At 40.3% G+C, this 54,360-nt stretch overlaps 5 protein-coding genes across 8 annotated transcripts; all 5 read right to left on the bottom strand.

The window, feature by feature from the left end:
- Positions 1 to 1,666: 1,666 nt before the first annotated feature.
- Positions 1,667 to 10,492, bottom strand: LOC149070137 (thiol S-methyltransferase TMT1B-like; the record flags this gene model as incomplete). The annotated part of the gene is made up of 2 exons (XM_089249281.1): positions 1,667 to 2,335; positions 10,121 to 10,492. Coding segments are annotated over 2 exons (609 nt in total), but the record flags the coding sequence as incomplete, so codon positions are not given.
- A 1,888-nt stretch (positions 10,493 to 12,380) lies between these two features.
- On the bottom strand, positions 12,381 to 33,722 carry LOC149070135 (thiol S-methyltransferase TMT1A-like). Of its 4 annotated transcripts, none has more exons than XM_089250091.1 (4): positions 22,325 to 22,417; positions 19,664 to 19,711; positions 17,013 to 17,570; positions 12,381 to 13,942 (listed from the first exon to the last, which is right to left on the bottom strand). In XM_089250091.1, the coding sequence occupies exons 3-4, from the start codon at positions 17,562 to 17,564 to the stop codon at positions 13,706 to 13,708; spliced, it is 789 nt and encodes a 262-aa protein (XP_089106217.1). In that variant the 5' UTR covers positions 17,565 to 17,570; positions 19,664 to 19,711; positions 22,325 to 22,417; the 3' UTR covers positions 12,381 to 13,705. The 4 variants fall into 4 exon arrangements, with proteins under 4 accessions (XP_089106217.1, XP_089106218.1, XP_089106219.1 ...); XM_089250092.1 differs by lacking the exon at positions 19,664 to 19,711 and adding an exon at positions 19,951 to 20,125 and having other exon boundaries at positions 22,325 to 22,410; XM_089250093.1 differs by lacking the exons at positions 19,664 to 19,711; positions 22,325 to 22,417 and adding an exon at positions 33,640 to 33,722.
- LOC149070136 (uncharacterized) lies at positions 25,715 to 26,383 on the bottom strand. The gene has a single exon (XM_089249280.1). The coding sequence runs from the start codon at positions 26,381 to 26,383 to the stop codon at positions 25,715 to 25,717; it is 669 nt and encodes a 222-aa protein (XP_089105406.1).
- On the bottom strand, positions 27,391 to 36,382 carry LOC149070134 (thiol S-methyltransferase TMT1A-like). The gene is made up of 3 exons (XM_089250094.1): positions 36,293 to 36,382; positions 32,416 to 32,973; positions 27,391 to 27,809 (listed from the first exon to the last, which is right to left on the bottom strand). Exons 2-3 carry the CDS (start codon positions 32,965 to 32,967, stop codon positions 27,573 to 27,575), a joined length of 789 nt encoding a protein of 262 aa, XP_089106220.1. The 5' UTR covers positions 32,968 to 32,973; positions 36,293 to 36,382; the 3' UTR covers positions 27,391 to 27,572.
- A 1,670-nt stretch (positions 36,383 to 38,052) lies between these two features.
- LOC149070133 (thiol S-methyltransferase TMT1A-like) lies at positions 38,053 to 41,787 on the bottom strand. The gene is made up of 2 exons (XM_089249279.1): positions 41,584 to 41,787; positions 38,053 to 38,328 (listed from the first exon to the last, which is right to left on the bottom strand). Exons 1-2 carry the CDS (start codon positions 41,785 to 41,787, stop codon positions 38,092 to 38,094), a joined length of 441 nt encoding a protein of 146 aa, XP_089105405.1. The 3' UTR covers positions 38,053 to 38,091.
- Between the last annotated feature and the right edge of the window lie 12,573 nt (positions 41,788 to 54,360).

The following is a 54,360-nucleotide window of genomic DNA, read 5'->3' as shown; positions in this document are numbered from 1 at the left end:
GTTTACGATGTTTGCTCGGTGAGTACGGGCGTTGTCATCCATAAACACAAATTCTGCGCCCATGGCACCCCTAAACAAATTTACATGTTGTTCCAGAATGATGTCCCGATAAATTTGGGCTTTCATGGAACCCAGTATAATTCCACCCCAAACGAGCAATGCTGCACCACCGTAACGGTGTCGTTCAAAATGATGTTGTCTTGGTGGTAACGGGTACCTGGCGTTCTCCATATGAAAGTCCAATATGAATCAGACTGCAAGCTAAACCTGGACTCGTCGGAAAACATCACACAAGCCCTCTGTGACGATGTTCACATTGCATGTTCTCTACTCCAGGCTAATCGCTGCCGACAGTGAGTTGCCGGGAGCGGAACACATCTGACAGGCCTGCGAGCATATAGACCAATATCTCCCGAACGTCTGTACACGGTTTGCCTTGAAACTGTGGTACCCGTGGCTGCAAATAGCTGACGACACAGGTCAGATGCTGTGCTCCGTCTGCTTCTTTTGGCAGTTACTGCCAAATACCGGTCTTCATTCGGCATTGTAACTCGGGGGCGACCTGTACTGTAACGTCTACTGACATTTCCGTTATCTTGGAATCGTTGCCAAATCCTAGAGATGACACTTTGGGCAATTCCAAGTTCCTCGGATACTTCCATCTGAGTACGCCCACATTCCAGGCGGCCGATAATTCTACCACGTAAAAAATCATCCACATGCATCCTCTGTGTCATAACTATTCGCTTATGGCACTGAGCGCCTTACAGAACTCTTGTGAACAATTTCACTTCTTTGCCACCATTCCTTATATAACCCCCCCCCCCCCTTAAACTCTCGTCATTGTGACGTACTACCGGCATCATCTGGTGGCTTCCTGAAATTTACATATCATTCTTGCAGATGTGTGTGATAATTCTACAGGTGAAATTTTTACTTTAGATTTCGATTTCCGTGTGATTCTGAATTATCCTCAATTTATGGATATGAGTGTACTTTGACTCATCCCCAAATGAATAAAATAACTCCATTACTGATGGAAATTCAGAATTAATGGGGGGGGGGAGGGGGAAAGTGATTCCAGAATCGGTGAGAGAGAAAATTACGAATTACGGGTCATTCAAGTATTTCGTCAGCATCGATCGGGGGGGGGGGTGAAAATGGATTCCAATTTCCTGACTTTTGATGCCAAGGGAGGGGGGGGGGCCCGGTGAAAAAAAAAAAGTAGTTTGGCTGATTTCAGTGTCCGCTAACGGGGGGAGAAATGAACTAAAGCCCTATTCCACGGGACCGGGGATTAGAAAAGTGTCCGCTAACGGGAGGTGTCCGTTAGTCTCAATTAGAGACAAAATGCATTCAATCACCAACATCTACTTTGTTGTTCCTCTATGATTTTGATTGTAAAAAGAGACAAATTTGGCGATTTTTTAAATCACTTGCAGGAAAAATGAAGGAGTCATCACCCCCATATTATAATCGCTCTTCCTTACATGGCTAAAATGTTGATAAGGTCTAAAAAAAATCATAATTTTCTCATTAACTTGAATTTTTTTTTTCAACATTCTACATTATACACTTCGCGAAGTGGCCAGCCCAGTTGACCCGGCCAATGACCGAAATTCGGGATTTCGCCGGAGTTCAGCCGGCCCCTAAATATATATACTAATCTCTATACATTCCTATGCCGATCCCTATAATTCGAGGTCATCGCCACGTTGGCGTTTTTCTTCTTTTTTTTTGTGATAATTATGGCCATTTATAAGTAGCCATAGATAAATATACTTATTATGGTTAACTACGGCAACCCTAACGATCAAAGGAATCAGAATATCCATCATATATATTGCTGTCCCGCCCCTAGAGGCATACAGCGGGAGGAATCAGAATAGTAATATCTTAGCGATATATTTATAGGCATGTATAGAGATAAACATAAAAGGACCGGCCAAAGCCCGGAGGAAGCCCGAGTTTCGGACGTTGGCCGGGTCGACTGGGCTGGACACTTAGTGAAGTTGCCAACTTCGGGCTCTAGCAGTAACACATACAAAAAATTTATTAGTTTCAAAATACATATGAAAATGTTTCGCTCTAATGAAATTTATTTCTCCGCTATACCAAATATGTGAGGCCTAAAATACAAAGGCATCGACGGATATTCGACTGTTTGGAGATCGACTTCGGAAAATCCGCACTTTTTGATTTCGGTCCCAGCGTCTCTGTTCAGGCAACAACCAGCTCCGTACAATGCGCACAGTGGCCTGACGAAGCTCTGCAGGGCCATTCCATATTTGTTGTCACGGAAGGCGACGTGTTCCAAGAAAAGATAAAAGCCTCCCTGGAATATTGAAAAGTAAATTAGTTTAGCACTTCAACGTGCAAGCGTTTGACAAGAAATTTGGATTATCTTTATTTAACGAATCGGCGATTAATATGGTAACCTTGTTCTAACCTAACCGCACGTTAGAAAAACGAAGAAGGGGGAAAAGAAATAATAGGGTTGCCATAAAGCTTCGCGATTATTAGGAGAGAGAAAAGAAAACACGAATATATTCCACTAGGGGATTTGGACGTAATATTACGCGCGTGATCGTAAAGAAGTTAAATATGAGGAGGAACCGTTTTAAAATTCATAAAAATTGATGGAATCGGTATATTTGAATTCAGTTTGCGAAAAAGTTAATCTCACAAAGAGGAACATTTTATTGTTATAAAGAAAAAAAATTAAAATTTCAAATTGAATCAGTAATTTTTCAATTTTAGAATAAATAGTTAAAATTTTTTCTGTAGAGGGCGCTGCACGAAAGCGGATTACAGGAAATAATATAAATCAAAGTCCTATTAAAACACAGGGTGCACGAATAATATCTCGTTTCAAAATATTCCAGTCACTGGCGCTTGGGCAAGGTTTTTCATTGTGGTGTTGACATAGGCGGGTAAAGCACTATTAGTGAAATTGTTTCATCTCAGCTGTGAATCGGCGGCAGAGGATTTACGAACGTTTCGGACGCAGATGAGGTTGAAGAGGGGGTTCAGTTCCAATCACCCGATTTCGCTTCCGTGCAGTGCCGTCTGTCGATGAAAATTTCAACTATTTTTTTTCCTGTGCCAAATCATCCCCCCCATTTCTTATTTCGGAGAATAGCTTTTTCGCTAATCATATTCAAATATATGTGTATACCAGTTCCTTCAATATTTATAACTTTTAAATTACGGTAGTTAGGAATCTAGGGATACTCTGTATGTATATCTTGAGATGACAATGGACTTTTGTGCAATTTATAAACCGCCTAATAACAGCTTGGACTTAAATTTGTTAAAAGAAATATTCAACACCAGCTCACCTGTTCTAGTAGCAGGTGACTGGAACTGCAAGTCATCTCTGTTTTTCTCGAAGTCAACAAATAGAAATGGTAAAATTCTTAGGAAATTCTGTATTGACAATTTTCTTCAAGTAATCTCTTCCCCTCAGCCAACTCATTTCCCTGGCCAAAACAGAGGAACGCCTGATGTCATTGATTTCGGTCTAGCAAAAAATTTTTTGTACGATATACAAATGTATACTAAGGCAATTTTGTATTCTCCTCACAATCCCCTGTTCTTCAACATAGACTTTTTAATACCCAGAAAAAGGCTTTTGGTAAATCACATTGACTGGAATGCTTATAATGACAGACTTTCTTCAACCGCACTAAACACTGTTGATAACCCAAACAGTGATGACATTGACCAAGCTGTTGATAATTTGACCCATCTTATTAATGACTCAATTAAAGCCTCTTCTACTCAAAAAATCAAATCTGAGAATCAATTTGGCTTGCCTAAAGAAATTTTGGATAAAATTAGGCATAAAAACAAAGTTAGGAAAAAGTGGCAGAGGTACAGAGGTGCCTTAGACAGAATAATTTTAAACAGACTCCAAAAGGAGATCAAAAAAGAAGTTGCATCTCACATCAATGACCGTTTTTCTGACTTTGTGGGTAATGCTACAGCAGAAAACGGCAATTTATGGAAAGCTTGGCGGATATGTAAGCCCAAAACTACACGAATTAACAAAATTAAAAAGACAGACAACACAATTGTTTACACAGATCAGGAAATTGCTGAAGCATTCGCAACTACTTATGAAGGGCAATTTTCACCCAATAGGAATCAGCCTAACAATACTAAACTGCGGCTTCGTAGAAAAGTCGCACAATTTATTCACTTTCACACAAATAATTCTACATGTCACATGGATCTAACAACTAATGATGAAATCAGCTCAATCATCAACTCGTTGGATGTCAAAAAAGCACCAGGTGCTGATGAAATTAGCAATAAGGCCTTGAAGTGCCTGCCAGAAAATATCATTACTCACATAACAGAAATTTTCAACAGTGCTTTAACATTAAATTATTTTCCAAAACCTTGGAAACATTCTGTTATAAAAACAATTCACAAAGCTGGGACTGACCCACTTATGGCACAAAACTTCAGACCAATAAGTTTACTGAGCAACTGGAGTAAAATCTTTGAAAAGATTGTCGCAAATAGACTTACACAATTCATCAATGAAAATCATTTAATTAGACCCGAACAACACGGGTTTCGGCCTGATCACTCTTGTGTGACACAGCTGGTTAGAGTCTCAGAGTTCATAAATGAAGCTTTTAACAATTTTGATTTTGTGGCTGCATCATTCTTAGACATAGCAAAAGCATTTGACCGTTGTGATTATGCTACATTGCTTTCCAAACTCATTGACTTAAATATGCCTCCGCATATGATCATATTCTTCTATCACTATCTTTTAGGTCGAACTTTTCAAGTAAAAATTCAAAACACACTTTCTTCAATAAAACAAATTCATGCCTCTGTGCCTCAGGGCAGTGTGTTGGGGCCGCAACTGTTCCTACTATACATTAATGACATACCTTGTCCCCAAAATGGCATAATATCTTTATTTGCAGACGACTGTGCAGTTTTGTGCAGTAGCAGGGATGCAAATCAGGCCTTCAACAATTTACAAGAAACCATGGATGAAATAGAATATTGGTGTGATGAATCTGCCATCCAACTGAATAGCGACAAATGCAAATTTTTATGGTTCACTAGACGTCGTAAAATACCGGACAGACGACTTCAAATTGGTACACAATCTTTAAGCCCTGTTAGACAAATAAAATACTTGGGCTGTATCCTCAACAAAAATCTATCTTTCTCTTCACACATTGATCATGTAATAAACAAATCTAATAGAATTATGGGTATGCTCAATCGCATCACATTTCCACAGGCAAAACTTTCATTAAAGAACAAAATTATTCTTTTTAAATCCATAATAAGGCCTACTCTACTCTATGCTTCGCCAGCTTGGGCGCACGCTTGTAAAACGAATATCAAAAAACTACAGACTATGCAGAACAAAATACTCAGAAGATTTGTTGGAGCCCCTTGGTTTGTTCGTGGAATAAACATCAGACAAGACTTGGACATACCTCACATATTCACATACATCAAGAAATTAAACAATGATCAATTCGAGCGAATGTTTAGTTCCCAATTCGAACATCTGAGGGAAATTGTTGACTATGATGCTGACTGCTTAAGGAAATATAGGAGGCCCAAACAAATTGGGCGCCTTACATGGGAGAATTTGTAAAGATGCTTTCTTCTACAAATCTCATTGTATACATACTATTTTAATACATAAATTCTCTCATTCAATTGTATATACTCACATTACTTGCATACTATGTATCTATCCACTTTTGACATTTATTCGCATCTATTCGATTTGTATCTTCTCATTATTGAATTTTGTATATACATATATATTTCCCAATTGAACTTGCATTCCCATTGAACTTTGACCTATATATGATGTACATATGAAAAAGGTGTAAAAAAAAAAAAGAGCGAGAAGACTCTTTTTGAATTTTGGATTGTTTTGCTACATAAAATTTGTCAATAGTAAATCCCCATTAGTTTCTGATGCACTGAGTTGAAACAGAACTTTATTACCTGTATTGCATTTTTGATGTTACAGCTGGGGTTTTTGCGTCACGACTCCCATGTGATGTTTTTTCCCCCATTCCACTTCGAATATATGTTGCAAGCTGCAGATTGTGTGACCTGCTTCTGTGAACTGTGATGACATTTGCCTGCTTCTGTGAACTGTAATGACATTTGCCTGCTTCTGTGAACTGTGATGACATTTGCCTGCTTCTGTGAACTGTGATGACATTTGCCTGCTTCTGTGAACTGTGATGACATTTGCCTGCTTCTGTGAACTGTGATGACATTTGCCTGCTTCTGTGAACTGTGATGACATTTGCCTGCTTATAGCCAGATCATGACTTTTCACCAATTTGACCAGTTCTTTTTACATACACTACACATTCATGCAAACATATATCTATCTACAAACATGTACACATTTTCTTCTTCACAGGCCTTCTTGGCCAGTTTTTATGCCGGCAGTTGGCCCTCGCGGGCTGGGAATCGGCTTAAAGTTCAATTCTGGTCTGGTCTGGTCTATCTTGAGATGAAAAAAAAATCAAGAGAGCGTTAGCTGTATACACTGAGCTATAAGTAAAGTGGAGTGAGGACTGCGCGAGCCGTCGTCCTACGCGACCGCATCACCCTTTTGGAGCGAACCGGGCAAAACATTTCCTGACCATGTTAATGCAATGGGGCAATTCCAAATACGGGACATGTACATTCCGGTTTTTTTCACTTCTCGGCCAATAATTATGTATTATTTATCTTCAAAAAAATGTATAAAAATGAATACTTACTTTCGTACACGAAATACCCTTTCTTTCCAAAACTTTGGAGGAACTATTTTTTTATAAAATTACATGCTGAAATAGCAATGTTTTGCCCGTCTCGCTCCGTCACGCCCACTTTTGTATTCCTCCGCGTCGGCTCACGAACGTCTTTGTTATTGAATAGGGAGTCTTCACTCCAGTTTACTTATAGCTCAGTGGCTGCATATCAGAAAATTATGGAACGGTAGGTGTACACCTTGTGATGAAGGAATGGGACAATCTTTCTGAAGACATCTGCAAAAACAAAAAATACCCTGCAAAAAAAAATATTTTTGGGCACAACTACTACTAATACTTGACCACACATGCACACGATAAATATTTTTCAGGATAATTTTCTAACTATCTGGTGCGTACCGGAACGCGTTGTGCGTGTGTAGGTGTGGCATCACATATTTATGATGCCAGTCATGCGTGTTTTATGTTCTAATGGTGATGCCATTTGCCTTCTATATTAAGGATTGCCGATAGCTGTCCCGCTAAAGAGTCCGTTACTTAGATAAAATTGCTGTGTATAAAATTGATTTTCTTATCATTATTTATGCTATCATTTTCCACGGCAAACCTGATTAACAGACCATTTACATTCATTATCTCTAGTGGGACGATAGTTATTATCTATGTTCTCTTCACACTGCTTTTTCGTACACGCGTATTGCTCTTGAAGTTTGTTATATGCATTTTTACCCAATTTCTTCTCGCGCCATCTCGTAGGACAAGTTGCCTTTTGTGGCATTTGTATTTGTAACTGAATGCGAATTTGGTGTTCTACTCACAGTGACGAAACTTTTTTGAAGTGGATGCCAAATCACAATGGCACTTCGAAATCACAACTGACTCTCTCTCTCTCGAGAACCCAATAATTCCGAAGAGCAAAAATCAGCTATTTTATGGTTAATAGGGTTCATGTTGTACCTTCGACAGAGGGAGCTCCATACCCAGACAAGATTATTATTTGGGTTGAAAAAAGAAGCATTAATCTCTAAATTCCAACACACATAGCAGGTTGGTGACATTCCACGTTGAAGCGGACTAACACGTTCTCAAACTAAAATACCGATATTATGTTCCAAGAAGGTAAGTCAAATAATATTGATACGTGGACCGCAAGTCTGGTTCCGCGTAATCTCGTGGACATACAGGGGCACCAGTTAATGGTGAGTGTGCTCACATCCTTTCACTTCTACAAGAAGTCTGCCTGATCCAATGCGAAGCTATTCCCATTTTTTCTTGGTACCATCACGAGTTTACCAATGATAGTAAACACTATTCACAGGACTGGCTTTTGGCCCGCTTTCCATCAAAATAATAAAACTCCTCTCGAAGTCTACCGGTACATAAATCAATTCTTTGAGCGTCTATTCGACTTTTGTGGCCCCTCCGGTTGCCAGATCGAATAGTAATTGCAGAAAAATTAAGAAAAAATGTTTTTTCCATAAAAATTCAAATTATGAATTTTAATTGAGTGGATTAATTTCCAAAAGAAACGGTAATTTTTGATGCACTGCATCTATATTAGCTGGGAACCAGAAAAAAATAAATAATTAAAAAATTGATAAGTATCAATTTATAAAGAAGTAGAGCCCAGGGTAAAATTTATTGACAAAATTGCTTCTTGTTTCTCATCTTATTAAATATGGCGGACACAAATCTACGAGTTTTCCGGGTCATTTCCGCCGCGCGGCTTATACGCCGTTGTATTGTCGCTGGTGCGACCCGCAACGCTGCAGCTAATCATGATGTTGGCTCTTGAACAGTGAGAAGTTGGCAACACATTTTCTATATTATAAATAGAAGTGGTAGATGCCCGAATTTTTATTTCATGTAAGAAGAAAGACTATTACTACCACTCAACCGCACATGCGACTCGTACACATTCCTCTGTGGGATTTCTAATGAATCGCTAAATGCAGGAACGTGTTCTAGTGTGTTCTTGTGTGTGCACTGCATATGCATGGCCTTAACGTATATGTTGTCAGAGTTTCACTTTTTTTTTCGTGTTCTTACTGGTGTACTCATATCTTTCTTTCGTATTTTAAAAAGGAGAAATGAATGACCGGAATATTTGAAAATTCGTGTTGAAGGACTGCCTGCTCTTCTCGGAGAGACCTTTTTTCAAACGAAGTCTGGCTCACATTCGTGCCTCGATGAAGGAAACTCGCGAGAAATCAACTTGAGCCACCCACCACTGTGCCGCAGTCGTCAAACTTCGAGGCGTGAATGCGAGCCGATATCCCGTTAAAAGGTCTCGCCACACGGAGCAACAGACTCATAACAATACAAATATTCAATCATCACAACTTCACTCATAGTTTGAAAAATAGATGGTAGCACTAAAATTTCAGTAGCCTATTTTCAAGAAGAATATTTTTTCCCGATTGCGTGAGCTGAGAAATGCCCTGCAACACAAAATAATAATAAAAATAACTTTAGTTTTCGGTTATTTATGCTGTACGCATAAACGTATACTGCCTCGTAGGGAAAGGAAAAACACCCTATCTTTCTCCTTATTTCTCCTTTCCATTATCAGACTTTGAACAAAGGCTGACTCCTCCCACTGGCAGTTGATTGACAGGACCGGGAGAGGGGGAAGGAAGAAGGAAAACATGTTATCAGGCAAAGCTCTCCGTGCAGAGCCAATACCTTCTATACCAGAAAGCCTCCGCTCGAAGCTTTGACGTCACTGAAGTCATCCATTTCACTTGTGTTTCATCTGTCTGGAAGCACATACAGTGTATTATCTGACTTTGTACATCCTCAATACGCATTTAGACACATGTGGTCCACGCATCGATTTTTCGGGGTTACGCATTCTTTACTTTTTTCTTTTTATTTTTGCAGTATATCCAATGACTATAGGTGAAATGGATGAGTTCAGTGACTTCACGAGCTTCGCGCGGAGGCTTTCTGCCGTAGAAGTTGATGGCAGAGCTATCTGGAATCGAAATGAGAGGGTTTTAAGAAGATGAGATATCTCTCTCTCTTTCGAGATTGCCACTGTAAGAGTTACGACGTTTTCAAAGTTTTGTAGCATTCTGATTGGTCGTAGAGCTGCGAGCGGATCTTAGTACACCATCTCCACTAATGCATCTTACTTCAATGTACATAAAATAAATTAAAATGGTTATAATCGGAATAAAGCAGAGGATTAGAATCCGATAGGACGCCCGCTGCGGTGATATATGATCGCATTCACCTCCAGTTCTAGCGTTAAATTACCATGGTGCGATGAAATGATTGAAACGCACCACAAAGAATCGGCACTGTTCATTAATAAATAACAAATAAGGAGGTGTATCTTATCTTACCGGTTTCATAACTCGTCGAACCTCACTCAAGGTTTTTCGCACGTCAGTCACAGAACAAAGCACATGCGTCGATATCACGACATCTATCGAATCGTCATCGACTTGAGACATGTCTTCCGCCACCCCGATCACGACCTTATCGACTTTGATGTTGGGATAACGCTTAAGAACCTCTATCACCGAACGTCCGAAATTCGGATTCATGTCCACAGCAACAAGAGATGAATTCCCTGGATAGAAGTCAAAGTTGGCTCCTCCTCCGATGCCAATCTCGAGAACTTTCAGTGGCGTGGTCTTCCGATCCTTCCTTCTATTGAGTTTCTCTTTCAGAATATCGAAACATCTCTTTTTCAATGGCACGAATTCGATTGTATATATATATATTGTATATGGATTGTATATATATATATTGTATATGGATTGTATATATATATATTGTATATGGATTGTATATATATATATTGTATATGGATTGTATATATATATATTGTATATGGATTGTATATATATATATTGTATATGGATTGTATATATATATATTGTATATGGATTGTATATATATATATATAGGTATGTATATAGGATTGACGAGGCTATATATATATATATATATATATAGCCTCCAATGAGGAGGTCGTTCCTCCAAGGGGGAATCCCCGACATTGTTCCAAACAAGCAAAAATGTTTCTGATGATGGCAAGCCATTGAATGGCTAAAGTTATCATCCGTTCCCCCGACACTTTTGCGATAACAAGCTTTGGAACTCCAAAAAAAATACGTGAGAAAGAAAAGCAAATTTGAGAAAATACAAAAATCAAAAACGAAAATCACTAGAAATGCACGAAAACAAAAAAGCATTGGTAATAAAATAAAAAAAATGAAATAAAATAATGGATACCACCAATGTACAAGTGTGTGTTCCAAAGTAGTTTATGAAAAGAAATTGAAAAAACATACAAAAATCATACCTTAAATTCAACTTCATTGGGGCATCACAAAATTAAAAGCCAAATGGCGTTAACTAACGAGTCAAATGACGTGGGTGAAGTTTGAAAACCCATGAAGGAAGATGGATATCCGTTGCCCAAAGCTGCATCAAGAGTTTAGGCCACCTTTCAAGCGGCTTTGTCCGTTGCCACTCAAGATATTTAAGAAGTCAGGAAAAGCGTAAAGAAAATCATATACATTGTTACATGTTTCTTTAATTCTAGAAAGTTGTCCAAAAAACTCTGAAAAAGATATTTTTATGGACAACTTTCGGAAAAATATAATTTTGGACCAACAAAATAATAACTAAATAGGAGAAATATTTTGCGGACGGGCAACAAATACATAACAAACTATTGCAGGAACGACATCGTGGGATCCGTGGACCAGCGGTTGAAGAACACTGCACTGGTTAGCAATTTCTTAAAGATCTAATAGTATCACGATTATGAGAAGGTATTCCGTCATTAAAATATAACTTGGTGAGGCCGTCTTCTTCAACAAATTAAACCGAGCACAACCAGGCTCTTCACTACCGCATGGCTGCCAACTTTGGAGAATGGGAATTTCGCGCGGATCAATTCCGTACAAAAATAAATATAAAAGGGATATTTTAAAACATTTTAAGTATTTTTCACTAGTAAAACGGGAATTTTAGGGATATTTTTCTGTTGCTAAAAGCGTGACACCGTGCAAAACCATCACAAATCATGGCCAACCAGTAGGTTGAAGTCCCTGGGTTAAATTACCAGTCATCATTTACTCTCAAAAATCTCACAAACCAATAAAAATCTCCGTCGGGCCCGAAACGGGACATATGGATAAATCAGATACACGCGATCGTGCCAATTTTGGATTTCAAAAGGCCGGATTGACGCTTGCTGTTTGGCGAATTTTGTGTTTTCTTCCCAAAAATATTTTTTGTGATTTAACGAAATGATGCAATTGACACAAAGCTTATGAAGCAGCAGTTTTTTTCTTTCTCGGGTAAAATCTTTAGGAACATTTTTTCCTTAAATGTAGGAATTTTTTACAATCACGAGCGAAATTCGGAAGATATAAAAAATTTTTCGGGAGTCCGGGAGACAGAATATAAATTCGGCAGCCTCCAGGAAAATCCGGAAGACTTGGCAGCTATGCATTCTCGCGATATAAGCTCATTATTGCGATATATTTGAAACTGAAGGCTACCTGACCTGACTACCTCCTATAAACACGCAATATAATGGGATGAGAGTTGGCTGAAAAGCGCGAACCACTGACAAATTCACAATTCAAATCATCAAATATTTTATTATATTCACAGTGTACAGACTGAATAATTTAAAAATACACGCTACTACACTGCTCAAAACAATTAGGGGAGCACATGGTTTTAACAAAATTACGCAAAGATGTATCCGATAAGTAACATAAAATGAATCATCCATAATTTAAAGCCTAGCAGGAAACGGAAGAAGAAAACTTCATATGCAAATCAAAGTTCATGACGTCAAAAACCAGAAAAAGGAGATAAAGAGAGAAATCGGGATGTTGCAGAAACATCCGTTTTACTGCCGTAACTGTGAAATTCGATTGCGCAGTATTTTTTTTTTTGAGACAAGGTGACTTGAGGATGTCTCAACAACGTGATTTACCGGAATCCATGGCATGGCGTGTTATAGGCAGACTGGAATCCGGACAAACACAACGTAGTGTCGCGGACGCTGTTGGAGTCGCCAGAAGTGTTGTTGCAAGGCTGTGGAATCGATTCCAAGAAACAGGAAATGTTATACGTCGACCAGGGCAAAGTCGGCTACGCGCCACTACAGCAACTGATGACCGGTATATACGGTTAACAGCCCGTCGAAACAGAACAAAGAATGCTACGCAGCTGCAAAGACGGTTGCTCTTGGCAACAGGACGAAGGGTGTCCAGCCAAACAGTACGTAATCGGCTTCATGAGGGAGGGCTCTATGCACGTAGGCCAATGGTCTGCATTCCGTTGACCCCACGCCACCGTGCGGCCCGAAGAAGATGGGCTGCTGAACATCGAGATTGGGAGCAACATGATTGGAGCCAAGTGCTGTTTACAGACGAGTCCCGATTCAGTCTGGAGTGTGACACCCGACGTGTTCTGGTATGGAGGGACAGGGGCACTCGAAATAACCCCGCATTCATTCGTGAAAGGTCACAATACAGACGAGCTGGTTGGACGGTATGGGGTGGAATCAGCATACGCGGACGTACGGACCTGCATATCATTCGGAATGGCGTTTTAAATCGAATTATCGTTTACATGTAACCAAATTGTTGCCCTAAATCATCTTTTCATGTTTTTTCCATATTTTCAAAGAATTAAAGCTTAATTCCAAATTTTTTTACGTCTTTTTTCTGTATTGCGGATTGATACGCGTGTATTATCCATTGTATGCCAATACGTGGCTGTCTCGCACGGTTTTCTTCACTTCTTTGCTTGCTCCTCTAATTGTTTTGAGCAGTGTATATAAAAAGCTCGATCAAATTTTGCTCGTGGGGGTAAAAAATTACGTATTCTGGTGGCTGTTCTCTCTCTCTCTCACCGGATGTTCAAACACCCAAACGTGCTATAGATGGCGCTTATTTCGTCGCTATGCCGTACGCTAACGGCCGGACGTACAGTGGCAATTTCAGAATTTCCGTCAACCTCAGATCGATCTCCGAAAAACCATTCTTCTTGATTTTGTTCACGGTGTCCCTGTCGACGCGGCAGCCGGCGAAGAAGACCGACCACCACGGACTGGCGATCTTCTGGACGATCTTACCACATTGGTTATTCGGGAACGCGATGTGCTCCACAAACAGGAACAAACCTCCCTAGGAGACAGGAAAGAAAGAAAAAATCGTAGTTATTACAATGTAATTCGCTGTCTATATGTTACTGCGGAAGCCCGAAGTGCGGCCAATTCGCGAAGTGACCTCGAATTGGCCGAGAGTTTCGGTCAAAGTACGATTTCCAGAAAGGATTCTGGCTTTGGCCGGCCAATGCGCGAAGTGGCTGGAGGTTTTTGGGTTAAGTTCGATGTGCTGATGTAAGACAAATTCATTTTTTTCATCGCCAACATGAGATACATGACTATACGAGGTGATTCAGGAAAGATGGGAAAACTTCAGAGATGATAGTACACACCGATACAAACAATTGTCACCAAAGAATGCATGGTCTAACACAGTGATTCCCAACATGGGCGTTAACACCCCCTGCGAGAGATGGAATGTTCCAGGGGGGCGGTAGAAGCTACGGGTATAACATAGGATCCTATGGGTTCGATTCCGTTGGGGGCGATGGGACAAAAAAATTTCTAAAGAAGGGGGCGATGGGACAAAAAAGGTTGGGGAAATGGTCTAACATGAAACGCAAACACGCTAGCGCGTCTAGAAACGGTCGTTCCGCAATCGTTAAAACGATATTCCTGTTGAAATTTATTGGGAAAAAAAGAACACCACACACATGCATGCAAATGTTACCTGTGCAAGAAGAAAGAACCGTACGCAAATCTGCGTCACAGTGAATAAAAAGCGTGGACCTGCATCAGACCGGCTGCCGATGCAAGCGCGCAAGTGTTTTCTGATTGGGCCTCCGCCCGATGGGAAAACGCTCACCGTACATTCGTGATGCCTCTGTGGTACTTCCATTTGCAGCTCCGTAAATGAAATGCACGTCGGCTTTTACAGTATTACTAAAGTACGCCATTATCCCGCACGTTACAACTATTAAAACGATTGCACGCTGGAATAACTTCACAGGACTGGCGTCCGCCCCCTTTTATTCACAGTGACGCAGATTTTTATACGGTTTCTTCTTCTTCCCCAGGTTACATTTGCAGCATGGTGTTCTTTTTTTCTCCCGATAAATTTCAACAGGAATGCCGTTTTGGCGTTTGCGGAGCGGCCGTTTCGAAACGCGCAAGCGCGTTTGCATTTCATATTAGACCATGCACATTTTGATGGCAATTGTTTGTATTTGTGTGCACTAATATCACCTCTTGAAGTTTTTCCCACTTTTCTGAATCACCCTATACATAGTAGCTGCATTGCATTTGCTACATATGACAAGAAGGGGGGGGGGGAAAGAGAAAATTTAGAGAAAAAAATATTTATGTACAAAAATAGGCATATAGTACATATAGGCATATTCTGACAAATTGTTGAAAAGAAAGTGATTACCCCATCGTGTCGTCGATTTGATGAGTGGTCAATAGGGCGATGACTCCGAATCATGTGTTTTGTACGGACTTTGGACCATGGATCTACGGCCACTTCACGAACTGGCTGGCCAAAGCCAGAAATTTGGATATTTTCCGTTTTAATTTACAACGAAATTGTCCGATTCGCGAACGGCCAAATTTCGGGCTTGGACCATAACATCTAAATAGAGTAAAACCCTACACCCGCCGCGTTACGTGATTCCGAGCTGCGCAAAACCAGGTTTTTTTTGTGCAAGCGATGGGGGGGGGGTGACTTAATAATATCGACCATTAAAATAGAACGCGCAGTGCTAGCTCCTCCTCAAAACCGGTTCTTAGTAACGTAGCGCTCTGGTTGTGGATTCGCCTTCAGATGTCACTCTATATTTGTTTGTACAAGATAAACAAGAATCTGGATGCTATGCGGGGATGATATCTTTTGGACAAAAAAATTAATTTGACTCTGCGGAGAATCGAACCACCGACGGAGTGCTACCAATATGCTATAGCGGCAGTAGGAATTTTCTTCCATAGAGCTTATTTATGTTGAACAAGAGCAATGGACAGTCCGACACGATTAGCCTCTGTTCGATCGTGCGGGCATCGTGCTTAACCCAGTTCAAACCCCGTTGGCGGAACAGTAATGGTCAGCTGAAGCCGGTGTTTGTGGGTTTTCCAACTTCCAAGTGTCTCAGTAGACAGCAGGCAGACCTCCAGCTTGTGAAAATTCAAACATTTACCACCATCTCACTTCAGAATGTGGAAGACAAATGGCAACACCAACAGAACACGAAACAAGCACAACTCTGACAAAATTGATACGTTAGAGTCCACACATACACAGTTCCACAGAGTAATATGTACGATGTGCATGAACGGTTAAGCTGTGGCTTGACACCTAAATGGCGTTTACGAGCAATTAGATGAATTGTGCCAGCCTGTCGATTCCACGGTACCGTTCAGCATGCATGCGGTCCAAGAAATAAAATTCCCACAGCTTCTATAGCCTATCGGTAGTGTACTCTGCGAGAAAATGGTGGTTCGATTCTCCGAGAAGGCAAGTCACTTTTTCTTTCCAAAAAAAATCATCATCTCTGCATGATATCCAATTTCCTTGAATTGGTTATCTTTCTTTTATCCCTTTCAAGCCCGAGCATTTTTGATGCTCAAAAAATGCATTAAAAATGTAGATGTTAGCAAATCTATTTGCAATTTTTTTGCATCAAAATTTGTGAAGAAATAATTCATTTCGTTCAAATTTTTTCAGCCAGGTGGATGTGCATGGTATATTTATCCTCACATAAAATTTTTCTCCAAAATTTTATGCAATAAATCACACTTTCTCCTGGGAGCGATCTTACCCCCCCCCCCTGAAAATTCAACTGTAAGTGCTGCCCCTCTCATGAGAGTCCCCAAAGCTCATATTCACAATATTTATAGCTCAAAGCTTACACAATCGTTTAAGCCAGAGCTTAATTTTCCGTGGTCAAAAGAAAAAATTCTACAGTCAGAGAAAAACCACCCACACATTTGTGGCACCAGGGTCTGAAAGGGTTTTAATCCGAGTCCAAGAACAATACGCCGTACTGCATTCGTGTAGCGCTTATTCAATCAGAATTCACAGATCTCACACTCGCAAATACTTATCATAGCACCAAACATGGCCCCCCGTGCTTTGGGGTGTCTAAACAAGCACTTACCGGCTTCAATACACGCCTTGTTTCCTTGAGCACTTTCAAGGCGTTCGAGGTTGAACAGAGCACCAACGTCGATACCACAATGTCGACGGAATCGTCACCGACGTCGGACATGTCTTCGGCCATAGCGTGGACGATCCTCTCGAGTTTGACCTCGGGATGCTCATCCAACTTCTTCCGCAGCGAATCTTCGAAGTTCGGATTCATGTCGACGGCTATGAGAGAAGAACCCTCCGGATAATACTTGAAGTTTGCCCCGGCTCCGATGCCAATTTCCAGAATTTTGAATGGTTTCTTGTCTTTCCTCTCGTCCAGCTTAGCCTTGAGGATCTCGAAAGTGACTTTCCTGAGAGGGGCGAATGCTTTTTCCAAAGAAAGACCCTCGGAATATAAGAAGACCCACGAGAAAAATTTATTTTGGATGACTTTGCTGAACTTGAGGAGTAGCATGAAAGGCAACAGGATCGTCAGACACAATACCCACACGATGATCGATAGCAGTCCATAAACGATGCACTCCGCTGTAGAAGTGTATTTTTCATCTGGACCAGCCATCCTAAGCTAAAAGTGGGAAACGAGAGGATAACATGTCAATATAATCTAATATGTCTTAACAGAAATCGCACAATCATCGTCATCATGATCATCATCGAGATGTTAACTTTAAGTATACAAAATTTCGGAAATCTGCCTCTTTCGCTTCTAGTATGGAAGGCAGACGGCAGCACCCCATCATTTTAACATGGGAATTGGTGCATTTAGCCATCTTCACTCCAAAATATGGAAGGCCTATAGTAGCACCGGTAAGAACACGAAACAAGCATAAGACTGACAAAAAAAAATACGTTAAGGACCGCATATACACTGACAACACTCATTCCGGCATGCAGCGATTCGTTAGAAATTAGTAGCACCTGTCCAACTTCATGACACGAATGTGAGTCTGGATCTTCCATTTACAAAAGTCTCTCCATAGAGAGCAATCAGGATTAAAATGCTTAAAATTCATACATAATACAACAGGAAAAATAACCTGGTGAGTTGTTTGCTTCCGAATTTGGCAGACGGATGGCATCACCTCTTAAACACTTAACAGGCATTCCTCAGAAATGAACTTCATGCTCTGATTTTCGAGAGCCATCTTCCAAACGCATACAACGCATACAATGCAAAGAACGCATACCCCCTAGACAGGGGTTCTCAAACGTTTTGCACCTGCAATGACAAAGGTTGGCAGCTCACCAGGACACCACGGTGCACAGTTTGAGAATTTTTTCCCTAGACAGTAGCTTCCCTGAAGAAAAATCTGAGGAAATTCAAGAACACGAACGAAAAAAAATTTGTTTTGGACGGCTTTGCTGGACTTGAGGAGCAGCACGAAACCCAGACGCCGATTGATATTAATCCGTAAACGATGCATTCCGCTGCAGAAGTATATTTGTGATCTGGACCTGCCATCGTCAGCTAAAAATACATAACAACAGGAGAACCATGTCAATATAACCGAATATGTCTGAACAGCAACTGTACAGTCATCATAATAGAGACTAGATGTTACCCGCGGCTTCTTTCGCGATTTGGTAATTTGAATATTATGTTCGGCAATGATTTCCAAGAACTGATAGATAGATAGAACCGCTCACAACGCCGGACTGATGCAAAGCATCTTACTTCCGTTACCTAAAAAGAGGCAGAGTTGTGTCGGAAAACGTTAGCAAGGATTTATAGTGGTGGCTCCCCTTGCCCCGTGCGTGCAAGTTTCTAATCACTCGCGTCGTTCTCCCCATGAAGACAGCCATCAACTCGATGCAACGTACAAGCCATTTGACAAAAATCGGTGACTGAATCCAATGACTAGGGAGAAAAATTGCACGTGCACCCAGTGGCACATAAGGGCCGGAGACCGGAGCCTGACATTTAGAAAGAAGTGTGGAAAAGAAAAAAAAAATTCTCAGAATATAAAATTTGAACCCCTCGTGACACCCCGTGTGAGTTGAATCTCTAGAAATGCCGTCTTAGTCGTTATATTATAAAATACAATACTGACCAAAAGTTCATATTTATAGCTTCAGCGGTTCGGGCTCAGCGATGAGTGCTGTTTCATTGAACTCCCGACCCCCACTAATGATCCTTATAGATGTTGAATTTTGAAATATCCCTCCTGAGTGAGGGTCTACATTACAAAATAAACTTCTGACCAAATTCCAACTTCAGATTCAGCGATTTCAGCTAGCGACGATTGCCCCATAACCTTTGAGCCCCCCTTCCCCTCCCCCCCCCCCAAATATTTGTGTTCGAATAATGTTTCATAATTGTAAATTTTTGACGCCTTCAACCTGCGAGCTAAATGCGGCCAGCCAAGGGATTACATCTGTCCTACGACAGTTGTACCTGTAGAAAAGTATTCGAACACACAACACGATAAATAAGTAGGCTGACCATATTTCTTCCAGAAGAAAATACAGGATATATATCATCACAAAGAAGTTACCAAAACCAAGTGAAGGGGCCAATTACAGCCAAAAAAAAATTGTCGAAGGCAAAAGTAGAGTTGTTACTTGCAGCCGAAGATAGCATGATTTTGCCGCCCCCACAACCACTGTAAAATTCGATGATTTTATAATGGATATTTTTATAACTCCCCCCCCCCTCACCTTGCTGAAGTCCTAAAGGTCCCATTTTTGTCTTGCAGGATCGAAATTCTGAAAAAACGAGGTATAATTTAATTCATTTAAAAATTAAGGAAAAATAAAGATATTTATATTGTTCTGAATTTTCCCAATTTTTAACAGAAGCAAAAAAAAAATTTTTTTAAGATGTAATGTATTTTTGTATGCAATATTTATTGCATGGAATTTGTTAATTTTTTGAAAAGCAAAGAATATATTCAAAAATATTTAACACATATTGATTTTCTAAATATTAATATATACAGTCAAACCTTGTCAGTGCGTCACCCGGTTAACACGTCACTCCGCTTACTAGGTCACTTTTTGGAAGTCCCAATTGTCCTCAGACAGGAATTGCACAGCTATGGCTTACTCCGTTTAACGAGTCACTCCGCTTACGAAGTCATATTTTTGCTCTCCCAAGAGTGACCCATTAACGAGGTTTGACTGTATATAGTAGGATAAAATATATATAAGAGAAATGAAGATAAAAAATGGAGATGTAGTGAAAAAATATCTTTCGAATGACAAAAAAAAAAATTTATATATATATATATATATATATATATAGATAGATAGATAGATACATACATAAAAGAATTATTTTTTAAGGAAAAGGAAACAAATTGAATTTTATGAGAGTGAAATAGAACCTATGCGGTGGGTCTTCATCAGGGGGAACTCCATGCATGGTTCGAAAAGTGTAGGCGTTTCTGAAGGGTGGCTATGTGTAATCGCATTAAAAATGCCAACCCTTTGTCGTGGGGGAGGAGTGTTGGGAACCACCGGATAGGTTCTATTTCACTCTCATAAAATATAATAAGAGCCAAAAAAACTGGTACAGGCATGCGTATGCAAATAAAGAGATATGGAACCAATCAGAGTACGGCGCTGCGGTCGGCAACGCTTATATGTAACACAACAAGTGTCTGGCATAGTTGTTAGATCGGTTACTGCTGCTACAATGGCAGGTTATCGGCGCACGAGAGATGGGACATAGCATCTCCGAGGTAGCGATGAAATTTGGATTTTGACGTGCGACCATTTCACGAGTGTACCGTGAAAATCGGGAATCCGGTAAAAAATTAAATCTACGACATCGCTGCGGACGGAAAAAGATCATGCAAGAACGGGACGACTGACGAGAATCATTAAACGTGACAGACGTGCAACCCTTCCGCAAATTGCTGCAGATTTCAATGATGGGCCATCAACAAGTGTCAGCGTGCGAACCATTCAACGAAACGTCATCGATATGGGCTTTCGGAGCCGAAGGCCCACTCGTGTACCCTTGATGACTGCGCGACACAAAGCTTTACGCCTCGCCTGGGCCCGACATTGCGCTATTGATGACTGAAAACACGTTGCCTGGTCTGACGAGTCTCGGTTCCAATTGCTTCGAGCTGATGGACGTGTACGGGTATCGAGACAACCTCATGAATCCATGGACCCTACATGTCAAGAGGGGACTGTTCAAGCTGGTGGAGGCTCTGTGATGGTATGGGGCGTGGGCAGTTGGCGTGATATGGGACCCCTGATACGTCTAGATACGACTCTGACAGGTACGTAAGCATCCTGTCTGATCACCTGCTCCCATTCATGTCCATTGTGCATTCCGACGGACTTGGACAATTTCAGCAGGACAATGCGACACCCCCACACGTCCAGAATTGCTACAAAGTGGCTCCAGGAACACTCTTCTGACTTTAGACACTTTTACGCTGGCCACCTAAATCCCCAGACATGAACATTATTGAACATATCTGGGATGCCTTGCAACGTGCTGTTCAGAAGAGATCTCCACCCCCTCTTACTCCTACGGATTTATGGACAGCCCTGCAGGATTTCATGGTGTCAATTACCTCCAGCACTACTTCAGACATTAGTCGAGTCCATGCCACGTCGTGTTGCGGCACTTCTGCGGGCTCGCGGGGGCCCTACACGATATTAGGCAGGTGGACCAGTTTTTTTGGCTCTTCAGTGTATATTTTTTAAGATATTTATTGCATAGAATTTCTTAATTTTTTTTTTTAATTTAAGCAGTTATTACGTGAAATTTCTGAATTTTGGTATTTATTGTATAAAATTTCTTATTCTTTTCGAAAAACAAAGAATATTTAAAATATTTAACGTATTGATTTTCTTAAATTTTTTTAAAGAATATAAAGACGTTTATTGTATTGAGAATTTCTTAACTTTTTAAAAAGACACATATTTTGAGACATATTTATGAATTTCTTATAGTTTTTTTTTTAAAAGAATATTAAAGTTACATATACAAATATTTATTAATATATTTAATTTCTTAATCTATTTTAAAAGTGAGTATTCAAAGATAAAGACTGTTTGAAGATATTTATTTTATTAAACTTCTTTTTGAACTAATTAAAGACATTTACCATTTTTTTACAGAAATTTGTAGAAATTTCTTAATTAAAAAAAAATATATATTTCTTGTAAAGGTATAAAATTTATATTTTTGAACATAGATAGCGCTACATACTGAGACTGTCTAATCTTCCCAAGATAAAAAAAAAAATCAAGCAAATGAGAGAGAAGAAGGTGTAGAATTAAATTCAGGAAATAACTTTAATTAGAAATTTAATTAATAAATTCGAAAATTAATGAATTTCGTGATTGACTTACATTTAATGGCGTATTCCACTGTATAATAATAAATCCACACGCGGAGAGAGAAAATATTTGCACCTCTGTTTTGATCCGGTAGCAAACAGCAACTAGATGGCGCTTACGTAAAAATTCTCTTATCAGCCAATCGCAACATGACGCGTCATCTCTCTATCTGGTGACGTGGGTGAGACGCCTTCATATGCGAGCTAAGACGCCTTCATAAGGCGTATTAAGGAGTTCTAGACGTGGACATATAGAAATCGGCATTTATCTTTAGAAATTCCGAATGAATTACAGGTATTAAGACAATGGCTTCAAATTTCGAAACAGGTAAAATGCAGTGAAACCTCCTCTCTTCAGCGGACACCGGTTAAAAAAAAATCTGTCCGTAAAAGAGAGGTGACCGTTTATCAGGGGTTTGAAATGAAAATTTTTATTATATAAGGGGAAATTATTTCACACACACCGTAAAAGAGGAGTGACCGCATACGAGCGGTGTCCGTTAAGAGTGGTTTTACTTAGGATGAGTCGCAGGGATGGCCAATTTGGGGAATTAGTGCCCAAAGAAATTAGTAGAATGCGAGAAGTGAGGTAAAATTTGTACAGAGCCCGCCACAAATCCGCCTCTGCCCAGAGATCGCTGGACCAGGTCAAAAAACGAAACGAGTGACCTGGAGAGTTTCAAAGCATGGTGAGTGAACAAGAGTTTGCAAGCACGTGATTCCGCAAAAGAGTGACTTACTGCGCATGGCAAGCATGGTAATGACCAATAGTGACCCAGAGAGTATGCAAGCATCGGAATGCCGAGAGAGTGACCAAGAGCGTATGCAAGCATGGGGGGATAACAAAAAGATTAACCTATTGAGCGAAGAGATCAGGTGAGTAAGAGACCAAAAAGCTCGACCTAGAGCATGTGCAAGCATGTGAATGATTAAAATAGTAGCTTCACGGGTGTGAAAGCATGTGAGTGACCTCAAGCATGTGTAAGCATGTGCAGGACCAAAACAGGAACCTAGAAAGCGTTTGAGCATGGGAATGACCAAAAGAGTACGCAAGTATGAGAATGACTTAAAGAGCCACCTATAGAAAGTGTGTGAACATGCGATTTATCAAAACAGTGACCTAGAAGGTGTGCAAGCATGTGAATGGCCAAAAGAGAGGTGTTCCTGGAGTGTATGTGAACATGAGATTGACCAATAAGAACCAGATCAACGACCAACCAAAAGAGTGAACCGAGGCGTGTGCAAGCATATGAGTGACGAAAAGTGTGAAACCAAAGAATGTGCGAGCATGGGAGTGACCAAAAATTCGACTTAAAGACACAGACGTATTTACAGGGGTGGGGGCTAAGCGGGCTATAAGAAAGGGCGGCGAATTCGAAGAATGAGTGGTTAGGAACATGACCCGACAGACGAAATCTCGACAAGCCACAATTCCGAACAACGAAATTCCGATAGATGAAATCCCGACAAGCCACAATCCCGACAGAAGAAATCGCGACAAGTAAAAGTCTCGACGAATGGAATCTCGACACTGTCGAGAAATAACTCGGCTTATGCGTCAGAAATAGAATTTCTTTTATAATAACATTCGTCGAGTATTATTAAGTTCTGCGTGTTTCGTCCTGTTGTCCGTTGAAGACGGTCAATAATTTTAAAACTGATTTCAAAAAGTTAGGATTTTGGTGTGTCGGAACTCATAGTAGTCGGCAAAAACCTTAAATCTGTCTCTGTGCATAATACAATTAAACAATTCTACAAATATTCCCTAGGCATCAAAAATTTCATTAATGAAGATTGACTAACTCGACCGAAATTATAAAAAAATAAAAAGAAAAGAAACCACACAAGTGAACCACAGACAAATTTCTAAATTCAAATCATCAAACACTTTATTCTATACACAAAAGAGACGAACTGAATAATCGAAAATATATTGAAGCTCGTTGGAATTTAACTCGTTGAGAAAGAAAATCAATTCTTTGCAGTTTCGGATGTTCAAACACTCGAATGCACTGCAGGCGAAGCTCATTTCGTCGCTATGCCGTACGCTAACGGCCTGAGGTACAGCGAAAATTTCGGAATTTCCGTCACCCTGAGATCGAACTCCGAAAATCCATTCTTCTTGATTGTTCTCACGGTTTCCCTGTCGACTCAGCAACCGGCGAGGAAAACCGACCACAGCGGACTGATGATCTTCTGGACGACCCTACCCCACTGGTTATCCGGGAACACGACGTGCTCTAGGATTAAGAAAACGCCTCCCTGTGGAAGGAAATTCTTAGTCGAATTGCTTATGTCTCTTAAAATCCCCTAAGAACGGGAATGTACACTGAATTGGTGTTGGTAGCTGTGAACCTGAAGACCAAGGTTTGAATAACGCTCGTTCATCAATTTTGTCGTGCACATGTATTTTTTGGTTTTTATAATTGCACTAGCCGCAATACCCGGCGCTGACCGGGTTTTCTTCAATTTCTGGGGAGGGGATTAAAAAGTTACAAACCATTATAGAGGAATAAATTTTAATAGAAGAGTTGATCATTTTTGCCCAAGAATATTGAGAAGACACCAACGAATAAGGCAAATACACAAAAAATAATATAAGTCCTAATGCATTTCAACACCAATGGGTGCCGTCTTCAGGGGAAAAATTTAACCACTAGTCTCGCTGACCGAGTTTCCCACGTGGGTTGAATACCAAATCTTCACGCTCGGTTGCTCAGCAGAAGAAGTACGTCTGTTCACTTCAAACATCGTGGTCAGAATGAAGCTGTGAGCCTGCGTGAGGTACTAATGCAGCGTCCTGATTGGACATTTGCGGAATAGTGCTATCCGATTGGTCCATTCGAATTTTCTTGTAATTCCCGCACGAAATTAATTTGAGCCATGTTGTTGCGATCGGGGGTGTAGATTTATTATCGTTCACTAGTATATTTTTGAAGGCCCGAATATATGTGCCTTCGTAGAAATCTAGATCAACTGTGGACTTGACTTTGTGAAAAACTCTCGCTTCTTGAAATTTGAATTTATGGCCTTCTTTTGCCAACAGTGAGTGGCGACGGTCGATTTTTCACATTCCTGATTGTTAACACAGCGATCGTGTTCATTTAATCTTGCTTTTATGGGTCTCCTCGTCTGTCCTATATAACCAAGAGAGCAATCACCAAATGGAATGTAATAAATGCCTCATTGTTTATTCTGCGATATAGCATCTTTAGGGGACATGAAACCAAAGTTTTTAGTGGGCACATCTACGGTTGTTAGATTAAACTTTTTAAGAATCGGTTTGATCTTCAGTGAGAGTATTGAATCGTAGGGTATGACTACACTTTCTCTGAGTGGTCTCTCTGTAATATTTTCTAGAGTGGTTCCTCGTGCCGGTTTCAAGATTTTTCTGCTTAATTCGTCAACGATCTTGGTGTTGAACCTCCTGTCTATCGCAATTGCTCTGATGGGTTTCAAGTTCATGGTCTAATGTGTTCCGATCTGAACAGATATTAAATGCTCTCGCTGCATAGGTGCGAAAAGAAGAACGTTTCTGTTGCATGGGATGCCAAGATCTGAAATGAGGTGGTAATGAGACCGCGAAAGGCTTACAATAGACCGAGGTTTGGAACTGTGATTTCTGTTTCGTTACTAATACGTCCAAGAAAGAGAGTTCATTGTTAGTTTCAAATTCGGCTGTGAACTGAACATGAGGGTCTATGTCATTCATAACGAGTAACAATTGTTCCAAATCATCTTTAGAGCCGTCCCAAAGCACAAAAGTATCGTCCACGTATCTTCGATAAAATGAGAAGGGCACAACGTTCAATAGCTTACTCTCAAAGTCGTCCATATATATATCACACAAAATCGGCGAGATGGGATTGCCCATTGCTAGACCATCTGTCTGGGTGTAAAACTTGTCATCGAAACTGAAGGCTGTTTGTGAGATACATGTGAAGGTGAGATTGCAAATTTCTTCTACTTCAGGCTGTGAAAAATTGTGGGTTTTAAGTCGTCTTTCTAGACAACTGATACTACCACCTATGGGAATGTTAGTGAACATTGACACTACGTCGAAAGACACCATGTTGAGCTGTTTGGGTTCAATTGTACGTATTATACAATCACTTTCGATTGCGAAGCTAGATGAATTTCTAACTGTATTATTATTTGATTTAGTGAGTGGAGAGAGAATTGGGACAAGGAATTTAGCGAGCTTGTATGACGCTGTACCAATGTTAGAGACTACGGGACGGAGAGATAGTGTTGGTTTGTGCACTTTGGGTAGGCCATAGATACGTGACGAAATGGCGTTTGATGGAATTACGCTCTTTTTTGCATGCTCGGGAAGAGAGACACTGGTTTTTACCACTTCTTTCAATTTTCTCAAGTGAGAATCAGATGGATCTTTCTTTAATTCTTTATAAGGACCACTCAAAATATGTGATGTCATCAACTCTGAATAGTAAAACCAGAATTTTAGGGGTATTTTTCTCTTGCAAAAAGCGTGACACCGTGCAAGCCATCACCAATCATGGCCAACCAGTAGGTTAAAGTCCCTGGGTTAAATTACCAATCATTATTTACTCTCAAAAATCTCACAAACCAATACAAATCTCCGTCGGGCCCGAAACGGGACATATGGATAAATCAGATACACGCGATCGTGCCAATTATGGATTTCGAGAGGCCGGATTGATGCTTGCTGTTTGGCGAATTTTGTGTTTTCTCCCCAAAAATATTTTTTGTGATTTAACGAAATGATGCAATTGACACAAAGCTTATGAAGCAGCAGTTTTTTTATTTCTCGGGTAAAATCTTTAGGAACATTTTTTCCCTAAATGTAGGAATTTTTTACAATTACGGGCGAAATTCGGAAGATATAAAAATTTTTCGGGAGTCCGGGAGATAGAGCGCAAATTCGGCAGCCTCCAGGAAAATCCGGAAGACTTGGCAGCTATGCATTCACGATATAAGCTCATTATTGCGATATATTTAAAACTGAAGGCTACTTGACCTGACCACCTCCTATAAACACGCAATATAATGGGATGAGAGTTGGCTGAAAAACGCGAACCACTGACAAATTCACAATTCAAATCATCAAATATTTTATTATATTCACAGTGTACAGACTGAAATAATTGAAAAATACACGCTACTATATACTTAAAAAGCTCGATCAAATTTTCCTCGTGGGGGGGGGGGGGATTATTCTGGTGGCTGTTCTCTCTCTCACCGGACGTTCAAACACCCAAACGTACTATAGATGGCGCTTATTTCGTCGCTATGCCGTACGCTAACGGCCTGACGTACAGTGGCAATTTCGGAATTTCCGTCAACCTGAGATCGATCTCCGAGAAACCATTCTTCTTGATTTTGTTCACAGTGTCCCTGTCGACGCGGCAGCCGGCGAAGAAGACCGACCACAACGGACTCATGATCTTCTGGACGATCTTACCACATTGGTTATTCGGGAACGCGATGTGCTCCACAAACAGGAACAAACCTCCCTAGGAGACAGGAAAGAAAGAAAAATCGTAGTTATTTGCAATGTAATTCACTATCTATGTTACTGATGAAGCCCGAAGTGCGGCCAATTCGCGAAGTGACCTCGAATTGGCCGAGAGTTTTGGTCAATGTTCGATTTCCAGAAATGATTCGGGCTTTGGCCGGCCAATGCGCGAAGTGGCTGAAGTTCGATGTGCTGATGTAAGACAAATTAATTTTTTTCATCGCCAACATGAGATACATGACTATACGAGGTGATTCAGGAAAGATGGGAAAACTTTAGAGATGATAGTACACACCGATACAAACAATTGTCACCAAAGAATGCATGGTCTAACACAGTGATTCGCAACGTGGGCGTTAACACTCCCTAGGGGCGATGTAATGTTCCAGGGGGGCGATAGTAGCTACGGGTATAACATAGGATCCTATGGGTTTGATTCCGTTGGAGGCGATGGGACAAAAAAATTTCTAAAGAAGGGGGCGATGGGACAAAAAAGGTTGGGAAACTGGTCTAACATGAAACGCAAACACGCTAGCGCGTCTAGAAACGGTCGTTCCGCAATCGTTAAAACGATATTCCTGTTGAAATTTATTGGGAAAAAAAGAACACCACACACATGCATGCAAATGTTACCTGTGCAAGAAGAAAGAACCGTATGCAAATCTGCGTCACAGTGAATAAAAAGCGCGGACCTGCATCAGACCAGCTGCCAATGCAAGCGCGCATGTGTTTTCTGATTGGGCAACCGCCCGATGGGAAAACGCTCACCGTACATTCGTGATGCCTCTGTGGTACTTCCATTTGCAGCTCCGTAAATGAAATGCACGTCGGCTTTTACAGTATTACTAAAGTGCGCCATTATCCCGCACGTTACAACTATTAAAACGATTGCACGCTGGAATAACTTCACAGGACTGGCGTCCACCCCCTTTTATTCACAGTGACGCATATTTTTATACGGTTTCTTCTTCTTCCCCAGGTTACATTTCCTGCATGGTGTTCTTTTTTTCTCCCGATAAATTTCAACAGGAATGCCGTTTTAGCGTTTGCGGAGCGGCCGTTTCGAAACGCGGAAGCGCGTTTGCATTTCATATTAGACCATGCACATTTTGATGACAATTGTTTGTATTTGTGTGCACTAATATCACCTCTTGAAGTTTTTCCCACTTTTCTGAATCACCCTATACATAGTAGCTGCATTGCATTTGCTACATATGACAAGAAGGGGGGGGGGGGAAAGAGAAAATTTAGAGAAAAAAATATTTATGTACAAAAATAGGCATATAGTACATATAGGCATATTCTGACAAATTTTGAAAAAGAAAGTGATTACCCCATCGTGGTTTGATGGGTTGCCTTAGCTAACGTGGACAAAAGAATGACGAAAAAATACGTCAATAGGGCGATGACTCCGAATCATTTCTTCTGTACGGACTTTGGGCCATGGATCTACGGCCACTTCACGAACTGGCTGGCCAAAGCCAGAAATTTGGATATTTTCCGGGTTAATTTACAACGAAATTGTCCAATTCACAAACGGCCAGATTTCGGGCTTGGACAATAACATCTAAATAGAGTAAAACCCGACACCCGCCGCGTTACGTGATTCTGAGCTGCGCAAAACCAGAGGTTTTTTTTGGGCACGGGGGGGGGGGGTGGCTTAGTAATATCTGTGTCGGAAGTGAAATGAAGTGATGTATAATAATCGGATCGGGTGAAAAGACCATGGAGCAGAAGATGGACAGGTTGTTGACTGTTGGGCATGAGAGATGTCGGACGCTCTGGTTTACGCGTCTATGTAAATAAATATGATTATGAGTTATTCTCGTTGGCTCTGGTGTATATTTAAATAGTGATATGTCTAGGAGGCCAAGCGAAGCAATATCCACAATTAAAACTGAACGCGCAGTGCTAGCCCCTCCTCAAAACCGGTTTTTAGTAACGTAGCGCTCTGGTTGTGGATTCGCCTTCAGATGTCACTCTATATTTGTTTGTACAAGATAAACAAGAATCTGGATGCTACGCGGAGATGATATCTTTTGGACAAAAATATTAATTTGACTCTGCGGAGAATCGAACCACCGACGGAGTGCTACCAATATGCTATAGCGGCAGTAGGAATTTTCTTCCATAGAGCTTATTTATGTTGAACAAGACCACGCAATGAACAGTGCGACACGATTAGCCTCTGTTCGATCGTGCGGGCATCATGCTTAAGGGTACGTCCATAGTGCACCGCTTCCCGCTTCTCGCTTTATTGCTTAAACCGCGGCAGTTGTAGAAGGCGAGATGATCCCTCGCGATTCTAGCCGGTGGTGGTTATAGTGCACCGCTCGCGGGAGCGTCTGCCTGCATGGGCAGTTGGCATCATGGAGCTATCACGTCGGGATCTATTGTGTGTTTTTGTTGACAACAAAAAATATTTATTACAAAATTAAACATGAAAGAATGACGAATGTACATGAAATTAATAGGACTCGCCTTGAAGTTGCAATGGGTTTAGTGTAATCGCTAATTATAGTAAATTAATTAATTGATGATAAATCAGCGATTTCGCTTTTAGTGCCACAACAAATTTTCGATTAGAAAATTAATCGTTACAAAATTCCGTTTGATTTAGTTTTATCGTTAATTAGTTTATATTAATGATAAAACTAAATCATGATCGATAATTAACTAATCAACTAATAACGATAAAACTGAACTGGCCGATAATTAACTAATTAACGGCAAAATCCGTTGGATTTCGTTTTATCGTTAATTAGTTTATTAACGATAAAACTAAATCATGATCAATAATTAGTAACGATAAAATGAAATCCAACGGTATTTTGATTAATTAACGATATCGTTTTCATTACGTCAACTAATTAACGATTAGTATTAACAATAATTAGGCGTCATAAAAACTCCGTTGGATTTAGTATGATAATTAATGATCCTTAATTAATTAATGATTTCGCTTATTATGTCATAACTAATTAAAGATTAGTATTAGCAACAATTATCCATCACAAAAACTCCGTTGGATTCAGTATAATCGTTAATTAACCTTAATTAATAATTAACCAACGATATTGCTTTTATTATGTCATCTAGTTAACGATTAGTATTAATAATTAATCGTCACAAAAACTCCAATTGGATTCACTATAATTGGTAATTTTCTTTAATTACTTAATGATTAACGATTTCGCTTTTATTATGTCATAATTAATCAACGATTAGTAATAACGATAATTGATCGTTACAAAAACTCCGTCGATTTACTATTCCATTATAAAACGAACACTTAGAGGAAAGTATCCGTTCAAAACTGCAAGCGGTGAGCCGGTCAAGCGAGAAAAAGAAATAATAATTCATTCTGGTTAAAGCGGGTAAAAGCAGTTTGAGCCGGTATAAGCAGGTAGGCGGGCGCACTATGGCCGCCCCAATGAGTTTTCACGATCTTTTTTCAGCCGCGATAAAGCGAGTAGCGAGAAGCGGTTCACTATGGACGTACCCTAACCCAGTTCAAACCCCGTTGGCGGAACAGTGGTAGTCAGCTGAAGCTGGTGTTTGTGGGTTTTTTTTAACTTCGAAGTGTCTCCGCAGACAGCAGGCAGACCTCCATCACGATGCCTACATAATGTGAAAATTCTCCACATTTACCACCATCTTCATTTCAGAATATGGAAAACAAATAGCAACACCAACAGAACACGAAACAAGTACAATTCTGACAACGTTATTGATACGTTAGAGGCCACACATACACAATTCCACAGAGTAATATGTACGATGTGCATGTACGGTCAAGCTGTGGCATGAAACCTAAATGTCGTTTACGAGCAACTAGATGAATTGTGTCAGACTGTCGATTCCACGGTACATGCGTGATTATGAGCTTTCACGTTCAGCATGCATGCGGTCCAAGAAATAAAATTCCCACAGCGTCTATAGCCTAACGGTAGTGTACTCTGCGAGAGAAGGGTGGTTCGATTCTCCGAGAAAACAAGAGAGAGTCAATTTTTCTTTCCCAAACAAATGCGTGATATCCAGTTTCCTTGAATTGGTTATCTTTCTCTTATCCCTTTCAAACCCGAGCATTTTTTCGCATTTTTGATGCTCAAAAAATGCATTAAAAATGTAGATGTCAGCAAATCTATTTACAATTTTTTTTTTTTTTTTTTTTTTTTTTTGTGAGGAAATATTCCATTTCATTCAAATTTTTTCAGCCAGGTTGATGTGCAAGGTATATTTATCCTCACATACAATTCCTCTTCCCCCCCCCCTCCTGAAAATTCAACTGTAAGTGCTGCCCTCTCATGAGAGTGCCCAAAGCTCATATTCACAATATTTATAGCTCAAAGCTTACACAATCGTTTAAGCCAGAGCTTAATTTTCCGTGGTCAAAAGAAAAAAATTCTACAGTCAGAGAAAAACCACCCACACATTTGTGGCACCAGGGTCTGAAAGGGTTTTAATCCGAGTCCAAGAACAATACGCCGTACTGCATTCGTGTAGCGCTTATTCAATCAGAATTCACGAATCTCACACTCGCAAATGCTTACCATAGCACCAAACATGGCTTCGCGCTTTGGGGTGTCTAAACAAGCACTTACCGGTTTCAATACACGCCTTGTTTCCTTGAGCACTTTCAAGGCATCCGAGGTGGAACAGAGCACCAACGTCGATACCACGATGTCGACGGAATCGTCACCGACGTCGGACATGTCTTCGGCCATAGCGTGGACGATCCTCTCGAGTTTGACCTCGGGATACTCATCCAACTTCTTCCGCAGCGAATCTTCAAAGTTCGGGTTCATGTCGACGGCTACGAGAGAAGAACCCTCCGGATAATACTTGAAGTTTGCCCCATCTCCGATGCCAATTTCCAGAATTTTGAATGGTTTCTTGTCTTTCCTCTCGTCCAGCTTAGCCCTGAGGATCTCGAAAGTGACTTTCCTAAGAGGGACGAACGCTTCCCTGAAGAAAGGACCCAGGCAATTCAAGAACACGAACGAAAAAAATTTGTTTTGGACGGCTTTGTTGAACTTGAGGAGCAGCACGAAAGGCAACAGGACCGTTAGAGACGATACCCAGACGCCGATCGATATTAATCCGTAAACGATGCATTCCGCTGTAGAAGTAGATTTGTGATCTGGACCGGCCATCGTGAGCTAAAAATACATAACAACAAGGAAACCATGTCAATATAACCGAATATGTCTGAACAGCAACTGTACGTCCAAGGGCGTAGCGAGGGGAGGGGAACTTGGGGGTCTCGTCCCCCCCCCCCGAAATGTGAGAAAATGACCAAAAAAAGGGAAAAAGATTGCCAAATCTATTGTGTACATTACAAAACATTACATTATCTACATTACAAAATAAACTTCTGACCAAATTTCATATTCATAGATTCAGCGATTTCAGCTTAACGATGATTCCCCATAACCTTTAACCCCCCCCCCCCCCCACCATGACCACTCTAGGGGTCAAATATTTGTGTTCGAATAATGTTTCATAATTGTAAATTTTTGACACCTTCAGCCTGCGGGCTAAAGCGGACAGCCAAGGGATTCCATCTGGCCTACGACAGTTATTCCTGTAGAAAAGTATAGGTACACACAACACGATAAATACGTAGGCTGACTATGTTTCTTTCAGAAGAAAATACGGGATATATATCATGACAAAAAAGTTACCAAAACCAAGTGACAAAAAAATTGTCAAAGGCAAAAGTGGAGTTGTTACTTGCAGCCGAAGATAGCATGATTTTGCCGCCCCCACAACCACTGTAAAATTCGATGATTTTGTAATGGATATTTTTATAACTCTCCCCTCACCTTGCTGAAGTCCTATAGGTCCCATTTTTGTCTTGCAGGATCGAAATTCTGAAAAAACGAGGTATAATGTAATTCATTTGAAAATTAAGAAAAAATAAAGATATTTATATTGTGCTGAATTTTTTCCCCAATTTTTTTAAAAGAAGCAAGAAAGTTATTTTTTTTAAGATGCAGCATTTATTGAATGTAATTTGTTAATTTTTTGAAAAGCAAAGAATATGTTCAAAAATATTTAACATATTGGTTTCCTTCGTATAAAAAAAAAAGATATTTTTTTAAGATATTTTTATTGCGTAGAATTTCTTAAATTTGCTTTTTAAAAATTTAAACATAGTTATTACGTGAAATTTCTAAATTTTGGCATTTATTATAGAAAATTTCTTATTCTTTCGGAAAACAAAGAATATTTAAAAATATTTAATGTATTGATTTTCTTAAATTTTTTTTAAAGAATAAAGACATTTATTGTATTGAGAATTTCTAATTTTTTTAAAAAGACAATATTTATGAATGTCTAGTTTTTTTTAAAAATAATATTAAAAAGAGAGATAGTTATTTATTTTTATTTATTTATTTATTTATTTTTATTTATTTATTTTTATTTATTTATTTATTTATTTATTTTTATTTATTTATTTATTTATTTATTTTTATTTATTTATTTATTTATTTATTTTTATTTATTTATTTATTTATTTTTATTTATTTATTTATTTATTTTTATTTATTTATTTATTTATTTTTATTTATTTATTTAACAAAGAAATGTACAAGCATACATATACAAATAGAGACAACTTTTCATCCAAGGTGAACATGACTGTCACATACAAGATGATGGGTTATTGATTTAAAAAAAAGAAAGTACAATGTGTGAGGGGGGAAATAGGTATATATAAACACTTTTACATACACGCAAATATAAATGGGGAGGAAAATTGATAGTTAAATATCAAATAAATGGGTGAAGGGGGAAAAGCAAAAAGTTAATAGTAACATCATTGTGGCAACGCATGGTGGGTGCATTTTAAATATCAAATTTAGAGATAATAAGTATGATTTGAATAATTGAGCTACTGTCAGAAAGGCAAAATATTTAAAATATTGATAAATACAATGGGAGGAAATCAATTACTTTAATTAGTGTGGGGGCGATTTCTTTAAAAAAACAAAAGACTAAAAGTGCACGGAGATATCATCAATAGACAATAAATATCTTTTGAGGTACTTCTTGTACGTGTAAAGAGAGGAAGCATTCCTAATTTCAATGGGCAGAGAGTTATAAAACTTAGGTATTAGGTAAGAGAAATGAATTTTTTTTATGTTTTTGTGAATAATTGGCAAAGAATATGTAGCGTTACGCCTAGCAGAAGATCGAGTGGATATTAATGGTAGGGAGTATTGACGTTTAAAGAGAAGTAACAGGGATTTATAAAAATATAAATATCTAAGTGGTAGAATTTCTATACTTTTGAAGAGAGAAAGTGATGGAAGGAGTATAATAGTCATTAAAAATTAGCCTTATAATTTTCTTCTGTAGTGATAAAAAAGGTTTTAGGTTAGTCAAATAGTCACTACCCCAAATAGGTAAACCGTATAGTAAGTAAGAATGGAATAGGGAGTAGTAGAGGGTGATTACAAACGAGCGATTAACAAAATATTTTAGAAAATAAAATTTATACATTGTAAATCTTAATTTTATTTGTAGATTATGAACATGGGATTTCCATTTCATGTCAGAGTCAATATAAATACCCAGATATTTTATAGTATTCACTTGTTCAAATTTATGACAGTTACAATCATTGTTAATGTTACATACAGGTTTATGAATCCCAAAGTCAATATTCAAGGCAGGAATGTTATGCACAGAAAAGTTAATATATTTAGTTTTAGAGATATTAAGTTGAAGATCATTTGCATGAAACCAGTCTCTAATTTTTATCATGTCAGAATTTACTGTAATTTGCAGAGATTCATAGGTAGCAGCAGAATAAAGTATCATCCGCAAACGTGATTATCTTGCCATCAATTTTTAGATTACATAAATCATTTATAAATACATTAAAGAGAAGGGGGCCAAAAACAGATCCCTGGGGGGGACACCTCGGTTTACCCCTAAAAGAGTAGAACTTATTTTTTTTAAAAAACAAAGGACATTTAAAGATATATATATATATATATCCAATAAATATATTTATTGGATTCAATTTCTTATTTTTCAAAATACAATTAGATATGGATACATCGTACATGATGGACATTATACAAGGTATTTGTTGGAAGGGTCTGATATATGCAAGATATTTGTTGTACTGAATTATTTTATAAAATTATTAATCAAAGATAAAGACTGCTTGAAGATATTTATTTTATTAAACTTTTTTTTAAACTAATTAAAAATATAAAAAAAAATACAGAATATATATATTTAATTAAAAAAAAAAATATTTTTTTTTAGATGTGAATTTTATATTTATTTTCGAACGTAGATGGCGCTACATACTGAGACTGTCTCTAATCTTCCCAAGATTTTTTTTGTTAAAATTAAACCAAGCAAATGAAGAAGGTGTAGAATTAAATTCAGAAAATAACTTTAATTAGAAATTCAATTGATAAATTAAAAAATTAATGAATTTCGTGATTGACTTACCTTTAATGACGTATATTCCACTGTATAATAATAAATCCACACGCAGAGAGAGAAATCCTTTACACGCCTGTTTTGATGCGGTAGCAAACAGCAACTAGATGGCGCTTAAGTAATAATTATCTTATCAGCCAATCGCAACATGACGCGTCATCTCTCTATCTGGTGACGTGTGTATAGAAATCGGCATTTATCTTAAGAAATTCCGAATGAAAATTATAGGTATTAAGACAATGGCTACAAATTTCGAAATAGGCAAAATAAAGTGAAATCTCTTTTGCGGACACCGGGTCAAAAAAAAAAAATCTGTCCGTAAAAGAGAGGTGATCGTTAATCAGGGGTTGGGAATGAAAATTTTTATTATACAAGGGGAAATTATTGTTCACCGTAAAAGAGGAGTGACAGCATGCGAGCGGTTTCCGTTAAAGCAGGGGGTCCCACGAGTGTTTGCTAGGGGACGCTGGGTAAGATAAAGTTAATAAAAGTCATTGTAAAAATAACATAAACCGCAAAAACCACAGCCGGCATGAAGTAATCCGTACTTGTTCGGTCATTCACAAAGGAAGACGCTCGTTCCGCTGCCTTTGTATTGAAAGCAATAAAAATTATTGCTTCCCCGAGGCGACCGCGGATCCTGACAAAGACTTTTATTATCTTTAACTTTAATTCTCTTACCCAGCGTCCCCTAGCAAACTCTCGTGGGACGGGTCTTTAACAGGGGTTTTACTTAGGGTGAGTCGCATCGGTGGCAAATTTGGGGAATTAGTGCCCAAAGAAATTAGTAGAATGCGAGAAGGGAGGTAAAATTTGTACAGCCCACCACAAATCCGCCTCTGCCCAGAGAGCGCGGGACCAGGTGAAAAGACCAAAAGAATGACCTGGAGAGTTTCAAATTGGTGAATGAACAAAAGAGTTTGCAAGCACGTGAATCAGGAAAAGAGTGACTTACTGCGCATGGCAAGCATGGGAATGACCAATAGTGACCTAGAGCGTATGCAAGTACGGGGATAACCAAAAGATTAACCTATTGGGCGAAGAGATTAGGTAAGTGAGAGACCAAAAGCTCGACCTAGAGCATGTACAAGCATGTGAATGATTAAAATAGTAGCCAGAGACACAGATGTATTTACAGGGGGTGGGGGCTAAGCGGGTATAAGAAAGGGCGGTGAATTCGAGGAATGAGTGGTTAGGAACATGACCCGACAGAAGAAACCACGACAAGTAAAAATCTCGACGGAAGGAATCTCAACACTGTCGAGAAATAACTTTTTTTTAATCGTAATTTATATGCACCCCAACGCCCCTTGCTGCGAGAAATTTAGATTTCAACAGAAAGCGGAAAGTGCGGTTTATGCGTCAGAAAAATTGACTTTATTAAATAGTATCATTCATCGTATTATTAAGTTCTGCGTGTTTCACCCTGTTGTCCGTTGAATACGGTTAATAATTTTAAAATTGATTTCAAAAAGTTAGGATTTTGGTGTGTCGTTACTCATAGTAGTCGGCAAAAACCCTAAAAAATCTGTCTCTGTGCATAATACAATTAAATAATCCTACAAATATTCCTTAGGCATCAAAGATTTCATTAATGAAGATTGACTAACTCAACCGAAATTATAATGTGAAAAACCACAGACAAATTTCTAAATTCAAATCATCAAACACTTTATTCTATACACAAAAGAGACGAACTGAATAATCGAAAATATATTGAAGCTCGTTGGAATTTAACTCGTTGAGAAAGCAAATCAATTCTTTGCAGTTTCGGATGTTCAAACACTCGAATGCACTGCAGGCGAAGCTCATTTCGTCGCTATGCCGTACGCTAACGGCCTGAGGTATAGCGGCAATTCCGGAATTTCCGTCACCCTGAGATCGATCTCCGAAAATCCATTCTTCTTGATTGTTTTCACGGTATCCCTGTCGACTCGGCAACCGGCGAAGAAAACCGACCACAACGGACTGATGATCTTCTGGACGACCCTACCGCACTGGTTATCCGGGAACACGACGTGCTCTAGGAATAAGAATACACCTCCCTGTGGAAGGAGAGGAAGGAAAATCTTAGTCGCGAATTGCTTATGTCTCTTAAAATCCCCTAAGAACGGGAATGTACACTGAATTGGTATAGGTAGCTGTCTGTGAACCTGAAGACCAAGGTTTGAATAAAGCTCGTTCATCACTTTTGTCATGCACATGTATTTTTTGGTTTTGTCATGCACATGTATATTTGGCACTAGCCACAATACCCGGCGCTGCCGGGGTTTTCTGGGGGGGGTTCGGATTAAAAAGTTACAAACCATTATAGAGGAATAAATTATAATACTGGTACACACAGCATTAACGAAGAGCCAAACCATTGTAAAAGTATACATGCATGCAGTACCGTCTTAAGGCATGGGCCCGCCCGAGCGCGGCCCGGGGCCCACAAAAATGAGATGTGGTTGAAAGTTTCGAGAATTTACCTTGTAGGACCTCAGAAAAATCACTTGGCCCGGGGGCCCATGATGCTCTTAAGACGGCCCTGTATGCATGTCTGAAACGCATTGTTTGAGAATCATGGTAACCAAAGTAAATATTCCGAAAGTGACTTTTTTGGGGCCCAGGAACCATTGTTGCCCGACGGTTTTTTTTTGCCCATTTCGGGCATTTGCCCAGCACTGATGAACTTTTGAAGTAGCCTATGGCTCAGCCACCTCGTTGGGCATTTTGCCTGTTGTGGCTTTGTATTTGTATAATCCCGGTCCTGTTTGGTATATGTGCAAATTTTGGCGGTCGGTCCAGAATTGTAGATTTGTATAAAGGCCAAACACACACAGGAAAGTCTGAATGAAAAGATGGGGATAGGGTTACCAGATGTTCTTCTTTAGGAGTACATGCTCTCATTTTTTATGTCATTTCAAGGATAGGGTTATTGGATGTCATCGTTTTTGAAGTCATTTCAAGCGTCCTCCTACGTTTAAGAAAATTCGCTCTTTTGTCCTTTTCAAGTTTCCGAAAATATTTTTCTTTTGTTCTTGGGGAATTTTTTTTTTCATTTAGAAATGTATATCTCCCCCCCCCCCCCCACACACACACATACATTTTCACACTTATTATTCTTGGAGTTGGGGGGGACAGCACCACGTGAGCTGCACAAATTGGGACAACATATTTTTCTTGAAATAAAGTGTGGGACTTCACAGAGGGTTTTGTAATTTCCACTATGGCAGTTATTATGCATATCAGGGGAATTTAAAAATCCGCTTAAAGGGTTGAATCAATTCCAAATTTTATGGATTATTATAGACAGCTCTGAATAGGTGAACACCCTGCGCTTAGAGTCTTGATATCACCAGGACGTTTCTACACGTAGGCAAAAGAAGCAATGTGCAAGGGCTATGATCATATTAACCCTTAACTGGCGTGAAAATTCTGTGCGTAACTGGCATCGTGGGGTCATTTTGACCCCAGCAAATATTAATGCATTTTAAAAATCAACGGAAAGAGTCTTCATAAAAGCAATGGGCTTATTGCATGATTTCATTCATCTGTCAATTAATTCACTAAATATTTTTCCCAAAAATTTCCTTTTATTAAGACACATATTCGAGAAAAAAATGGAGGGATAGATGAATTTTGAAATATTTTTTACATTGCATATTAAACTTTTTGAACGCAACTTTAATGATTACAAAATGAACAGCTATGACTGAAATATACTCAGAAAATAAAATTTACGAATTGAAATAGTATTTACTATATTTTCATAAGCACCAAAACTAGTCTTATTCTACGTCGGAAACACAGTACCTGCAAACAACACCATGACACGTTGATCACACAAATCTTACGTATAATTAGGATAGTGCACTAACTGCACTATCTTCAACCTTACCTTGGATATCCGATGTCTCCCCATTAATTTAAAACCGTTATCGAGAAAATTGGCGATCTTCCGATACGACATTTTACAAATACAAATACAACGCCACAACAGACAAAATGCCCAACGAGGTGGCTGATAAAAAGATTCTCATAAAAATATGGATGTCATATATTTCAAAAATACAGCAACCCAATTAAAAATGCAATTAACACAAATTATAAACAATATATACACCTGATAAAATATTATACAACGCCCATAAAGAATACTTACGGTTGTCTTATTCTAAGAATGGATAGCTTCTCGATTAACCCCAACATGTTTATCGTATTAAGTGTAATTTTCTGGAGGTAGGTGGGTGGATTTGAACCCATGTACCCTGAACTCTTCCCATCTCTAACTCCGCATCTTACCAACCCACCACTACACCACTTTTGAACTGAACATTCCGGACGACAAAAAAAAGACCAACGCAATGGTGTGGTGGGGTAATTTTTTGATCCCACGGAAACTTTGATCAATGATGTGAAGGGAAGAAAAAAATACAATAACACATAAATTTGTCAAACACGTGTAAACAACTAGCTTGAAAGGTACTGTAAATAAGATAGTCCAGATTCATTTCTTTCTCAAGGAGGAGGAGGGGGGGCAATATGAAAAATGACCCCCACCACGCCAGTCGCCAGTTAAGGAGTTCCGAAAAAGTATGCGATATAAGATTCTTACTACTCTCACGATACGCCCTGCATGCACGGGTGGCTAGAGCTCACCTTCGACCTGGGCGAAAAGCCTCATGCACCTCCCCTGAAAACGACCCTCGTGGGAGGTTGAAAGAGCTTTAGCCTGGGGGGGGGGGCTTCTGAGATAAATCTGATTTTTTATTACTCAATTGCCGCACACCATTGTTTACCCAATAAAAAATATTTGACCATACGTCCCCGCTTTTTTAAAAACTGTTACTTTCTTCCTTTTGCCCAGAGTTATTTTATTGTCATTGATTACGTCAGATAACTTTTTCCACACGTACTTGTGATGCAGTACATTCTTGTTTCTGGTACTACGGCCCCAGGTCCTGTCAGTTTCCTCAAGTTTTCCCAACATCTTCGTTGTCAAGGTATAGCTCAAAAAAAAAGTGACAGGGAGTGGTGTCTTGTGAATTTTTATCATTCCAAAATTTTAAAAATTTATGTGCTAGGCTACCACTTCCTTACAGCCTGGGTGAACCGCCCCACTTGCACCCTCGCTCAAGCCGCCTCTTCCTGCATATAGCATAATCTAAAGTAAGGTTAACTAGCTCTATCATCTGTATGGCATTACGGTCATGATCATGGCCTCACATTTAACACCTACCATTTCTTAAGATCATCATCAAAATCTATTGCATTCCTATAGCGATTTTTCATTGGAATTTCACAAGCAAACTTACCGGCTTCAAAACACGCCTAGTTTCTCTAAGCACTTTCGTGGCATCCACTGTGGAACAGAGCACTTTCGTCGATACCACGACGTCGACGGAATCGTCATCGACGTCGGACATGTCTTCTGCCATCGTGTTGACGATCCTCTCGAGTTTGACCTCGGGATGCTCATCCAACTTCTTCCGCAGCGAATCTTCGAAATTCGGGTTCATGTCAACGGCTATGAGAGAAGAACCCTCTGGATAATACTTAAAGTTGGCCCCGGCTCCGATGCCGATTTCCAGAACTTTGAGTGGCTCTTTCTTCTTCTTGTCGTCATCCCTCCCGTCGAGTTTGTCCTTGAGGATCTCGAAAGCGGCTTTCCTGAGAGGGGCGAATGCTTTTTTCAAAGAAAGACCCTCGGAATTTAAGAAGACCCACGAGAAAAATTTATTTTGGATGACTTTGCTGAACTTGAGGAGTAGCACAAAAGGCAACAGGATCGTCAGACACAATACCCAAATGATGATCGATAGCAGTCCATAAACGATGCACTCCGCTGTAGAAGTGTATTTTTCATCTGGACCAGCCATCCTAAGCTAAAAGTGGGAAACGAGAGGATAACATGTCAATATAATCTAATATGTCTCAACAGAAATCGCACAATCATCATCATCATCATCGAGATGTTAACTTTAAGTATATAAAATTTCGGAAATCTGCCTCTTTCAGTTCTAGTATGGAAGGCAGATGGCAACACCCCCCCCCCCCCACCATTTTAACATGGAAATTGGTGCATTTAACCATCTTCACTCCAAAATATGGAAGGCAGATAGTAGCACCAGTAAGAACACGAAACAAGCATAACACTGACAAAATAAATACGTTAAGGACCGCATATACGCTGACAACACGCATTCCGGTATGCACCGATTCGTTAGAAATTAGTAGCACCTGTCCAACTTCATGACACGAATGTGAGTCTGGATCTTCCATGTACAAAAGTCTCTCCATAGAGAGCAATCAGGATTAAAATGCTTAAAATTCATACATAATACAACAGGAAAAATAACCTGGTGAGTTGTTTGCTTCCGAATTTGGCAGACGGATGGCATCACCTCTTAAACACTTAACAGGCATTCCTCAGAAATGAACTTCATGCTATGATTTTCGAGAGCCATCTTCCCAAGAACTCATACCTCCTAGACCAGGGGTTCTCAAACGTTTTCCACCGGCAATGGCAAAGGTTGGCAGCGCACCAGGACACCACGGTGTATAGTTTGAGAATCTTTGCCCTAGACAGTAGCGTACGCAAGCTTTTCTCAAAAGGAAAAGGAGGTTTCAAACTGTTTTTCTTCTCAAGGGTATATAATTATATATTTTCAAAAGTATACCATAGTCTCGACTCGGGGGTGGGGATCCTCCTTCGCGTACGCCTATGCCCCTAGGAATGTGCAAGAAGTGCCCGATTCCTTAGAAATGTCTGGAAGATCTTATTTCAAGTGATCTTATTATTAGTACTTAATTTTTTTTTTATCTTTACCACTTCGCGTACAAGGGGTTGGCAAGAAATTTGGATTATCTCCAGTTGCTTAATCGGCGATAAATATGGTAACCTTGTGCTAACGTAATCGCCCGTTAGAAGAAAAAGGGGGAAAGATAATATATATATAAAGTATAATAAATAAAGTAAATAAGAGTATTTTAGAGTCCTCTTTTTGCCCTCACTCTACGTGTCCTCTTTCGCTTGGGAGAAAAAGAGGGGAAAGAAAGACCAACTTCCGTATAAATAGATTTACTGTAAAGCTTCGCGATGGTGAAGAGAGAGGAAAGAAAACACAGGGAACTTGTTTGAATTTATTTCATTGGTAATATTATTAATAAAGCATAATATTACACACGTAATATTATGCGCGTGATCGTAAAGAGGTTAAGAAGCATGCTACCATTTTATAAGTTAATAGAAGTAAGGAGGGGGGGGGGACTCCAGAACAATGCTCCTCCTATCGCCCCAACATACTTATGAGAGGGCTTCTGGTATAAGTTGCCGGACGTCTCTTCTACTCCCTAGCATGGCCCAACCCACGCGGGTAATGAGCTAATGCCCCCAATGGATAGAGCCCGGGCCTTCTCTGGTCTGACAGACATATCTTTCATTGAAAGAAAATTCTGAGAAAAATGTGTTATAATTTAATAAAACACACAAAAAAACAAAGCATATCTGAAGATAAATTGCCCATGGGCTGCAATAGCGGCACAACGCAAAAAATTGATATTTTTGAATTACTGCACGTTTTTCAACATTTTAAAATAATCTTCGTCCAGGCAGCAACAGTGGCATGTCGAATATTTCACCACCAGATGGTGGTGAATTTTACCGTCAAATGGTTTGTCATTTCCTCAGGAAAACTTTAAGGGGACTTAATACTTTTAACATGGTGAAACACTATGCTCTAATATATACAAATACAACGCCACAACAGGCAAATTGCCCAACGAGGTGGCTGACTTGAGAACATCATGGATCCCCGAGCCATTTTTTGGATTCCCTACCTACTACTGCTACACCACACATGCACCCCGCCCACACAACCCCCCCCCCCACCCGGAACCCCGAACGAATCGGTACATGCGGGAATGTGCGTGTACGTGTAGTGCAACCTGACGTAAAGTTTGTTTCTGTGTAATGCTTGTTATGTGTAGTGCTGCCATCTGCCACCAGTTTTTTTCTAACTATGAGTGAAGTGTTATGATTGAATGATTTATCGTTGTAGGACTGTTGCTCTCTGCGGCGAGACTTTTTAACGGGGAGATCGGCTCGCATTTGCGCCTTGAAGTTGGGAACCACAGAAAACCAACTTCAGCCGACACCACTGTGGGGTTCGAACCCGGATCTTCGCATTTCGAGTCCGTCACTATAACCACTCGACCACCACAGCGGCCACAATAGAAATGTTATTAAAAATAGTATTTAACCATTGATTTATTTCAAATGTTTTACACATGTTTTTGATTGTATCTGCTTACCTATATGCTGGGAAAAAATTTTACTTATCTAGGATATTGAAGTTTTGTGTAAATTAAAAAACAAAAACATTAAAAACAGTTTGCGAGCAGAGTAAAATACCATGAAACCAATATAATCGAATAAAAATTGATTCAGAATAAAAGGAACTGCTCAGTTCCTGAAATGAAGCAAAATTTTTGAAATTTCATTGAGAATCAATCTTATTTAAAATTAAATTTACTAAATTTGCTTCAGTTTATGAACTGAACAGTTCCTTTTATTTTGAATCCATTTTTGTTCAATTACTATATTGATGTCATGGTACTTTATCCTGCTCGCAAGCTGTTTCTAATGGTTTTTCTTGGAAAATTTACAAAAGCTTAAGTATCCGAGGTATGTAAAACTTTTCACCAACATAGGGTAGCATATACAATCGAGAACAGGTATAAAAGTTCTGAAATAAATTAATGGGTAATTACTATTTTTAATGATATTCCTATTAAAGCATAGTGTTTCACTATGTTAAAGGTATTACACATTTATATATATAAGTCCCTTTCTACTCATTTGTCTCAAAACTTTTCTTTTTTTTAAAGTTCTGCCACTATTGCAGCCCATGATCGATTTACTGTACGGAATTTCTAAAACAGATACGTCCGTGAAATGAGACCACGATCAGACATATTTTTTTAAAGAAATATTTATATCTTGTAATTTATTCGAGAATTTAGAAATATATACTCACCTCAAATAATAGATTTCAATCTGTAATAAAAAACTATACGCGGAGAGAGAAATTATCCGTACGTCTGTTTAGGCCCATTAAAAATCCGCATCCAAGTGCAGCTCGTGTAAGAATTAATAAAGCTCTTTATCTGCTGACGTGGGGATATATTAATTTTCTATAACTTCCGAGAAATTTTTAAGATAATGACTTTAAATTCCAGGCTAGGCTTACCATATTTCCTCGGGAGAAATACGGGATTTTATGATTCTGAACACGGAAAAGTGCAGGACATCGTGAATAATGGTTCACGGAACCTTTGCCCCCGACATCTCGCCGATGGCACGTTTCGTCCCTAGTACATTTGGCCCCCGGAAATTTCGCCCCGGACATTTCACACGGGGAATTTCGCCATGACGGTCACTCATACGTTCAGGGCAAGTGAAATGTCAGGTGTGAATTTTTCGGGGCGAAATGTCAGGAGTGAAATTTCTGGGGGTCAAATGTAACGGGGAAGAAACGTTCCAGGGGCAAGATGTCGGGCACGAAATGTCGGGGGGCGAAAGTTCCGGATCCCGTGAATCATAGCCAAAAATAACGCCAAAAGTGAGCAAAGTTGCCAACTATAGTTGAAATCACTGAAATATCACTAATGGCGGGAAATGAAGTGCTACTGGAATAGAAGTAGGTGAAAATGAATTATGCGGAATTAAAACTGGTAATCCAGGGATCAGTCCACTACACCAAACATCTACTTTGGCCTATAATGCAATTTAGTGCCATTAATGAGATGGGTTGGAAATGAAGGGGATGTCTATCGGTGGTCGCCTAAAGCTTGTTAGGGAAAATATATTATCAGTATCTTCCCTCGAGTTTGAACCTGGGACTGTGACAGCAACCTTCATGGTGGTAGACGAGCATCTTACCACCACTCCACTCGGGATCGATACTAGGACCTTTGCTTTTCATCTGTTTACCTCTGAAATATCTGCATATATAAATCCCATTTTTTATGGCAATTAGCAGAAGATATCAAACTGTTTTGTCTTGCATCTAATAACACCTTACTAAGTCATGCTTGTAGGCACCTGTTTCATTGGACCCATCGATAATCCTCTTCTAACCTCAGCAAATAAAAGCGGAACCAAGCTAGTAGGTGGATATCAGCTATTACATTCTTATATCTTCGAAGATGAAGTACTTCAAGAGTTCTCTTCATACAAGGAATAAGGTACCACCTTTTCTTGTAACTGCGGGTTTTCCCACACTGCTCGGATATCCTACGTTTTACAAAAAACATACAAAACGTGATATAGGCCTACCTGCAATCTTATGTGTCTGCACTGCACTGTCTTTGTACGCCCAATATTGGAATACTTCACGAGAGTTTGGAGCTCAGTGCCATCAAAGACATCAAGTTCATTGAGAAAAGTCAGAAATCATTCACCAAACGTTTCCACAATATGCATAGTTTAAACTACGAAGAAAGAATAAAAGCATTGGGGAATCCACTCACTAGAATAATGTCGCATGGAGGCGAACCTAAAGCTCTGCTACACTCATCCATACACGGCTAAACTTAGACACCTCCCCAATTACAATTTTTTGCACTGCGTCGTCAAGCATCACTTTGTCGACACTCATTTCAAATCAATATACCAATGGCAAGAGGCAACGTGAGATTCAATAGCTATAAATGCAGTGGCTATAAATGCATAACTACTACTACTACTAACCAGACACGACCCAGGCTCTGTCCCTCTCGGGATATAAGCCTTTTACCCAATCAGGTTGAGTCACGCTGGGCGAGAATCAGGGGCGCCGGGCCAGGGCGCCACCCGGAGAATAATTGGAAGGCGCCCCCCCCGGCACCCCCAACCCTCTATCCAAGACTACAGTCGCCAACAAGCTCCATGCACGGCCCTCAGGGCATCTCAATAAGCAGCCCCTCCAGGCAGCCACGCAGCCACCAGGAGGAGCCCACAAGCCCGAGCAACAGCCCGGAGCACCCCCATCCAGACCCCCGGGACCCAACCGCAAAAACCCCTGGATTTTAATGACAGAAAAAATATACAATATATACATATACACAATATGCATCACACAGTCATCTATTTACACGTGACAGATCCGCCCACGCGACAGCTGCCCCTGTAAGGCGCGGAGTCTTTATGTGTTCTGTTCGTTTTCTAAGTCCGAAGACTCCCCCTCTGTGGAAAGTGTCCTGCAGTTTCTTGCTCTTTGCGATCGAGGCGGCTTTCCGTCGGGGATGAATGTTCTCTCGTCTGTTGTTATCCTCTCCATCAATCTTCCAATTTTTTCTTTTCGGTCAGTTCTTTTTAACAACTCGGCTCTCCAAAGGGCCAAGTTTTCTTGTGTAGGCTTCCCGAAGTGAAATTTCTTGGTCAGTGGGCATTCAGTGGCATAGTGCAGTGGTGTTCCCACCATTCCACATCTGCAGGCGTCTGTACCCCGAAGGTGGAATCGCTTGAGGTATGCAGGGAATGGCCCATGTTCTGTGAAGAACAAGATCATTGCTCTTGAACACCCCTGATCCTGGAGCCTCACCCTCGGAACTACCTGGTGGATCTTTCTCCCTGTTTTATCGTTGCTGTCCCACTGCACCTGCCACTGCCTTAGAAGATGTTGTTTTATCTTTGCCTTCGCCCAACACCTTGGAAATGGAATATTTCGATTGACTTCTGGTCTTTCTGTTGTTGCTTTCGCAAGAGCATCAGCTTCCTCATTACCCCAGTTCCCCTCGTGGGCTTTAACCCAGGAGAGGGCGATACCGGGGTTATTAATGAGAATCTTCCTGACTGCTCTTGAAGCGTACGTTTTGGACAACGGATTTGTGACTGCATGCAGCGAAGAAAGCGAGTCCGTGTATATTTTGATTGGAGGGTTTAATTCCTCTGCCCTCCTCGTTGCCTCTAGAAGATCCAGCATCTCTGCCTGGAACACGGAAGCCTCTGCGTTAAGCTTATGTGCCCACTTGCTGATTATTTTGTTGCCTTCCGTAACGACGTAGGCTGCTGCAGTTCCGTCTTTAGTCTTTGAGCCGTCCGTGTAAATTACTGTCGCCTTTAGCTGTTTGTCATGGTGTAAGCTGATCTGTCCGTCTTTGACCTCTACTGCTGGGTGTGAGGACCATCCGATCTCTCTCTGTTCAATTTGCGAATGCTCTATGCGCTCGTTGTTGACTGTGATAGGCCGATTGAGTCTCGTCAGCAGTGCCATTTTTGCTTCAGACTCTATCCAATGCCCGAGGGGGGCCAGTCCTGTTATCACCTGTAGAGCGTTTGTTGGTGCCGTGCAGTATGCCTTGGTGAAATAGAGGAGAAAGCTCCTCTGAACCGAGTCTAGTTTTTTCTTTACTGCCTTGGTGAGCTTGGAACCCCAGACTGGGGCACCGTAGGCCAGCATCCTCTGTATCACCGATACATATAAGGTGCGACGCATGGCACTGGTTATGCCCCATCTTGAGCCTGCACAGCTTAACAACTGTGGGAGAACTTTATTAACTTTATCAGCTTGTAGCCTCACGTGTTCCCGGAATTTGAGTTTCGGATCTATGTAAACTCCTAAGTATTTGAGAAGGTCCGTACGTTCGATAGGAGACCCATCAATCTGGAGCCCTGATGAGGTCTTGGACGATATCCACAGATATTTTGACTTTTCTGACGCCACCTCAAGCCCGTGTTCCGTCATCCAGTTGTTGATCTGTTCGAGTACTTCTGACGCGAGCGTCTCCGTTCTACCTTCCGTGGGGCTGCTGACCAAGATGGCAATATCATCAGCGAACGCCTGGACTTTCACGATTTCATTTCCCCGGCCTGGCCATCTCATCTTCAGAAGGTGGTCAATTACAGCGTTCCAGAGCGTTGGACCAGAGCAAGATCCCTGTGGACATCCTTTAGATAGCCTACGTGTCGCTAGTCCCGCTGTAGTCTGAAGTGCCACTCTTCTTCCCTGAAGAGTGTGGCACATTATTTTGGCAAGCTGTTCTGGTATCGGCATATCTTCGAGTCTTTCTCTGATGATGTTATGTCTCAGTGCATCAAACGCTCCTTTAATATCCAAGGAAATGAGCGCGATATCCTGTTTTTTCGCCCTTTGTTTGACGATCAGCTCCTTAATAGCCAGGAGGGCTTGTTCTGCAGAACGTCCCTGTCGAAATCCGAATTGGTTTTCATTCCACCATCGTTTTGCCTCTGTGTGATAAGTTATTCTCTGAGTTACAATTTTTTCCAAGACCTTTCCAATGGTAGGCAGAAGATGTATAGCTCTGTATGAGGTGATGTTGTCAGGATCCTTGCCCTTTTTGAGTATAAGAAATATTTTCCCCAATTTGAAGTGAGATGGAAATATGCCCAGCTCCATGCATTTGTTGCACAAAGTTCTAAGCAGTTTGGGAAATTTTTTATTGATGGCTTTCAAGAGCTGATTATTTATGCCATCGTGTCCCGGGGCCTTCTTGTCACTTAGCCCTTTTATGATTCTTGTTATTTCCGCCTTCGAAATTGTCGGCTCTTTTGTTGTCTCTTCGCCTGATGTTGTGGCACAAACTATCTGACTTGGGTCTTGATGCGGATCTGTATCATCCTCCGGAAAGAATTGTTTTAGCTGTTCTTCCGCAGCCTTCAATATCGGGAGGTTTTTTCCCACTGGCATAATCAACTGTGGGTGCCTCATTCTTCTCCTCACCGTTGCCTTATAAGTCGTCCCGAAGGGATCAGTCGCTTCTGTGCAGAATTTCCGCCAGCTGTCCCTCTTGGTCTTTTTTAGAGCTTTGTAGTACACTTTTCGATATTCTCTGTACGCCTGACAAGCTGCTATCTTTGCTTCCCCCAAGGGCCTTTTTGTATCTTTTTTTCTTGGCTCTGAACTTTTTTCGCATAATATCAAGTTCTTGATTCCACCATGGAGTTACTGTTTTATTAGGTTGCCTTATTGTCTTGAGCTTTTTATCAGCTGCCTGTTTGATTTTGGCAAAAGTCTGGTCTACGGCTTGCTCTAACTCATCCTCGTTCCTGGCCTGTTGGAGCATTTCAACTAGCCGTGTTATGTCGGGTTTGATGTGTCGAAGAAAGTTGTCAATTCTCCTACGTGAGTATTTGGCAGTTGGATCCGATCTGGGTTTGTCGTAGATCTGAATGATCAGGCACTTGTGTACACTGAGTTCCTCCTCATGATCAATTGACCAGTCTATCCGATCCAGTGGAGCATATTCGTTGGCTAATGTGACATCTGGACTCCCCTCTTTTCCGTCATGGTGATATGTCGACTCCCCATTGTTTAAGATCGACAGATTCATAGATCTTATGAAATCCAGTAGCTTTACACCTCTGGGTCTTGTCAGTTTGTAGTCAAGCAATGTGTGTGCCCCATTCAGGTCTGCTCCAATGATACTAGGTACTCTTCCCGCACTTTTGATAATCGCCTGTAGTTCGATTGTTGTAAGTTTGAGTCTGGCATATGGGGAGGAGTACGCCGAAGTGAAAATGTACTCATTGGAGTAAAGGCTGATTTTGATTGCTACACTGTTCTCAAGGACCGAGAATGTGGTGCCTTGTATTTGTCCATTTGGTATAACAATAGCCGCTTTGCAGTTGCGGGAGCTCCATCTAGCCCATTTGCTCGGTATTCCCTTCAGTATGTCGTTATGCGCCCATGGTTCCTGCAGAAGGGCAATGTCTATCTTATGCTCATCTATGTATTTTATGAGCTGGAATGTCGTTACAATGCATCGATTACAATTGCATTGAAGGATTTTTATACCTCCTTGGTCTCCATCTGATTTAGCCGTTGTTGCAGAGGAATGCCCATGTACTGCTACCGGATTCTGTGGACCCATATGGGTACCGTTGTTATTCATTTTTGTTGTTTTCGTTGTTTAAATCTTCAATAGCGCCTTACTTGTGATCTTTTCTGTTTAACGACTCCTCCTGAATACCACTGTTCTTATCGGCTTTTCATTTTCCGGTCGAGTCCTGCCTGGTATTGTTACCCTTATATTTGTCGCTCCACTCCTTTCGGTGTCGTTGGTTACTATTCGTGAAATTACTTGGTAACCGTCGTCTATGTTACCCTTTTCTTCTTTCCTGATGAAGGGAAGCTGTCTGCATCCTCGTTTATTTAGGTCTTCTCTACCTCTTTCGAAGTTTTTATATCCTGAGGTTGCATGTCCCGCGCTTTTGTTCCAGTTCTTTCCTTGTCGATGTACCTCTCCTCTGCCTTTATCACTGAAAAAAGTTGTTCTCCACCGTCTCTCTCTTCTGACGTCCGTTCTTTGCCATCTGCCAGAGGTTTCTCTTTTGAAAACTGGGCAACTTATCGCTGAAGCACTGTGACCAGTTTCGAACCTGCTACCTTTTTCCTGGTTGCTCAGCAAGCAATTGATGCACCTCTGCTTGTTGCTTTGACATCTTGAGGTCTCATGTCGTTCTGCACATCGTGCACATCAGGGGTCTCGGCTGGTGCAGTCCCTAGCGTGATGCTTCATCGACTGGCATCTAAAGCATCTCGGGGAGGGCACGAACCTCTTGACCCCTACTCTCTTTCTTTTCAGCCACATGATTCCCTCGTCCAACATTTTTGTTAGTCTTTTGTTGACATTCACCTCCAGAATTATGTGACTTTGATTTAATGCTTGTGCCCGCAACTGGCATTTGTACTCCACCTCCTCTTTACGTTGTTCCAGTTCCCTTGCCGTGTTATCCAACAGCTCTTGGATGTCTTCGCTATTAAAGTTTTTAACCATTAGAAGCTCTCTTCTGGGTCTCGGCGGTTTGATTGTCATCACGTCGTTCAGTTCTTTTATGTTGAGTATTTTGCCTGGTAGTTCCATGGCATCTTCTTCTTCACTCAAATCCACTGCATACCCTCTCTGTGTCTCTCTGATTCGCAGTATTTTTCCGGTTAACTCTAGTTTGTCTTTATTTACCCTAAGGACCAGAGGAAGATCGTCTTTGTCTTCCAAATTTCTCGGGAATAGCAGTAGTGTGTGGACTTGTGCCCCTTCTCTTGCCACTCTTGCATATGATGCTGTCTGACAGTCTCTTGTATCGAAAGGGTTTGCCATTGCAAGAAGTTTTTTCTGGATGTTCGTTAACGCTGTTTTGGGCTGTTCATTTTCTACTGTTCGAAGTGATCTTCCATTATAGTCAGCCCATTTCACTCTTCTTTTACTTTTAATGGGTGATAACACCTGATTCTCCTCTACTATCTCTCCTTCTTCTATGGGTTCTTGCATCTCTGTCTCTGGAGTCCCCGTTGTCTTTTCTGATTTTTTGTTTGACTCTTCCGTCTCTTTTCCCTCGCCAACTTCCTCCCTTCCTGTTGAATGATGTTGATTCGTCTGAGTTTTTTCCCCATTTACATTCAATCCATGAGTCTTCTTTTTGTCTTTGCTTGGCACGAAAATATTATGTCTTACTCCCCATCGTACCCAATCCTCCATTCCGGGGCTTTCAGTTTTCCTTGATATGTTCATTTCCTCGTTGAGTCTCGGGAAATCATTATCAGCTGTTTGGGTGCCTTGGCTAAATTTAACCACCCTTATCTCCACCTGTATTCCTACATGTCTTGCATGTCTTTTCTCTGGATCCGTCCCCCATACCATATCGTAAGTTGTCGCCTCGTCCTCACTCGGCTTGTTCCTATTTGTTTTTATGGCTGGGATCTCCTCGTGCTCTACCTGTTGTTCCATCTTTGTATTGTTATCTGTTCTGTCCTTCGATTCTGTTTCTCCCTTATGAGTCACCTCAACTTGGGCTTGCTTGTTTGGTAAGCACGTTCGCCTTGTTTCCTGTTCCTCAGTTATTGTAGAGGTATCAATATCTCTTTCAAGCCTGATGTCTTTGTCGTCTGCTGGGGTGCTAGTCATTCGTTCAGATTCCCCACACGCTTTTGCCATATCTATAATATCACTGATAAGTGATTTAATGTCACTGTGGTACTTTTGCGGTATCGGGAATTTCCCATGGCCCGTTCTTTCTGTTAACAAGTTCCAGAGTTCGTTGGCTGGTGCAACATCAAAGTTATGTGAGCCGCTTTCTTCTTCTTCCGCCAATTCTTTCTTTCCGCTCTCCCCTGATGTCGATGACCAGCTTGCCCTGAGGTTCCAGGAAACTCTAGAACCCTGTGCATCTTGCTCTGTTGTGTTGAGATTATTTTTGTCGTAATCTGATGTTGGAGAGGATGGCTCTGGTTCAGATGATACTGAGATATCCCTACCTCCGTCGTTGCAGTCTCCAGAGCTCCATCTCAGTGCTCTGGGTTTCGCCCCCTTGTTGTATTCCCCGTCATCAGACATGTTGAAATGTTCGCAGAAACTCCGGATACCCCCGAGCTTCCTGACCCTCTTCTTCTTTATGCCTCTGGCTTTTGTTAGTCGTGGAGTCTCCGTTAAACTCTTGCTTAATCCGGATACTCCTGCTGCCCTGTGTGATGGCACTGGTTTGTGTAACCTGTCCATACTAGCCTCTGATCTGAGATTATGCTCTGCTCCCAAGATATAGAAATTTGCTGTATAGAAAAGTTTATTGTTCCGACTCAAAGTTTATACCAGCTTTGCTCGTCTGATTCCCACCTGAATATTCCACAGTCTTCTTCGGCACGGATGTTCGCCCCTGGTGGATTTTGCAGATAGTCCCGATTTTAGAAGAGAAATATGAAAATGCACAACAAATACGGGACAGTGAGAGAATTTATGCAAATATATAAGTATATATCTATATACTATATATAAAAAGAACCTAGAGAATTGAACACGAAAAAACATTTACAGTAGAACACCAAAAAGCTGAACATATTTGTCAACCGTTTCAACATATTCAAAGAATTTTTCTCCACGGTAAAAAGTCTCAAAATGCAAAACAATGTTATAGATATTCAGAATATACAAGAGATTCCAATAATATTATATTAGATCCATGAAATCAGCTCTTTTTAAATTCGTCCCGATTTTGAACAGAAAATATGGAAAGGGACAAGAATACGGAACAAAATCGTGAAATTTCGAAAAATGAGATAAAAAATTGTCCGATTTAACAAAATCAAATATGGTCTGCA

Source organism: Pholcus phalangioides, unplaced genomic scaffold (genome assembly GCF_987345545.1).
Source record: "Pholcus phalangioides strain wild (caught in Gottingen) unplaced genomic scaffold, Ppha-v1.0 ptg000022l_1, whole genome shotgun sequence".
NCBI lineage: Eukaryota > Metazoa > Arthropoda > Arachnida > Araneae > Pholcidae > Pholcus > Pholcus phalangioides.
This window is presented reverse-complemented; position numbering and strand designations above follow the sequence as displayed.

Excerpts from the sequence above, each read along its gene's own strand:
- LOC149070134 (XM_089250094.1), bottom strand. The coding sequence starts at position 32,967 with ATGGCCGGTCCAGATCACAAATCTACTTCTACAGCGGAATGCATCGTT. Across the intron at positions 27,810-32,415 it reads CAAGGCGTGTATTGAAACCG|GGAGGTTTGTTCCTGTTTGT; the intron begins GTAAGTGCTTGT and ends CCTGTCTCCTAG.
- LOC149070136 (XM_089249280.1), bottom strand. The coding sequence starts at position 26,383 with ATGGTGTCTTTCGACGTAGTGTCAATGTTCACTAACATTCCCATAGGT.
- LOC149070133 (XM_089249279.1), bottom strand. The coding sequence starts at position 41,787 with ATGAACCCGAATTTCGAAGATTCGCTGCGGAAGAAGTTGGATGAGCAT. Across the intron at positions 38,329-41,583 it reads CTAGGCGTGTTTTGAAGCCG|GGAGGTGTATTCTTATTCCT; the intron begins GTAAGTTTGCTT and ends CTCCTTCCACAG.
- LOC149070135 (XM_089250093.1), bottom strand. The coding sequence starts at position 17,564 with ATGGCTGGTCCAGATGAAAAATACACTTCTACAGCGGAGTGCATCGTT. Across the intron at positions 13,943-17,012 it reads CAAGGCGTGTATTGAAGCCG|GGAGGTTTGTTCCTGTTTGT; the intron begins GTAAGTGCTTGT and ends CCTGTCTCCTAG.